The following is a 69206-nucleotide window of genomic DNA, read 5'->3' as shown; positions in this document are numbered from 1 at the left end:
AAGCTCGATCTTGTGGAGGCGTCGCTGCTGCTACCTATTCCCACCCTTGGGCTACCTTCTCTCTCACAGTTGCACCTAGTAAATGCAAGCACGGTGAACTCTCACATCGACGCCTCCATCAGATGAGATGCTATTAGAAAGGTTCTGATTTTTCTTAGGGAAAAAACCCAAGTAGATTCTATCGCGAAAAGAAAGAAAAAATAAAAATAAAAGCACCCATCCGGTGATACTGGAACGGCCTTGCTCTACATGCTCGGGCCGGTTTCAGCTATTCCCCCCACCCACCCTCTGCGGCTCCCGCCGGGGCTGCTCGAAGCAGGGGATGCCTGGCGGACTCGGCGAGCACGCTGCGGGGGAAGGGGATCAGCTGGTGAAAAAAATGGGCCTTATTCGTTTTATTCCGGGGCCACGATCTAAAAAAACAAAAAAACAAAAAATCAGGGTACCTCCAAGGTCTCGACGCCATTCCCTCCCCCCGCCGGTCTCGAACCCTGGAAGACGCCAGGCCTGGCTAGCCTGGGCCCGAGGTCAGCGCTGGGCCGCGGTCAACCGGCTGCCCCGAGGCCTACGCCAGGAGTACGGCACGGAAAGGGCCCGGCCCGGGCTTCCGAGAGGACCAGAAGCCCAGGCGGGCCCCGAATTCCCAGCAGGACTCAAACTTGGGGGGTTGGGGGGACCAAGAGCTCCAGCTCCCTCCCTCCGCCGGAGGCCGGACGGCGACATTCATCACCCGCCCGCGCGCTTCCTGATCCGGGTCCGCGCGCGCGCCGTGCCCATTGGCGGGGGCTGGTCACGTGGTGGGTCCCGGGCGGGGGCGCGCGCGGGGCCGAGACGGGAGAGCGCGCGCGCGCGCCGGCGGGCGGGGGAGGGGGGAGGAGCGGCGCGAACTTTGGTGGCGTTGGCGGCGGCGGCGGCGGCGGCGGCGGGAGGGGGAGGGGGAGGGGTGGGCGCTTGACAGCGGGGGAGGGGAAGGGAGCAGAGGAAAGGGGGGGATGGGCAGCGAGGCAGGAGGGGGAGGGGCCTCGGCGAGCCCAGAAAAACGACAACGCGAGAAAAATTAGTATTTTTGCACTTCACAAATTAATGACCATGAGCTCGTTTTTGATAAACTCCAACTACATCGAGCCCAAGTTCCCTCCCTTTGAGGAGTACGCGCAGCACAGCGGCCCGGGCGGCGGAGACGGCGGCCCAGGCGGGGGCCCCAGCTACCAGCAGCCCCCAGCGCCCGCGGCCCAGCACCTGCCGGCGCAGCAGCCCCAGCTCCCCCACGCGGGCAGCAGCCGCGAGCCCCCCGCCTCCTACTACGCGCCGCGGGCTGCCCGCGAGCCCTCCTACCCCGCGGCCGCGCTCTACCCCGCGCCCGGTGCCGCCGACGCCGCCTACCCCTATGGCTACCGCGGTGGCGCCAGCCCGGGGCGGCAGCCGCAGCCCGAGCAGCCCCCGGCGCGAGCCAAGGGTCCCGCGCACGGCCTGCACGCGAGCCACGGCCTGCCGCCGCCGCCCCCGCAGCACCGCGCGGCGCCCCCCGCGCCCCCGCGGCGCTGCGAGGCGGCTCCCGCCACCCCGGGCGCCCCGGCAGGGGGCAGCGCCCCCGCGTGCCCGCTGCTTCTGGCCGACAAGAGCCCGCCGGGCCTGAAGGGCAAAGAGCCTGTGGTGTACCCCTGGATGAAGAAGATCCATGTCAGCGCCGGTACGTGGCGCCGCTGGGGAGGCGCGGGAGGGTGGGCTGGGGCCGGGCAGGGTTCGGGGGTCGGGGCGAGGGTCAGCCGAAGGGGCTGAGGGGCAGGGGGGGCCTCTGGAGGGGAGCCCCCATCTGGCCCGAGCTACGGTGGGATGTGGGTGTGTGCGCGCCAGCCAGCCGCCTGATCCTAACGTGAGAACCCTTTTGTACCCGGGGTCCCTTTATCGAGAGATTTACGAGACGCCAAACTGTTAGGGCAGTAATTATAGCCCCCATAAATTTAATTGCCCTGGCAGAGGCTTCAGGCCATGTGTCTTTGAAGCTTTTCTTCAGCCCCAATGCCCAGCACCATTCTTTATGGCTCTCGGGTGTTTCCCGTTGTCAATAGCCTGTGAAACATTTTCTTTGCCGTTTTATGTATCTTGCGTGAACTTGGTGTCAGGTTATTATATAATGATGATGTCCAATTGCTCTTCCCCACCCCACCTTCTCTCTCCTCCTCCTTTCCCTCTCTTCCACTCCCTCCTCCTTGGCCTTCTCCTTCGGGGTTGTGGGCGTTCAGTCAACCCCAGTTATAACGGAGGGGAGCCCAAGCGCTCTCGAACCGCATACACCCGACAGCAGGTCTTGGAGCTGGAGAAGGAGTTCCACTTTAACCGCTACCTGACCCGGCGGCGCCGCATCGAGATCGCCCACACGCTCTGCTTGTCCGAGCGCCAGGTCAAGATCTGGTTTCAGAACCGGAGGATGAAGTGGAAGAAAGATCACAAATTGCCCAACACTAAGATGCGATCCTCCAACTCGGCCTCGGCCTCAGCAGGCCCGCCAGGGAAAGCACAGACTCAGAGCCCGCACCTGCATCCCCACCCCCACCAGGGTGCCTCCACACCCATTCCCTCCTCCATATAATCTTCTAGAGATCTAGACCAGTTTCATTCCCCCACCTGCTTACCCCCCTTCCGCCCTTTCCCCCATACTCCTACCTGTCTGGACCATAACAGACCCCAAAACAAAACCCAACTTGGTGAAAAGGATTATAAAAAAAGAAGACATTATCCCGGTAAGAGTGTGTGCTGGTTGCCACCCAGGAGAGGATAATAGCCAGGATGCTGGGTGATAGAACAACCTGCTTGCCTGAATAAGGCTGCCAGGTTTGGGTACCTGAGACTGACCTCTTGGCAACGAATACTTTAGAGATGGCTAATGTCAGCTGGACAGCCCATGGTGACTGGGGACATACACATGTATATTTGTTGCAAGCAGAAGAAAACAGACCCCTTTCCCACCTTCCCTACCTCCCCATTCCACATTAAGGCAGCTCATACAAGCTTGTATTGAACTGAATAAATGAGTAGACATTGTGGACCTCACCAGATTATTTAATTCTCAAAATGTATAGACCTTGATGGTAGATGTGACACATGTTAGTTTCCTTTCCTTGCATTTATTTAAAATATTGTTGTAGAGTTATTGTTGTCTTATTCTGAGGCACAATCTCTGGGGAGAGGGGAGTGCATTTAGACCTATGTGCAACTGTACAAATTGTGGTGTGGCTATATAAAAAGCCATGTGCTAAGAATAAACTCTGTTTTAAAAAACCATTAAAGTTCTAAGACACATTTGTGTGTTTCCTACTTTTAATTAAAAAACAAAAACAAACCCACAACCCAAAAGTTCTCTGGATTGAGATGTCTGACCTTGCATGTAAAATTTTGTAGATGGCTGGAGTTATGTTCACTTGGATTTTGACTGCTCACATCATTTGTGTGAGTGTGTTCAACTTGAGCTGAACTCTTGTCAAGTTTGACCCACTGTGGGAAAAGTTCCAAAGAGCAGGAAGGCTCTTGAGCTCTGAGAGGGCTCCTCTTCTTCCCAAACTTGGCCAGGCTTTCAGGCTTCAAGTCTCTGTAAGGCATAGAAACGTGTCCTTCCCTGCAATGAAAGGTGAAACCGCGCAATGCTGAGGGCCCAGGGGTTTCTGCAGCTGTTCTACACGCTGAACTCTGAGCACACTTGGAAAGAAGTGGTCCCTTTGGTATTTATTGCACCTTCACACTTAATCTGCCTGTTTCCCTGGAGATAAAAAATAGTTTGTGCAGAGTTGAGATTGCTTTTGGTTTCTTGGTTATTTTTAAGGTTTTCTTCACTACCTACAGCTTGGGGATTTTTGTTTCTCTCTCTCTCTCTCTCTCTCTCTCTCTCTCTCTCTCTCAGAAGCAGGAGCTTTCAAAATAAACAGTAAAATTTCCCAGTAAATCCTCCAAGTTTTCTCTGAGGAAAGAAAAAGCATAATGACACTCAAAATGTATCCTAAGCAAGGTAGACCTGGGAGTATTCAGTGATGGAAAAAAGCCAATCTCTGAGCTAGGGTCACTTTTCTCCAATGCTCCTGGATCTTTCTATCCAACCTAAAGATCTAGAGTCAAAGGTTGAAAATCAAAACCCACATTGCAATCTCTGTAACTCTTGTATGTATTTCCTGGTATCAGTAAAGAGGACTTAGACTTGGGTGTCACTTGAACGGTGGATTCTGCAACAAGATGCAGAAAACCAACACACACCAGCCCCAGAATATAACTGTCACCTGGCCATGAATGTGTGCAGCGTTTAATTCATGTTATAATTTTAGTAGAGATGGGAGGGGGCGCTCACCTACCTTTGCTATACCAGAGGAATTTTAAACACATTTTCCCATCAGTGGCAAACCCTTAGCCAGTGGTCAGTGCTGTTCCTTTTGTCGCTGTCGCCTTGTGTGTGATACAGGCAAGGCTGAGCAGTTCCCTACCTATGAACAAACAATATCTGAGAGGAGAGTGGTGGACACCAGTCTCAGAGGGGCCTCCACTTCTCCCCAAGAAAATTCAGGGGCAAACAAATACACGCCTTCCCAAGTCAGGCCAAAACTGGCATAAAGTGCATTTTATACGGTATGAACGGGTGCCAGGGATTTCTGGAGGCACTGCAACTGCTGCTGAAACTTATTAACCCTCCCCCTACAACACGCACTTGTAAAACGAAATTAAATCACGCTGAAAATAGCAATTTTCCCAGGAATCATTAATCACCTCATACAATAAATACTTCTTTGTAATTCAACAGCAATTCTGAAAGGCATTCTCTGGGAAAAGTCTGTGGAGAAGAGAGGGATCTTCTTGCAAATAATATGGTCTCGGGCAAAGACGCAGCATCTTGGCTGTCTGCTCAAAAAATGCCTAGACTCTTGGTGGAAATTGAGTGTCGAGCTGCAAAACCTCAAATGGCAGATTATCATCATTTAAGGTAAATTCTTATATTTCTCCTTTGTAGGGAAGCAGGGGTATAGGGGCATTCGTTAGCTTCATCCCAGAGGCAGTTGTATGGGGATGAAACGGATAACTTTATTTCACATACTCTTATAATCTATCCAGGAAAGGAAGAGAATGGATGGAAAAATTGTTTTTGTAATATAACAGAACAAAATGGCATTTTGGTCCAAACTGTCTTGATTATTAAGGTATTGTTAAGTTTTTGCAAAGCTGAAATTATCCAAAATGACCCAAACAATTGTCATTTCTTTATAATGTTTTGCCTGTTTTCGATTTGGACTTTAAGGGAGCTTGTTATAACAGCTTAGAAAATCCCACTTTGGGCTTTAAAATCATGCATTGTCTTCCCTTTGCTAGGGCAACCATAAGAGTTCACCCAGAGGACAAATTTTCTATCTCATTAATTGTTTTTTTTTTTTAAAGCGAACCCTAGTGGCCCCTCAAACCCTTGACCTTTAAAGACAGTATTTTGTGTAAGCTCTATAATTCTCCTACCAAAATGACCCTTACGCATGCTCTCCTTTTCTCTTTCTCCCTCTTTCCCTCTAATACATACTCCTTTGCTTTAGTCACAGAGCCAAGCTGTGCATGACTCTGGAGATAAAAGTTTTGTCAACATCTGAAATCAACCTAAATCGGATAGGAGACACTTTAATGGTCACAGTTTGAATTAAGTACTTAACACTCTCCCCTTGAAGAAAAATGGCACTTTGCAGGCTCTCTTTCCTAGTTTTGCTGAAATCTACGATATACCCGGTGTTTTATTACAGCGGGAATTCAACTGTGACAGGCATAGTAGAGTACTTAATACCCAGGATGGAGCTCATGGGAAGATTACCTAGATATATGGGGAGTAGGCCCTCTGCACAGCATCTCTGATTCTATACCCAGCTATCCCTGGGTGCCCATGTTCCCCCCTACCTCTCAGCTTCCTCTCCAAGGGGTGGGGACCACCATTTCTACTGTCTCCCTGCTCTCCTAAGCTTCCAAACTGTGCTGCTCTTCTCACCACTTTTTCCCTCCAGCGGTTTCAACAGAGAAACTGATCAAGGACTCTTAAGAATGAAGGGAAAGAAAGACCCCAAAGAACCAATGTGGCAAACAGAAACCTGGAGTTTCCCATCTGGATTGGTGGGTTCTGGGCAGGCTGTGGTGCTGTTCTTTGCATTCCCTTGGTCTGCATCTCTAGCCTGTGTCCTGTATTGAAGAACATAGGCTCAGCCTTCCCAAGGGCTGTTCCTGTTGCCCTTTCTCTATATTGTATACCATGGGCCCAAGAATAACTCTGCTTCCTTTCTCAAAAGGCTATGAGCTGGGAAACACAGGAGGAGGAAAGGATGTGGGTTCTAACTTCTTGACAGCATCAGGGAGGCTGCTGGGGCTGTTATGAAACCTTCCAGTCTGAAACTTCTGTCTTGGAATTCTGGTGTCTCTTCTTCTCAAGGCCCCAAACTCATGGAGTAACTCCCCCCAACCCCTCAGGTCAGTTCCCTTATCTCTGGACCTGATTTCTGGGGTTAAAAAGATCCCTGTTTGAAAGAATGTCAGAGGTGAAAGAAATTTGGAAGCCATTTTGGCTCAGTCTTCTCAGTGTACCCATGAGGAAACTAAGGCAGCTGAATGTCCCCCCAGGTTCATATTAATGAATGTGTAGGTTGGATAGAGCCTTTGGTCTCACCTTGGAGAGGGGTGAGTGCACAGCTATCTTTCCTTCGCGGAAGCCTATTCAGCTTGGAATGGTTGTGTGCATCTGGGCTTACACTTGACATGGATGGCCACAGGTACTGAGCCAGGGGAGAAGGCTGGGTTCTTGCCCAATGTGCCATCAAAGCAGCCCCGGGAGATCATGTAACCAAAGCGCCTTAGCCAAGGCTCTGGGACAAGTGGACTCCTCTGGGCTCAGGAGGGAACAGATGCCAGGGTGTCTGGGAGAGTAGTGGGCACCCCACTGTCCACAATGCTCATAGCTTCAGAATGACTAATTCTACTATGCTGGCCCTGGGATTTTCATGACAGTCGTTTGCCTCAGAGTCCAGCAAGGAGCAAGGGTGTCTGCTTCCAGAGGCCTGAGAACTAAAAAAGCAAAGGAGGACGAGGACGGTGGTTGCAGCAGATAAAGGTGTAGCGCCAGTTCGAGGGAGATATTGAAATTGTAATCTTTTGAGGTCACGTGACTCATTAAATAATTAATGCGGATCGTCAGGAATGGATCGGAGTCATCAGGGCCTCACTAGGAATGAATCTCTCAGAAGTGAGACCCCAACTTCCTATTTGATTTTTAAAAACACACACCCTCAGATTTATCTCCAAAGGCATTTAATTCCTTCAGGAGGGCTGAAGAGAGCCCTTCGGCGGGGGAGGACCAGAGCTGGCGGGCCCATGCTGGGTCTTGGGGCTTTTTCTTCAGGGTTTCTGCAAGTCCGGGGAGCCCGCCGTGTCCGGGGAAACGTGAGTTTGGGGCTGGGTTTTCTGCGGTCACATCCTAGCTTTAGTGATGAAGTGGGACGGATGCGCAGACAGTTGGTAATGTTCTGATTCACACTGGGGAAGGCTGCGGAGATACCACAGGACCGGCGCGCGGCTTTGTTCAATTTTCCCGGTGTTCATAAATCACCCGCGCCGGGCGAGCGAGGGAGCAAGCGAGCCCAAAAACGCCGAGAGAAAGGCCACGCGGCGGCGGTGGCGGCGGAGGCGGTGGCCATTGCAGAGGGAGAGACCTGGGCAACATCTCTTTGTGACTCATTAGTCTGAAGGATTTATGGGGAACAGCAGCCATGAATATTTGACTTGGGGATAAGGAAATAGCAACAACAATAATAACCATAATAATTACAACACTCCTAAGCGTCGTTGGAGGGAAGGGGTGGTGGATGGTGGCAAAGCAGATCTTTCTGGAGCAAAGTTGAATGGCAACAAGAAGGGCAGCTAACCTCCACCTTGCTCAGACTCGCTCCAGGAGCCCCAAGGCCAGGGTCACTCCCTTTGGGGATACAGAAGAAAGTTTGAAACAGAGAAAGGGGCCCAGCATGGATTCTGAGTCCCAAGTGCCTGATGGAAGGTGGGGGCTGCAGGTCGAGGTGGTGGCAGAGGGCAACTAGTTGCTGGTTTGTGGCCTCTTGTTCAATGTGTTAGGGAGTCCTGAAGCCTGAGGGTCAGGGGGCTTGATGGTTATTTGGTAGCCTCTCAGGCTCTCAGCAGGATTGCATGGGCTGGAGACTGGCATCCAGGGCTGGTTTTGGGCAGGCTGGCATGTGCGAGGCTACCCCAGCTTGGGTGAAGGGGAGGATAGGGTTGTGGAAGCAACGTGAGTCCCAGCTAGTGGAGAACTTCTCCCAGCCTGGGTTCAGTACGGAGGATGAATCTTTTACTCCCTTCATCAGCATCTACTCTCCATCCTGAGAAAGTTGACTGACCATTTACTTGCTAATTAGAGAGCAAGAGAGGGTTGCAAATATCCCGAGGGATGAGTTGGCAGCAGAAATAGGGCACGCAGCCGCTTGTCACTGGTGCCTAAGGCCAGGCTGGATAGGACCCCCAGACCAGGTATTGCGAGATGTCTGTGTCCTTTCCAGTTTCCCCCTACTTCCAACAGCCATAGCTGGCCTGCTCTGAGGGACTGGGCGCTGCGGTAGTCCCGCCAGCCCACTGGGACTGAGAAGTGACGCACCCAGGGCTTGAATGAACCAGAAGACAAAACCTCTCAAGACTGCCCCCAGCCCAAGAACTGAGCCAGGGTCTAATTTCGCGCCAAACAGAAATGAACACTATTAGTGAGGTTTCAAGAGAGTCGTGATTGAATGCTCTCAGACAGGGCTTCCCTTTGTTAGCAGAAGAAAATAAAGCGTGCATTCACATTCCCCAAGTTGAGGTGCGTGCGGAGCTCTCGGAGCAGAGCGGGCACCAACGGCAAAGCTTCTTCCACCTTCCTATCTTCCTCTGCCCGTCTGTTTTCTTCCCCCACCCCCTTTCCTCATCCCATCCCCTGTAAAAAGAAAGAAAGTGGAGAATGTGGTTGCGGAGATGGGAGTATGTATTTATTTTACAAAAATAAATCACCATCTTCGAGCCATCCTTAGACTGGACCCTTTCGAGCAACGAGTGCGCCTCATGGACCAGTGCCCTGGCGACTCCTCCGTGTCCGCGTCACCCGGGGGGCCACCCTGGCGCCCGCGCGGGCCGCACTTCCAACTCCGGTTCTCCAACTCGCTTCCTTCGCAGCCACCATTTACCCTTTGCTGTTTATTTGTCCGCAGAGCGCCAGGACACCGGAAAAGGCGACTCCCTGAGTGCCAGGAGTTGGAGACAATCACTGGATCAGTCTTAAACATCTTTGGAGGTAAGCGCTGTGCTAACTCTTCACTCCGCTGGGCTTTGCTAGGGCCTTTGGAAGGAGTTTACTCTTCCAGGGAGCTGCAGCCCTCTGAAAGAGGTTCTGGTCAATATTTAACTTAGGAGGCATTTTGGAGCTGGGTTCCCTTCAGCTGCACTCCTTGCGGATGCGGGGCTTCGGGAAGACAAAGAATCTTCCCTGAAAGCTGAAAGCCGGCCGGCGTTGTGCAGGAGGGGCGGTTGCTGAGACCAAAGATGAGTGTGCGTGGGGGTGGGGGGTGTCAACGGGGTGTGTTTCTTTCTTCGGGAAGCTCCAAACAAACCGCTGCACCGAGCAGCAGGGCAAAAGCAAGTAGAGGCCATGGGCGCGGCGGCCGCCGCGTGGGCCGCTCTCCCTATCGACTGTTTGCGGCGCGTGCGGAGACTCTGAGCTCAGGAATGGTCGTCAGTCACAGATCTGCGTTGAGGAAACTTGTCTCGCCCCCTGTAGTTTCTCCTATCCTTCGGCCGCCTTTCCTTGGCAAGAGGGAAGTTACTGCCTTTCAAATGTGTAGACCGTCGCAGGCGGCAGGTCTTCTCCATTGCTTTAGCCAGGCTGATCTTCTGATCTTCAACGGGAAAAGCACCGGTGTTCCAGGTCTCTGCGTTTTCTTTTCCTATTGGAAACAAGAGAAAACTCTTTAAAATTCTTTTCAAGTTCTGGCTTAATTTGTTCTCTTAGTTTGGGAATGCAGGGAGGTAATTACTGTGGTTTATTACCTTGTAAAAGATCCATAAATTTCGTGCCTATTTGGGGGAGGGGCTGCTGGAATAGCTTTCAGAAGCTTGTTATGAAGGAATGGGTTTGCTTTGTTCTTTCAGGAGTTATTTATTTTAAAAAGTTTTCTGAGTTTTTGTTTTCTATTCCCTAGGCCTTTGTCTTCCTTAAAATTTGCTCCCCAAATAGATATCATGTTGTTAATTAATTGCAGCATGCTATTCAGCAATACTCTAAGGCTTATATGGTATTCTGGATACGATTATTATTTTATCAGATGGAAAGTAAATAGGGTAATAGTAAAGCTGGGTTACTTTCTCAGCTACTGTATGTCCATTTATATCAGGTATAGGTGGGGTATTTCAGGAATTTGCAACTCAGTATGTACATATGATTTGCATCTCTGTACACAAGAGAACCGTTGGATGTATACATAGTTGCAGGAGTTTTAGACCATGTGTATAAAATGATATACACATCCATTTGTATCCAGAGAACTTGGAGCCCATTTGTATTGCAGTTGCACCCACAGGAAATATCTCATGTTAAATAATGATCTATAACCTCCACCAAAAAAAAGGAGAGGAGGCTAAGTGAGCCTTACCTGATGTTAAGTAGAAAAACCACTACAGTTAACTGAAGGGAGTAAAATGTTAAGTGTATTTTTGACAGAGAAATCAGATTGCAGTGTTTGAATACAGATATATCTAATCTGCCAGCAGCCTTGCAAATATTGACTAAAGCTCACCTGCTCCTTCCGAAACAACTTTCCACCTATTTTGGCTCTGCTGAAATGGATCCAGGGCATGTGGCCCCAGCACTGGCCAGGTTGGGGTCTGAAGGAATAAATAGAAGGGGACTGGCAGCTAGGTTTCCCAGCCTGGGCCTACATACTTGAGCATCTCTATTCTTGTTCTCTGGAACTGAACTTTAAAAGGCCCAGAGCCTTATCCAAGGAGAGCGGATTTCAGAGTGGTGAGGGAGGACTCTCAGCTGCTGGTTCCCTGGTGGCCTGCCCAGACCAGGGTCTCTCTTAAGGAAGCCGTTTTCACCTCAAAAGCTAAATTTCCTTTGACTTCCTCAGATTTTTCCCTTCACATCCCACCAAATCACTCCATTCCAACCCAAGTCGTTAATGTTAATTGTTAAACAGCAGTTGGAGCATTAACTGGGCTGTTAATAGCGGCTTGGAGGCTCCTGGCTAGAGCTGAGATGCCGCCGCCGTTGGGCCTTGCTGGCGTTAAGGCATTTCTCTGAAGCAGTACCGAATACTTCTCCCATTGATTTATGGCTTTGGAGTTTTTATTTGCTCCAGACTGTTCTGAGAGTTCTGAAGGGGGCCTCATCTAATTTTTGAGTTGAAGTTTCTGCAGAAACTTTGGTTGAGGGAGAGGGTAGTTTGCTAGCAATTTGACAATACTTCCAGGTCCTTTCTAGACTATCAGGAGAGTTCAGTGCGGAATATTTGGCACTCAGGGTGGGGGGTGCATATGGGGAGCAGAGGACAATATATTAGTGATCTGAATCCTTGGGGACCTGGAGAATGCTTTTTGGAAACCAGCCTTTGGTCCCATCGCCCGCCCCCTCCCCATACCTAAGGATGAAAACTCCCTAAGAGAAGCAGGTTTTCATTTTGGGTTGTCACTTTCCAGCCTGTGGCTTAGGTCAGAGTTGGGACAGTTCACAGAGAGGTTCTCTCCCAGCTCTACCACAGACAGAACTTTGTTGGAATCTTGCCACCAGCACAGGCCAGGGCTCACTTCCAAGGGATTAGGTCTCCTCCTCTTTTATTGCCCTTCTGATGTGGACACCCCCATGACCAGGCCCCCTTACTGAGGGCCTTACATTCTCACCAGGCCCCTGCAGGGGAGGAGGGGAGGAGCAGAATCATGCACAGCCTCCTGCAGCTGCTATAAGTGAGTCTCACACTTAGAGAGGCCTAGCCAGCTCAAGATCCACTCTCAGAAGGAAAAGAATAAGGCATGAGGATTTCACCATTTCTGAGCACTCCCAAAGTCTGGAAGCTAAGACCTGAAAAGAGGAACTCTTTTGGCAACTTGTGAGAGGGTGAAGTGTTAAAAAAAAATCAGTGGACAATGTCACCAAGCAGAAGTCAGTAGTAGAATGGGGGTGGGGTTGGGGGTGGCTTATTTGTTTCAGCCAGGTTTGTCCAGAACAGAGTTGGTCCAGTTCATTTTCTGCTGGCAGGCAGACTTTTCTTAGGAGAGGGTGAACAAACCCATGTGCAAAGAGAGTCCCAGATTATCGTAGGTTAATTCAAGGGATGCCAGTAAAAGCTGATTATATTTATATTAAATATATATATAATGTACTGTATATATATATATATATATATATATATATATATATATATAGAGAGAGAGAGAGAGAGAGAGAGAGAGAGAGAATTTTCTCTTGCAGAGTCAATTAGATCATTCCCCCTTACATTTTCCATTGTTAGAAGCCTATAATTTCATGTATCACTCCTGCTATGCACTGAGGAAATGAATAAGTGTAGGTTTAGCCAGGGCACTGAGTCCCTCCATATTTTGCAAAACACTGACCCATCACTCTAGAGCTAAGTACCTCTTTTCTGGAGGATTCCCATTGAACAAAATCAACTGGACTTGGAGGAGGTGCTTTAGCCTTTGTCAGGTAATTTGGGGCCTTTTGGGTTTCTCCAGTGGCGTGGTGTATGGCGTGGGTGTTAGCAAACTCCATACAATGGTAGGCCATGAGGGAGTCCAACAACTAATAAGCCAGTTATTGCTGGGTTTTCTTCTGGAAAAAGTCCTGGTCTTTGCCTTTTGATGTATTGGCTAGTGGGCCAGAGGAAACTAGAGTGCTTGGGTGTGCAGGCTTCAGCTTGTCTGTGAGTGGAAGACTGCAGAAAGTTACATGGACCCTAAGCATGGGGACAGCATTACAGTTCCCTTCTGTTTGGATAATTTGTAAAGAAATATAAGTGGAGATAAGTGGCCTAGTATGGCACATGTTGAGGGGGGCTGCCCCCATTGTTCTACTGCCCCAGACCTAACTCTTCCCCGCTGCTGGCCAAGGTTCCCCAGTTCCCCTCCCCCAAAGCTGAATGTTCTGCTTGGAAACCTAGTCCCTTCAGTGATTCCCTATTTCAAATAAAAGGATTTAAGTTGACGTATGACCACGTGAGCACATAATACAGCGCATTATTGTGGCATTTGGAGCGGAGACCCGGGCGGGCTTCGCCTGTGATTACGTTTTCTAGATTCTCTACAGAGCGAGAGCTTTTTTCCCCCACCCCCACGCACCCACCTCCTCCTTCTCCTTCCCCTTCTCCGGAGAGCGCTCTCCTAGCGGGTTGCAGTTTTCAGCGCTCATGGAGCGGTTCTGGGCGAGCTAGCCGATGGGACTCGAGGCCACACCAGGAGGATGGAATTTATTTTAAGGTATTTCCGCTGATTGTTCATATCTAGAGTGAGTTATGGCTGTGAGAGACAAAGGTCAGGCGAGGAGACCCTGGTTCACCGACAGGACCCTCAGCCCCTCTCTTCCTTTGTTTCTCTCCTAGAACCGAAACCATTTGAAAGATCCCCAGTAGCGCCTCAGACTGAGTTTAATTCCCTGGAAAGTGTTGGGGGGTATAAAGGAAAGGGCACTTGGGGGCTGCTAGGTAAGCCCAGCGGCCTCCAGTGCTCTGGCGGCTTTGTCCACTGCAGCGGGCTGGAGTCCCAGGAGCTGAGCCCCAGGCGGAGGGAGGGTCCCGAAGCGCCTGCTCAGGCGGAGGTGGCCCGCGCTGCGCTCGCTCGGCAAGACTGCCCGGAGGGGGTGGAGGCTGGGTGGGTGGGAAGGGGAGATCGCTCCCGGGTTGGTGGCGTTTGCCGGCGGCTGCGGTTAGAGAGGTAGGGCTGACCTGGGCAGCCGGAGCAGCTGGGGGAGAGAAATCAATGAGTGTGCAGATGCGCTGCCATTTTATTGATGATGCTTCGGGCCACTTTGTTCAGTGCTGGGTTGTGGGACACGCTTTCCCACATGCAAGACCAAAGGTGCCAGACCCAGAGGACGCGACATTGTTTCCCTAGCACCCTCTTTACCCGGGCAGGGGTGAAGAAGGACAGCTCAGACCTAGGAGACGCTTAGGGTGGGGGTAAGCCTGCCTGACGCCCAGAAGCTCAGTTATTCTAAATTTTGGGAGACAGAGAAGGAGGGAGCCAGACCTCGGTTTGAGCTTCATATTGTGCACGACCTGGACACTCTATTGTAATGCACCCAGCCGGCTTGCAGAGTTTTAAGGACTGGCTAGTGCACCCTGGGCTAGAGAGAATTCCAGAGGCAGAGTCTGCAAGAAGCAGAGGCAGACATGTCTATCGGGCTTCCGACCCCAGAAACAGTGCTGCAGCCAGGACAGAGGCAGATGAGAGTTAAACTGTGCTTCCAAATTACCGGGAAAGCTCGCAGTAATTGCGCTTTGGGGACCCAGCACTCCTGGGAAGGATGAAAACTCCCTGAAAAGGTGAAGGAAACTTCGCTTTCCTCTGCTCTTGGAGATCTTGGAGTGCAGGAAAAGGGTGTCTACAAGGAGTCGGGAATCAGATTTGCCCATGACTTAAAAAAAAAAAATCTTATTTCGTTCTGTACTTGAAAAAAAAATCAAATCAAGCTTCCCCTACTTGAGTGGGATTTACATCCCCAGAACGGAAGGGCTGCTTCTACCCTCCCCCGCTGCCGGCCTCCACGCTAACCGTGCTTAACTGAGGCCGTTTCAAGTGCTCTAAAACACCCCTTGGAAATAAAATGTAAGCTTTAATTGCTGTTCAATTACTTGTCAGCATTTCATATGATTTATGACCCAGTTCTGGCGCATTTTTGACCCAGTTAAAGACTCATAAATAATATAGTTTCGCTAGAAAGAATGAGAGAGGGAATAGAGGTTTGTTAAAAGCATCTTTTTATTGTCACTTCAGTGCCAGCAAGCGGAATAAATATCTAGGGATGGACTCTCAAAAAACTGGTTCTGTATAAAAGTATGCACGGTGAGAAGAAACCAATAGTCCAGTTTATAGAGCACCAGTTGGTTTTTCTTTCATGGAAAGAGCTAAAGGTACTCTATTATAGATAGCTAAGCTATAGCTATATATATATATATATATATATATATATATAAGCTAGTCCCCTTTTACCTTCAAAATGCCAAAAACTCAGGCTCACAGGCAAGTGCATTTCCTCATTAATTTTCCTCCCCATTCCTGGATTTCCATTCTTCTTTTTTATCTCACCTTTCTCCCTGGCTGCACAGAGAGCCTCGGATCGACCCCAGGCCCTCCCCGGCATGTTCTCAAGGAGGCCCCTGTAAAGGGTAGAGAGGCACAAACGCACCTTCGCTATTCCAGATATTTTTGTAGTGCTGAGAAAATGTTTTCTTCTAAGTCCCCAATGGGTAAGACATATGGGAGCACAGGGGCTAGAGGCGGTGGTTTGGGGGAACCAAAGGGTCCTCTCCACAAAGAAAACCTCAGTGGTTTTGGCCGAGCAGGGTGAATGGCTGCAGGATCTGCCTAGAAGGGGCACCGCAGCAGCAGTGGTGGGTAATTCCCGGTAGTGGAAATTGACAGGCAGTATTTTACTCTTAAAAAACAATAACAAATTAAAAACCTTCAGCAGTCATAAATTATTATTTTTAATCACCTCGCCTGCCATGTTCCAAAAGCCATTCCTGTGGATTTCAGAAGGGAGGCCCAAACCCCGGAGGTCTACATGCCAGGGTGTCAGGACTCTAGACTTGAGGTCAGAGCTCCATTTCTGCCTGCTGTAGCCCGCCACCCAGAAGCCACCTAGTCTTGGGACCAGCAAAGACCCAGTCCGGAGCTCCCACCCCAAGCTTTCCCTCAACTCCCGCTGCTCCAGTCCTAGCATTTTGCCCGGCACAATCTGGAGCTGGTGAAAAGGTATGCGCCCCAGATGCCCCAGCCCTCACCTCGGCGCCCTCGGCCCTCTTGGCCCAGGAGGTCCCCTCCCCTGGCAGGTTCTCACGGAAAGCTGGCCTTCCTTGCAGCTGGCTTAGCTGAGAAGGCGGTAAGAGTCGTGTCAGCAGTTTGGAGGAGAAAGTGCGGGTTGATTATTGACCCACGCCTTCTTTCTTCAAATGCCACATCCGACCCGGCCAGTTTGAAGAGAAAATGCAGCCGAGCGGATTTTTGCGGCGGCTCTCACCTCCTACGCTGCCCGGCTCCCTCTTTCAAGTTGCGCTGCCGCAATATGCCATAAGGAGCAAGTGTTTGCTGTTTTGTGCTCTGTTTACAGCTTTGGGGCGCCGAGTCATAAATCTTGCCCAGCCATAAATGACAAAAACCATTGGTATGCATGAGGCCACCCTGGCCAGGAGTGCTTTTTGATTTCTCCCTTTTCCCTTGGCTTTGTTTTTGCTCTAAGGTGACACTTTGGCTCCCTGACAGTTTAAACATACTACTTATATTTTTAACACCTTCCTTTGAGAAGGACTGGCCGTTGACACCTTGGAATTGCACGAAAGCTCCATTTCTCTTTTTGCCACACACATACCCTTGCAGAGTTCGCTTCTGAATCTGGAAGAGTGAGGGAGGCATTAGAAGGGAGGGAGACTATCCTCCTTAAAGTTGTGGCAATATTACCGGCCGCACTCTGGCCTTTCCTCTGCTTAGCGTCTCTGTATATCACTAATTAGGGGGGGGGGAACCTCATAGACCTGGTGGGTGTTGGGGTCAGAGTTTTATCTCTTTCCCTGTGAGTGAGCTGCCTATCTGTACTGGGAAATGGGCACAGAAAAGCTAGAGACCCAGGTTTCTAAGGCACTCTCATGTGTACCTGAGCCCAGAGCATCCCATTTCACTGCCTAGACTTAAGTGCATTTCCCCCAGGCTACCTCCCTCCCGGCTGCAGGATTTTAAGGGTTTCTGCCTAAAAATATAACCAAAGATAGCCCAGTTGGCTCTTGGGGAGGCCTCTTGAGAAAGGAGGCCCTACCCCTGTCCCCCAAAGATTGGCTTTGAGGTTCTCAGATTGGGGGTGGCTGATGTAGTAAAGTGCCCAAAGTCTGGGGAACTCTGCTTCTGGTTCTCTTTCCCCTTGCACCCCAACTGGAAGTGTCCAGGGCAGAGGGTTATGTGGTTTCTCAAATGGATTCCTAAGAAATAGAGCCCGGCAAGAGAGCCCCTTTGTGAGAGCCGTTTGTCCTCATTAGCATAATTTTCCTGGACTTTAGTGACGCCTAGAAGCGAGGAGAGGGAGGGCGTTGGGGGTTGGGGGGAGGCTGCCCTCCTCCCGCCGCCGCCGAGTTCCCCCTCTCGCTCCTGTCCCTCCCCTCGCCTCAGCCCCATCCCCCACGCCGCCCCGCGCTTCCCCAGCCGCCTCGGCCTCCCCTCCCGCCCGCCCCCAGCACCCCCCACCGCACCCCCCGACCAGACGCTGCTCCGCGTGTAATATTCATAAGAAACATACCCAAGTCGGTGCCACTAGCCCAGGCAGAGAGCCCTGCGCCGCGCTAGCGCTTATCTCCGGGCCGCGGCTGCTGCCCTCGGGAAGGGCAGGGGGCGGGGGTGTGGGGGAGGGGTGGGTGGGTGGGGTGGGTGGGAGGGGGGGTCCAAGCCGCCCCAGTCCGCCCTGGGCGAGCCGCGCCGGAGCAGCGAGGCGGCCACGCTCCGCGCCGCGGCGTCCGGGCCTTGGGGTCTCCCTCCCGCCCGCGGTCTCGGCTGATGCTGAGGGTCGGTGCCCAGCCCGCGCCTAGGGGACCGGCCGGGCCGCCGAGCCGGGCCGGGGGCCGGAGCCCGAGCCCGAGCCCGAGCCCGAGCCTGCGCCCGCGGCGCTCGTCAGAAGTTAAGGTAAGCAGGGCCACAACCGGCGGCTCTCAGCGCTGAATGGCGGAGTTTACGTCTCGGTGATTTATGGCTGCAGACTTAAATCTCGGTTCAAGAAGAGTTCACAAGCCGGAGCTTCCTTCCCGGCAGTGACTGATACCCTTACACTTCGAGTTCAGGCGGCTTTCTCATCCCCGCCCCCACCTCGTCCCTCTCCCCTAGCCCAGCCCCAACTTTTCTGGGTTGGGGTGGGAGGGAGGGGTGGGCAAGGGGACGCGGGGGCTCTCACCCGATATTCCCACTTAAACTCGGGGTGAGGGCAGGCTAAGGAAGGGGCGGGAGTGGAAACGGGGAGCGGTGTCTGAAGGAAGGAGGTTGAATTTGGGCAGATCTTCCAGAAAGACAATAGGGCTTGCTTTCTGCACTCAACTTAGCCTCCTCAACTCTCTTTCAGCTCTTGCACCTGGGGGTTATTGTCCAGAAACAGATCTTTTTGGAGGAATCTCCTCCCATCCCCAGCCCTTGCTGGGGGGGTGGGGGTGGGGGTGCAAAGCAAGTTTCCAGACTGGCGGATCTCCAACTTCTTTACTAGGTTGCAAACTTTGGGGGCTGGGGTGGGGCGGGAGGGGGGAAATGTGTGGGCCCCACGGTGGTTGTCTGCTAACCTCAAACAATAGGAAGGACCTTGGTGGGATCACCGAGGAGAATTCATATTTTGAGTTTATGGGGGCTGTTGTTTGTTCTTTGGTTTTTCACGGCATTTTTGTTATTTACAAGACAATGCACACACAACTTGATGAAAAGACTTAAGTAAGCAGCCGGCCAATATAGCTTGTGATAATGGATTAGCAAGTCACTTGAAATGCTGCAGGTTCAAAATCACCTTAATTTTGTTTTATCTAATATCTTGCTGTTCAAGTGTCTGGAGTAATTTTCTTAACCTGACATTTTATTTTGCACAAGCCTACTATCTTAAAATTTTATAATGGCAGACATGAACACTGCCAAATGTAATAGGAGCTGTTTTCAGTGAAAGAACAGGAAACTGAGATATTCACTACTGCTATTCAGTTTTAAGTTTTATTTATTTTCGATCATGGTATCTGTTGGTTCCTATCTATTTCCAACATAGAAACAATACTCCAGGGCTCAAGATTACACACAGTAACTTCGGATAAGGGAAGCTGTGATTTTTTAATTGAGGTTCTGGAAAATTAATTGTGCTTGTTTTCCAGATGTTGGTCAGATTGTTGCTTTAATAATGAAATACAAAGGAACCCGTTATTAAAAACAAAATTATAATCATGCGCTGGTGGATGGTGTTTTCTAGTTAACAAAGTGTCGGCTAGTCCTAGAGAACTTGAATGACTCCAGGACTCAAATATACATATACATAGTTGGGGCATGAACTAAACCATTTTCTTCATGAATTTGTCATTGCATTTTTTTCTTAGAGAAACTATCATTCTCTCTGTGTGTGTGTATGAACTCACATGGAACTTTTCTCAGCTGAGAACCAGAGATTGACCATGAAAAGGTTGAAAACAAAATAAAACATAGATTTCACTTCTGCAAACTGCTTTCTAAATAATAAATTTAAAAAAAAGAGTTGAGAAGGCTTTTTAGTTGCTTTTAAGATTTCCAGGGTTGACCTTTACTTGGTGTCTCTGAAGCAGGTAAATAGGCCAAGTAACAAACATCAACAACAACAGCACACAAAGATCAGGGAACTCTGGCAGGATTTTATGGCTTGTGCTTCCATCCCTCGTCCGGAGCCAAATGACCCCCATACATCAAATTACATAGCAGTTTCTAAGACAGAACCTATTATCGTTAAGTTGGAAGGAGAGTTCAAGCCGTGGTCATGGAGATGAACGCTGGTTTTTCAGGTTCCTGGTGGGTTGTTTTTTTCTCTAATCCATCATGTTTTAACAGGTAGAATTTGATAGTTGCCCTGAATAACAGCACCTCAGAAAGTCCAAGGCAGGAGGGTCTGGGAACCTTCTGCAACAGGGGAAAAGAGGTGGGAGTGGCTTGCTGGGTCCTGCCTGAGAAATAGGGAGAGGAAAGGAGTAAAGAACTGTCCAGGATTTGAGTTTGACTTGCTAGAGCGAGTGTTGTTGTTGGTCCCTTCCCACACAGGATGTTCCATCCAAAGTTTTCTCTCTCCCCTTCTTGGCCACAAGGGGCTCATTTGGAGGAGGTAGGTCATATCCCTGCACAGGGATAGATTAACTGCCTAACAAGCTCAGCTTCTGAAACCCAGCGGGGTAGAGTAGGGCAATTGCCTGAAAATTTTTTATGCATACCTCTGTTGGGTGCTGGAAGATCCAGGCAGGGGCTGGATGGGAAGTCACCTCGCGTCAGGGCTCTTTTGCCAAATATCAGTCGTAAGCAAGGATTGGAGAACAGATTGTCAGCCTAACCTCCCCTGTGCCCCCTTGCCCCTTCCTCCAAGATCCTGAGAGGGAAGGAGTCGCGGGGCTCACTGGACAAGGCTAAAGAGCGGTGATGAAGGGACACCCCCAAGTTTCTCCTTCCCTGGAAAAGAAGAATCCCAGCCCAGTTTCTTTCTAGCTCATCAGCCTTTCTTCTTCTGGACTCCAGGTCTGGAGACCCGACTTCCAGCCCTCGCTGACTCTCCTCCTCTCTCCCCGGAAAACCCCCCAACTCCAGACGCAAGTTAAGCAAATATTTGTAGCTGCCAGTAAATTCCAGCGGCTTTTTATAGCGCGGCTCTCTGCGCCCGGGGCCAAGTCGTGCTGCTAAATATTGCTGACCACTTTTTCTTTTATGGCTTTCATGTCACTTAGCTATTGAGAGTAAGATGGATTTGCGCGGAGCCCTCACCGCGCTGCGATTCTCGCCCCCCCAGGTCTGCGCAGGGCGGCAATTGGCGGCGGAGCGTCACGTGACCGCGGGGGCGTGCCAATGTGCGCCCTCACGGGTGTCAAGCCCCTGTCAGTGTGTGCGATCAAGATCGTGAAACAACGCGATGCAAAAAGCGACCTACTACGACAGCTCCGCGATCTACGGTGGCTACCCCTACCAGGCAGCCAACGGGTTCGCTTATAATGCCAGTCAGCAGCCGTACCCGGCGTCCGCGGCCCTGGGCGCCGATGGCGAGTACCACCGGCCTGCCTGCTCACTCCAGTCGCCCGCCAGCGCCGGGGGCCATCCCAAGGCTCACGAGTTGAGCGAGGCGTGTCTGCGCACCCTGAGTGGCCCGCCCAGCCAGCCCCCAGGCCTGGGCGAGCCACCCTTGGCCCCGCCACCGCCCCAGGCCGCGCCCCCTGCTCCACAGCAGCCTCAACCCCCACCGCCGCAGCCCCCAGCACCTGCTCCGGCCGCGCCCCCTCCCCCCTCTTCGGTCTCCCCACCTCAGAATGCCAGCAGCAACCCCACTCCCGCCAGCGCAGCCAAGAGCCCCCTACTCAACTCACCTACCGTGGCCAAACAAATCTTCCCCTGGATGAAAGAGTCTCGGCAAAACACAAAGCAGAAAACCAGCGGCTCCAGCTCAGGTAAAGCGGTGCCTTCTGGAGGAGGGTCCACTGGCCTGGCCAAGCCACTTCCAGCTGCGGCCAGGACAGTCTGGGAGCCCTGGAACATTTTCAAGAATTAACTGCTCCTTCTCCCTCAAACTAGGGGGTTGGGGGGGGCGACAGGACTCTGCGTGCCCAGGAACCCCCAGAGAGAGACCTGATGGGAGCGTCTCTTGACCGCTTCAAGAGCAAGTGGGGCCTAGTGAGTTTGGAATCCCTTCTTGCTCCACTCTTGGAGTTAGGACCTTTGGACACAACAAACCTGAGCTCCACTCTCTCTCTTTAGCACAACTCCTCATTTCTAATGAAACAGTGACATCCACTCCACACTGAAATGTGGAAGAGTAAAAGCAGGCCTAGTCAACCATCCGAGTGAGAATCAACACTTTGCTTATAAACAGAGCCTATTTTTAATTTTTTGCTCCAGTAGATGGAGTGGCTGCCCTTCCTCTGGGAAGGCCCTACTCAGACTTAGTACAATGAAGGCAGCCAGGGATCTCCTGGGGGAGGGGATTTGGCCTTGTCATGCTAATAGGAACCACATGGGCCTCCTGGAACTAAACTGGAGGACAGGCCTTGGGTCTGGGGCTTCCCAGCATCTTGGTCACTGTTGCCCCTGCTTTCTCCAGTTGCCAGTACTCTGCCCTGAACCTGAGCATCTGGAACCCTCCAGAGTCAAGATTTGGGGGTGGGGTGGGGATAGGAGGGCACAGGATTCGTGTACAAAAATGGGAGGCTGCTTGATGACATGAAGAATCCTAATAAATAGGCATCAGGGGCCTGGGTCACCCCACTCACTAGAAATTGATATTTTCAATGGCATCTCTTCCTTTGGGCACAGAAAGCCTTCCAGATTGGGGCTTCCACTCCAAAGCATCTCCACTGGGTAGACAAAATGAGTGGCCAGTTGAGGCGAATGTCCAGTCCTTCAGTCAGACAGTGAGAGGGGAAAGGTTTATTGAGTGTGTATTAGGTGCTCCACATTCCAGGTGCTGTGAAGGGAGTGATGGGAGACCTGCCCACAGGGAGCTTGTAGTTCTTGATAGGCCTGAAAGGATCAGCAAATGATTCAGAAAGTGATGAGCTCCAAGAGGGAAATACAGACCAGAGAAGCAAACTGGGGGTTCTCCTTTTCTGTCCTTACCTCTCCCCACTTAGGGAAGCTTCTGACTTGCAACTTGACTGAAGGAGGGACTAGCTACCCAGCTACTGGCACTGTTTCCCCACCAGGACACAGGGCAGCACCTAGTTCCTCCTCCCCCTTTTTGGGCCCTGACAGATGGAGGGATCTTGGGGCCTGGAGCAAGGAGGGGCCTGGCTGGGTCAGGGGCTAGGCGGGGCCTGGGGCCGCCCCTGACGGCACTCTTCTCTGTCCTCACAGGGGAGAGCTGCGCTGGCGACAAGAGCCCGCCTGGGCAGGCGTCGTCCAAACGGGCGCGCACCGCCTACACGAGCGCGCAGCTGGTGGAGCTGGAGAAAGAATTCCACTTCAACCGCTACCTGTGCCGGCCACGCCGGGTGGAGATGGCCAACCTGCTGAACCTCACCGAGCGCCAGATCAAGATCTGGTTCCAGAATCGCCGCATGAAGTACAAGAAGGATCAGAAGGGCAAGGGCATGCTGACGTCATCAGGGGGCCAGTCCCCAAGTCGCAGCCCAGTGCCCCCTGGCGCGGGCGGCTATCTGAACTCTATGCATTCGCTGGTCAACAGCGTCCCATATGAGCCCCAGTCGCCCCCGCCTTTCTCCAAGCCTCCCCAGGGCGCCTATGGGCTGCCCCCCGCCTCCTACCCCGCCCCCCTGCCAAGCTGCGCTCCCCCACCGCCCCCACAGAAGCGCTACACCGCGGCGGGGGCGGGGGGTACACCCGACTACGACCCACACGCGCATGGCCTGCAGGGCAACGGCAGCTATGGGACCCCACACTTACAGGGAAGCCCCGTCTTCGTGGGGGGCAGCTATGTGGAGCCCATGAGCAACTCTGGGCCTGCCCTCTTTGGCCTAACTCACCTCCCCCACGCCGCCCAGGCCGCCATGGACTACGGGGGTGCTGGGCCGCTGGGCAGCGGGCACCATCACGGGCCCGGGCCAGGGGAGCCGCACCCCACCTACACGGACCTTACCGCCCACCATCCTTCTCAGGGAAGAATTCAGGAAGCCCCCAAGCTCACCCACCTGTGATGGTGGGCTCGGGGCTGCGCGCCAGGAGAGTCCCCCTGCCCCCACCTTTCTTCTACGTTTACTTTTTTTTTTTTTTGATTTTGTTTTAAGGTTCCTCCGGTCCTCCCTTCTCTCTCCTCCGCCCCCACTACCTTCCCCCCACCCCGTTTTGTTTTCTTTGGTAACGCGTTTTTATAGTTTATGTGACGTAGCAATCTTGGTTGCTGGAATGGCTGTCAGTATCAGTAGCGATGTTTATCTCCTCCCACCCCTCGCTCGGCCGCTGGCCCTGCATCCTTTACCTTCTTTACTCTTTGATCAGAAACAGGGTATATGAACAAATTTTCTAGCCGAGTTCTTCAATGTGAATTTGTTCGTACATTATGGCTCCCGAGGGGAAGCAATTACTTTTTTTCTTAATTTTTAGGTTTTTTTTTTAATTGCACTTCTTGTAAAGAGCGAAAAAAAATCAAAGGCGCTTTGAAACAGGGGCTCCCTGTGCAAGGATGACTAAGTGTACGTCTTTCCGTGTGTGTATGCTGGTGAACAGTCAGATTTATTTATATTTTTTTTGCAAGCATTGAATAATCTAAGTTTTAAATATTATTTATCCCCATCCGTTCGTATTTATATTAAAGAAATTCTGTACCCTGATTGTTCAGAAGGTTTCTTGGGCCTTTTGTTCAATAGTGTATTGGCGTACATAGAAAAAAATTTTTATTTGAAAGGGAAATATAATTCCTTTATAAAAACGATAATGATGCAATAATACCAGAGAGGATCCAGCTTTTGAAAACAGTGATTTAGGTTTGTAACATCCGGCGAAACTGAAAAAAAAAAATCTGTAAACGTGAAAAAAAATGCTAGATTTGTTTTGAGAGTTCTACATTCCTTGCTGCTCACATTCTGAGAAAGTAAACAAAAAAAATAAATAAATAAAGTTTTTATTCTGAATAATATCCGTGTTGAGAAGGGGTTCTTTGGCCGAAGAAGGGGGTCTGCGTGAAATCCAGGCAGAGGCGAAGTGGCTGAGCAGGCCGCGGCAAGCCTTCCAGCCCGGAGTGGGGCCTGGCCAGGCGGCGCGCCTGGGAGCACGGCGAATTCCTGGGAAGGCTGCAGGAGCTCCTGGAGGCGGGCGGCTCTGGACGCGCCGAGCGCCAGCCCGCTGGGCTGCCTGGTTCCCAGCTGCCGCCGAGGGGCCTGCGCGGGCGCAGGGGCTGCGGAGCGCCGAGTGCGGGGGAAACAAAGGGCAGCCGGCCCGAAGCGCAGCGGGGCCGCACAGGTGCCCGAGAGGCCCCGCCGGGGAGTAACGCTGGGCCGTCTTCTCCAAGATCTTCCTCCAGGTCAAAGCGGACCAGCCAGTGCCCCAACCCCGGGCATCACCAGCCTCGCGGAGGATGCCGAGCATTTTCTGGAGCAACCGGACTCTCTGTGGATGCCTTTTCCGTCCCTCATCGCTCCAGGAGGAAAGAATCAGTCCTAAAATCGCCCCTGGGAGCTAGGCGGCCCGAAGGAGACAGAACCTCGCCCAGGTCTCCAGCAAAAGAAAGGCTGACCTCCCAGGAGCCTCCCCAGCCCTGCCCTGGACTGCTAGACTCCCAGCGTCGGCTTCCTCCCGGAATTTAGGATTTGGCATCCTCTGGATTTATTTCCTCTCCTTCATCCCTCCTGGCTCTCCTTTTATGGCCCCAGGGGGAGGAGGAGAGAGAAAGGAGATTGGTATCTTTCTAATAAAAATGCAATTTTATAAGTACTTCTTTCATTTGATGCTGCAAGAGCTAAACATTACATTTCTACTCCTGGATTTAGGATAGGGCTGCCTACTGACTGGCTGGCAGGGGCAAAAGCAGGCACAGGAAAGGGAAATATTTTTACCTTCAGAGTAAAGAATTGCTTGGAGAAGGAACCAAATTCAGAAAGTGAAAACCTCAGAACTGTATCCCCATCAACATCTCCTTTCTAAATTGGAAATGAGGAACCACCTGCGTCTCAGGATCAGAAGCATCTGATGTGAGAAATAAATCCTCCTTCTCCCTGGATTGTATCTTTCAGAGACGGGGGTGAAAAATGTCGCCATTTTGTTTGCAATCCAAAATATCCATCATCATGGCCTCTATCTTTCCCCTGAGAAGCTCCCTCAGGTGATCTTTAGAAATAGGCACTGGAGCCATTTTGGGGGTATCTCTTGGGTCCACAGGAGCTGCTTTTAGGAAACCTCACATTTTAAGAAAAAGAAAAAGGCTCAGAAGATGCAAAGCCAGGCAGCTGTAGAGATCTGGGTGTTTCTCTCACAGCCAGAGATGCTTCTCCCACATCTGTTCTTGGGCTCCTGATACACATTAAAAAAAAAAAAAAGAGTTTGAGTAGATTTGCTCCCCACCCCACCCCAACCTCCCTGCCGAAATATGGCGCACCTCAGAAATGCAGAGGCTGGAAAACCAGCCTTTGTGAGGACTGGAGCTTCCAGTCTTTTGCTTGTTCAGATATGAACTGAGCAGGCTAAGCAACCACAGAATCTTCTTATGAGTAAAAATTTTACAGAACTGTATAAAATTACCTGGTAATATAAGGAACAGTGGAGAGAGCACAGGAGAGAGAGCGAGAGATCGAGAGAGGGAGAGAGCCAGCGAGCGAGTGCTATCCATTCACAGAGGAAAATCTTGCATAGATACCACTATTTGAACCCATTTCTAAAATCTGCTGTTTATTTGAGAGGGGACTGGTTTGGAGGCATCCTCCTTCCCTCAGGGCACAGATTTTTAAATGAGATTCCAATATCATTTCCCATATCTTGGCAGTCAAAACATTCATTTTGGGTTTCAAAGAGAAAAAAAATATTGATCTCACCTCCAGCTTCAAAGATATTAAAAATAAGTCCTTATTAAAATATTCCTGAGTTAAAGTAACAGATTTGGGGAAGATTTCTATGTTGAATGGGCAAAGAAAAGGGTTTGCTTCCAGATGGTATTTGAATTAAGGCCGCTGAGGCGAGCAGAAAGCTCTCACCCACGCAGCCCCTGACAAAGCCTCAGCGATATGGGGGCAGCGCTGCTCCCTCTCCATAGCTCCCCCTCCCCTTAGCCCCTCAATATTATTTCTGGTAAAAGCAAATGCCAAAAGCCACTATCCCAGAATGTGCAAAGCACCTTTCCTAAAAGCAGCCTTATAACTCTTCCTGCTGCCAAAAAGATATCTTTAAAAAGACTAGTTTTCCTTGTTTACTTGCGTTTCCTGCTCTCCTCTTTGCTCGGCCACATTTGATCTTGGAAAGAGCTCGAAGCTGAAATGTGTTCTTAAGGGCCAGAAGCTGTCAAGGCTTTTGGTGAGCAAGATTGATCGCGCCCAGACTTCCTTTAGAGCTTTGTTTGGAATAAAAGCAAGAAAACTGAAAAACCTCACATTTTCCAAAATAGCATCTCTATCTGTAAGGCAATGCTCTGGGCTAGTCAGTGATGGAGGCCGCTTTATATCTAATTTCCAACCCAAGCCCCCTTTGATGCTGGCCTCAGAAATGGAGTCCTAGCCTTGTGCTGCGGTCGGCCTTTCTTGTTTTCTACGTAGATTTTTCTCCCCCACCAACCTCTCTCTCCCTGGCCATCAGAATGATTTATTTTCCTGCCACGGATGCCTGCCGGCCTGGGGGAGTCTGATCACTTGGTCCATTTCAAAGGAAGCAAAAGCGAATCATCATCCTCAGGGTTTGAGGGAAAAGAGATACCTTCAGATTTCTCTCTCAGCCTCCTCCCCTCCTTCTGGCTTGGTGGATTTGTAAAAAGTTATTGTTTGATTCCTAAAGGTGTTATCTTTTGAACCCTCCAGCACAGTCCAAGATGCTCTCAGTCTCAAGTCTCCGAAGTGGAAAAGAGAGCGAGTGAACAGAGAAAAGAGAACCTTTATAATTCCTCCTGAGGTTGCCCTCTCTCACCTGCGGTGCTGTTTCCCACAGCAGAACCTGAGTGCAAACATCGCTGGTGGCCAAGGAGCAGAAAGGTGCGGGAGACGATTTGGGCTGCCAGGGAACACACATTGCATCTGAACGCACAAGCCCCCAATCAGAGCGAAAAAGGACCAGGAGAAGGAGAGGAAAAGAAAAAGCAAAAGAAAGAAAGGAAGGAAGGAAGAAGAGGAACAAGCGCCTTCTCCCTCCCTGCTGCTAACTTCCAACAGACTTCCTGGAAATCAGAAATACTCACCGCACTCGAGCCCTACGGGTATGAAACCCAGAATGCCAGGAGCCGCAGGAGCCTGCTCCGGGTGGCATTGCTTTGGTTGGCCGCCGCCCTGGCTACAGGGATTTGGACACATGGACCTGGGGTTGTTGTCTTGCTTGGCACATGCATCTATCTTTCTCGAGCCACTCCTGAAAAGTTGATGGCACAGGAAGGTTGGGAAGCTTTGAGAGCCGCCTCCCGTCTTCCGCTTCCCTCTGGAGCCAGATGCCTAGCTGCCCTGGAAAAGCCGGCTAACAATGGGCCGGGGTCCGGTCCGGGGGCGAGGACTCGGATCGGAGCTGGGCTTTGGGAGGGGGGCGAGGGCATGCGGGAGGGGTTTGGGGAAGGAGAGGTGGACAGAAGTGAGAGGGAAGGGGAGAGGGGAGAAGAAGGAAAAAAAGAGGAAAGGAGGTAAAGACAGAGAGGAAGGAAAACAAGGATCACTTGTGAGATCCAGGAACTGGTTAGAAAAGGCGGAGGAGGAAAAGGAGAATAAAAGAGGGGAGACCCCAAAATGAATCCTCTCTTCTGTGTCTCCTCTCTTCCTCTCCTTCTCTCTCTCTCTCTCTCTCTCTCTCTCTCTCTCTCCTCTCTCCCTCCCTCTCCCTCTCTCTTTCTTCTCCCTGTCTCATCTCCCCTCTCCCTCTGCTCCTTCCTCCTGCCTTAGCAGAACTTATGTGGCTGGGATGCGGGGCTCTCGGGTGTCAAAACTTTGAAGATTAATGGATTACTTTGTTAATGACTGCAGGCGTCAGACTGAGGTGCTTAAATGATTTGTGAGGTGCGAGGCGTCTTCCCGACAGTCCCAAACAATGCGCGGAGTGTGCGGGGGAGGCAGAGGGCAGCCGCCGGCGGGCCGGCAGCAGGGCTCACACTCGCACACACTCACACTCCACACACTCCCAGGCGCACACACCAGATCTGTGCAGATCAGGAGGCAGGCAGGCACCCTGGCCCCCACGCACTCCCGGGCATCCCCACCCACACCCACCTATATGTATTTTTGCCCTGAAAAAAGTGTAAATAAAGCCTCGCTGGCCCCCAATGAGGCGTTCCTTCCCGACTTTTTTGGATCAATCAAACAGACAGTGGCTTCTTTTGATTAAAGCCCAAATTGTCATTGGGCAGAAGCAATCATGTGACAGCCAATTCGGTCCAATTTCAACCTTGTCTCCATGAATTCAATAGTTTAATAGTAGCGCGGTCCCCATACGGCTGTAATCAGTGAATTAGAAAAAAAACACCCCAGCAGCGATCTTCTATGATAGATTTTTTTTTTCCTCTGCTCTCGTCTTTTTCTTGGGCCTTGCCCCCCCAAAGCCCCTCCAGAAGAGGGAACTTTTTCTCCGAGGGGGCTCCAAGGAGAAGGCCATGAATTACGAATTTGAGCGAGAGATTGGTTTTATCAATAGCCAGCCGTCGCTCGCTGAGTGCCTGACATCTTTTCCCCCTGTCGCTGATACATTTCAAAGTTCATCAATCAAGACCTCGACGCTTTCACACTCGACACTGATTCCTCCTCCTTTTGAGCAGACCATTCCCAGCCTGAACCCGGGCAGTCACCCTCGCCACGGCGCTGGCGGCCGCCCCAAGCCGAGCCCCGCGGGCAGCCGCGGCAGTCCGGTGCCCGCCGGCGCCCTGCAGCCGCCCGAGTACCCCTGGATGAAGGAGAAGAAGGCGGCCAAGAAAACCGCGCTGCCGCCCGCCGCCGCCGCCGCCGCCGCCGCCGCCGCCACCGGCCCTGCCTGCCTCGGCCACAAAGGTCAGTCCAAAGACTTGGCCCCAGGTCCCGGGACCCCTTCTCCCCGCCCGGGCTGCCCGGGGAGCCGCTCTGGGGGAGGGGAGCGTGGGCTGGGAGAGCAGGGGGAGAGAGGGAGAGATGCTTGGCTGCCTTCCCTTCCCCTGTGGGCTCAGGAGTGGGTTTGATGGAGAGAAAAGGGATCCTGCGCTGCACAATGAGACACACATATATTTTTAAGAAGAGGGGGGCGAAAACTTTCCCTAACTTGTGTAATGTGGGATGATTTATTTGAGTTGGAACTGACCTCCTCTTGTCTAGTTGTCCTAGAGTTTGGCTTTTTGACAGTAATGAAGAGTGATAGATCGCTCTTGCTCAGCTAAGCAGCTGATGCATTAATTATAAATTGTGGTGTGGCTAATATAAAGTTTGCTCCCGGATGGAGAGGTTGGGGGGAGCCACAGGCAGGAATTTGATGGAGGTGGAAGAGATGGGGTCTCCCCGGGCTGGGCTCCCAGGAAAGGCAGCACAATAGCTCTCCTGCATCCAGGGGCGGCCATTTTGTTGCAGTTGATCTTTTCTGCTATATTTATTCTCCAGTGGAATAACCCCGCTCGGACCCCTCCACCTCCAACTGTGCGTGTGTCTCTTGTTGGTTTCCTTTTCCGCAGAATCCCTGGAAATCGCCGATGGCAGCGGCGGGGGCTCCCGGCGCCTGAGAACTGCTTACACCAACACGCAGCTTTTGGAGCTGGAGAAAGAATTTCATTTCAACAAGTACCTTTGCAGACCCCGAAGGGTGGAAATTGCAGCGCTGCTGGATTTGACTGAGAGACAAGTGAAAGTGTGGTTTCAGAACCGGAGGATGAAGCACAAGAGGCAGACCCAGTGCAAGGAGAACCAGAACAGCGAAGGGAAATTTAAAAGCCTCGAAGACTCTGAGAAAGTGGAGGAGGACGAGGAAGAGAAGTCTCTCTTTGAGCAAGCCCTCAGCGTCTCCGGGGCCCTTCTGGAGAGAGAAGGTTACACTTTTCAGCAAAATGCCCTCTCTCAGCAGCAGGCTCCCAATGGACACAATGGCGACTCCCAAAGTTTCCCAGTTTCGCCTTTAACCAGCAATGAGAAAAATCTGAAACATTTTCAGCACCAGTCACCCACTGTTTCTAACTGCTTGTCAACAATGGGCCAGAACTGTGGCTCTGGTCTAAACAATGACAGTCCCGAGACCCTGGAGGTCCCCTCTTTGCAGGACTTTAACGTTTTTTCCACAGATTCCTGCCTGCAGCTTTCAGATGCAGTCTCGCCCAGTTTGCCAGGTTCCCTCGACAGTCCCGTAGATATTTCAGCTGACAGCTTTGACTTTTTTACAGACACACTCACCACAATCGACTTGCAGCATCTGAATTACTAAAAACATTAAAGCAAAACAAAGCATCACAAAACAAAACCCCCTTTGACCAGGTGGTTTGGCCTTCTTTTATTCTGAGAGAGTTGATTTTTATTTTATTTTCTTCTAGACCTACTCTGTCTCTCCTCTAAATGTGGAAGATTTTCTGTTAGTGATTCTCCTGATCCAGTCTCAGAGCCATCTTTTACAGATTATTTTGGAGTTTTAGTTGTTCTAAATCTAATCCAACGACCCTCTATGTGATTTCCTGAAAGCAATATATGAGGCCTGCAAGAAAGTGATCATATAATTGTATCTTCACTTTCTTTTTATTTTTGTATTACATTAGGATGCATTGTCATGAGTATTTTTGGTAGAATAAATTCTCCTTTGCTATAAGTAGCTTCTTATTTTTTTCTCCCCCCTCTTTCTCAAGGCTCATAACGGTTTCTTTTTCTTCTTTTAGTCTAACTTGGTAAATAAAATTCTGGTCACAATCCATCTTCTTTTTCCATTTTAATATATTTATTAAGGGGGCATGTTCAAAGTCTTCAACAGACAACAACAAAAAAGAAAGCCAGAAAATGGTTAGGACTTCTGAGAAGTGTTTTTTTTTCTTTCCTTTTTTTCTTTCTTTCTTTTTAAAGGGAATGGATTTGGTTTTTCAGTGTAGAGGTTCAAGCCATAGATTTAAATTGGTGATAGAAACAGAATTGGGCAGCCCCAGAGCTGAGCCAAGCCCAAGCTTTTGAAAGTGGCGAAATAAAGTGCCTACAGAAACCCCCAACTCCAGGAAGGAGGAACATGGAGTTTCTTTAACAAGCTACCAGTCTTCAGGTCAATAACTAAGTTATCAAAATTCATTTATTTATACACATTTGTTTCAAACATCTACATTCCAACCCCTCCCCCACAATCCCGGAAACATTTTCAGTGTGGTTGATTAGTCTCCCAGCTGTTGATGGGTCCAGGCAAACAGACCTAAAAGGTAGAGAAAAACAAAAACAAAACAAAACAATGGTTACTAGCTGGAAAATGCACTTCAGAAAGGGTTCTTTCCAATCCTCTGGTTCAGTCATTCTAGGATTCTTTTTTTTCAGGGTCAGAAAAATCAATATTTCATTCTTAAATCTGTTTACATGGCAAATAATGGATCATTAAAGCTGTGAAGTCAGGTTACCAAGTTGAGATTTTAAATGGAGAGTTTCTGCGCCCTAGGTTACAAATTAACCCAGTTTCTAGAAAGAAAGAGAAAAAGCACTTTAAATAAAAAATCAATAAAATGTGATCTAGGGTACGTTACTGGGTTGTTCTGGTTCTTTCCCCCTTCTTACATCTCCCCATGCTGATCTTTCCCTTACTGAGCTCTGCCGCGATGGCCACTTACCGTGAGAAAACGCAGCGTGTAAGCAACATGTGTGGGGGGCGGGTTGATTTAGGAGCCCGGCTCTTAATAGCTAAGGCTCGGAAGTTACAAAGAAATCGCGATCTCTCTCCATGGGTTTGCACCCTACCTTCCTCCACCCTTTTGCCCCCTAAATCCTGGCAGCGGCCGAGGCGTGTGAGGACCCGGGCGGGTCTCCAGCTCCAGGCGCGGAACTGAGCAGGGCGGCCCGGCCGCAGCCCCGGCTGAGCCGCTGCTGTTTGCGATTCGTCCTACGCTCATAAATCAAACGCTTTCTATGAATGAGAATGTCATCAAAGAGATCAATTGCAGGAACACATGCACAAATAAAAATCCTCTTACGTATTTGCCGGGGATCCCCATCCGAAAGCATTAAGTTAGAAGGCGTTTAGTCATAATTCATTTTTATTGCTCTTTTAAAACAACAGCTTGGCTGAGCCGCGGATGCCATGAACAGCTCCGGGCCTCGGCAGCGTTTTGTCTCCTCCTAGCTCCTTCCCTTGCTAAGAGCAGAGCCCTGGAAGAGGCGCTTTGAGCCCAGCAAGCCGCTCGCAGGTCCTCGTTTAAATAGCGATCGAGCTCTCCTCTCGCCCACTCTCCCGGGGCATTTAAAGGGACTTCAGCTCGAGTCGTGGGGCGCTGGCCTACACGCCCCGAGGCCCAGGGTCTTCTGCAAGGCGGAGTGAGCCCCAGGATTTCGTGGGGGTGGGGAAAGAACCGAGCTACGGAAGCCTTACGGGCCCGAGGCCAGAGGAGCCTGCCTTTGTAAGCCACACCGGAGAGCAGCGCTCCGGGCGGCCAGCCGGGGCGGAGCCGCCTGGGCTGCGAGAGTCCCGCGGGCCGGGAGCCGGGAGCCGGGAGCCGGGAGCCGGGAGCCGGGAGCAGTGCGCGGAGGTGGGTCGGTCGCGGCCCCGAGCGCTTGCGGGCTGGTGTGCAAGCGCATGCATGTGATCCCAAGAAAAACACCCCCACCCGTGCTGGCTCTGGAATGAGGCCCGGAGGGAGGAAGAGAAGTGGAAGGAGTGGAGCGCAGAGGCCGAGAACTAGCAGAGGAAGGGGAGCGATTGCGGCCCGGGGCGCTTTGTGGCGCGAGCCCTGCGGCCAAGGGGGTTGCGCAAACCCGGGCTGAAGAAGCCAACAAAGGAGTGAGGCCAGGGGAAAGGACGCCCTTTGGTTCGGAAGGCAGATCGTTCGCAATGCCAGCACGGACCCTCTCACGTTCCACCTCCTTCCCGACAGGAGCCCCTCCTCTCCCCATCGCTGGAAGCCTGGAGCTCCCAAAGAAGCCGCCTCCAGAAGGGCCGCCTTTCCTTTTCCCTTCTCGAAGATGAACGTCCCCAGGTGCTGAAATTGGGGCAGGAGTGACCTTTCCTGTCCATGCTCTCTCTTAACCGGGGTTGGGGATAGGTCAAAGGTCACTGAAAAATACCATTTCAAAAGGAAATGTTGGGGGGGAAATGTTTCTTTGCTACTGAGGGAATCCGTAGTCAGACGTCTGCAAGAGTTTCCCCTGGGGGAAGGGGCGACTTGGGAGGGGGGAAGCCTTCTATAAGTGGAGAACAGGATGGAGAACCCTGAAAGGTTGACTAACACATTTGAAATGTGCCTGCCTCGAGCAAAACTTTCTTCTTCTAACTGGGGAAGGAAAGCTAGAGGGGAGTGGGAACCCCATCCTCAGATTACTTTTATCTGTTCGATTCCGATGTGGTACACAGGGTCAGAGACAAATCTATGCTGCATTGGCTGCAAAGCTTCGTGGATGATCTCTGGATTTCTTTTACCTAAGAATGCATCAATCCTCGGTCTCAGTTTGGCATTTTCTCTCCTCTCTACAAGCCAAGGGTTGACACGAAACCTAATAGTAAACAGCAATTAACGACCCCGTCAGCATCAGGGTAGGATGAGGGTGATGGAAAACAGGACCCCTGGCCTGGGATGACGCTCAGATTTGCACGTGTCTCTCTAGGGAAAGACTTGAAGGTTCACACAAGGAACTACACAGGCAGTTACAAAGGGGAGGAGGTGTTGGGGAAGAAGAAAATATCCCGTCCACCATCAGCCATCTGTCCCCCGCCCCTCCCACCTGCCAGCCCCTACCCCCCACCTCAGACGTGCAGTAGAAAGGGGAGGGGGCGGTCAGTGGATAAAGGAGGCCCTACCACTCCCAACATCCCCCTGCAGAAAACGAGCACCATTGCGGGGGGAGCTCAGCGTATTTTGTTGGAGCTGCGGGCTCGCCCTTTGAGGCCCCTGCCGGAGCGCGCAGACTCCTGGGTCCGGGGGAGCCGGCAGATGGCCTGCAGCGCACCGCCCGGCCCCCACGCTGGCCACGTCCGCTAGCGTCATCTTTCTCCCCCGCCTCCAACCCTTCAAAATCCCGCGGCCGAGCAGCTCCGGATCCCGTAGGGCTCCCGGAGCAAAGCCGAGTGGGGAGGAGGAAAGGGGCGGAGAGCGAGGAGAGAGGGAGGGCAAGGAGCCCGGCCACCCCCGGCCTTTTCCGGCCAGCTGAAATACTACCAATCACCCGCTCCCGGGCGTCGAATTACAGAAGCTTCTCATTGCCTTGCTAATAATCAGTTAGGGTGGGGGGAGTAGGGTTCGGAGACCCTCCTTGGAGAAGGGAGGGTTTTTTTTGTTTTCTGTTTTTTCCCCCCTTGCTCTTGTCCCCTCCACGCCCACCTGGGGTCCTCCAGACCAATCCTCTGCCCACTTCCCTCTCCCTTCCGAGCTTGGAGAGCTGGTGGCCCGGCCTCGTCCTACGCCACTGTCCCCTGCGCTTCTCGCTGCCCCGGCACCGCAGCAGGGACTATGGACTGAAAAGCGCCCGGGGAGCTGCCGTTCCTGCTCCGCGCACGGCGGGCTCGGGCCCCGAGCTGGTGGCAGGCCGGCGAGCTCTGGCCCGCTGGTTCCCGACCCCGGAGAGACGGAGCCCTCTTTTCCCTTCTCACCTCTCGCCAGTTCATCTTTCTGTGCTCGGTGGGGAGGGGGCGGAGACGGGGATGCCTCCCAGCCCCCACCTCCCGGAGGGGGGGAGAGCGCAGTCGGCGCGCGCAGAGGGTGGCGGCTGCTCCCCTTCGGCCCAGCGCTCCGAATCTGCCCCTGCAGCCGCCGCAGCTGCCGCCGCCGCCTGGGCTGCCTGGGGGGGCGACTGCGCGTCACCTAGACTGAGCAGCGCCGGGGATTTAAATGCCACTGAAACGGTGATCCATCACCGCGGGAGCCAGCAAACTTTCGCAGGAGGCTCCGCCATTGGCTGGCGGAGTCACGTGCCCCTCCCCCTGCGCCCTCCGCCCTCGCGCCCCCCCTCTTGCGCACTGTACATTCATATCATTTTTCTTCTCCGGCCCCATGGAGGAAGTGAGAAAGTTGGCACGGTCACTCAGGGCTTCGCAGGACCCGGTCCCTCAGTGACAGATGGACAATGCAAGAATGAGCTCCTTCCTGGAATACCCCATCCTCAGCGGTGGCGACTCAGGGACCTGCTCAGCGCGAGCCTACCCTTCCGACCATGGAATTACAACTTTCCAGTCGTGCGCGGTCAGTGCTAACAGCTGTGGCGGCGACGACCGCTTCCTAGTGGGCAGGGGGGTGCAGATCAGCCCGCCCCACCACCACCACCACCATCACCACCCCCAAGCGGCCACCTACCAGACTCCCGGGAACCTGGGGGTGTCCTACTCCCATTCGAGTTGTGGTCCAAGCTATGGCGCGCAGAACTTCGGCGCGCCTTACAGCCCTTACGCACTAAATCAGGAAGCAGAAGTAAGTGGTGGGTACCCCTCGTGCGCTCCCGCAGCTTACTCTGGAAATCTCTCATCTCCCATGGTCCAGCATCACCACCACCACCAGGGTTATGCCGGGGGCGCGGTGGGCTCGCCTCAGTACATTCACCACTCATATGGACAAGAGCACCAGAGCCTGGCCCTGGCCACGTATAATAACTCCTTGTCCCCTCTCCACGCCAGCCACCAAGAAGCCTGTCGCTCCCCTATATCAGAGACCTCTTCTCCAGCACAGACCTTTGACTGGATGAAAGTCAAAAGAAACCCTCCCAAAACAGGTCAGTCTTGCCATTCTTTGGATGTTCCTTGATGGTTCTGGAAGGAGCTAGTTTGCTGAGTTGCCAAGGAAAATTAATACTTAAGAAAAGTTCTTGCTTCTTCCCACCAGTGTTGTAGGGTGTGGAGAGATTGCCCAGGTGCATCGGGGCAAAGGAGCATCTGGGAGTGTTGTGTTTCCCAAGAGGCTGAGTTTTAGAGGTTCTGGAGTAGGAAGTGGGTAGGGGTGTGTGTTTGTGTGGTGGTTGGGGGGTGGTTCTGTTAATATCTCCAGGCTCCATTAATCACCAATCTGACCATGCAAATGGTTGACTTGAGATTAACACTTTACACCTCATCAGTCACCTTTCCCAGCCCAGTTTCTGTTGAGAAATTCTTGATCTCCCCTTTACCTGAATGTTGCTCTGAAGCATATAGGGGATCTCATATGGACGATAAAAATTTTTATCTTTCTCTCTCATCGCTCCCCACCATGTCCCCAGGGAAAGTTGGAGAGTACGGCTACGTGGGTCAACCGAATGCAGTGCGTACCAACTTCACCACCAAGCAGCTCACCGAGCTGGAAAAGGAGTTCCACTTCAATAAGTATTTGACCCGCGCCCGCAGGGTGGAGATCGCCGCATCCCTGCAGCTCAACGAGACCCAGGTGAAGATCTGGTTCCAGAACCGCCGGATGAAGCAGAAGAAAAGAGAGAAAGAGGGCCTCTTGCCCATCTCCCCTGCCACCCCGCCAGGAAGTGAGGAGAAGGCCGAGGAATCTTCAGAGAAGTCCAGCTCCTCGCCCTGCATTCCGTCTCCGGGGTCTTCTACCTCAGACACTCTGACTACCTCCCACTGAGGCCCACCCAGCCCCAGACTCCGCAACCCAGGCTACTCTGAGGGCTGGGGACTTCTTACCCAAAGCACATTCTTAGCTTATCTTCCTTTCCATTTACAGTCTCTCTCTTCCTTTCTGATCCTATCTGGGGAGCTCCTGGCCAGGACAGTGTGTTTCCAGAGAATTCTAGATTAGAGGCTTGATTGAGGTGTGTGTGTGTGTGCTAACTCCTTGATGCAGATTAGGTGCCATAATCAATTTTTTGACGGCTCCCAACACCCCTCCCTACTTTTGGAAGATTTCCACAGAATCTGTTCCTTTTAGATGTCCTTTGGAATATAGTCTCCTTTGCCAGCAGAAACATGTCAGAGGGAGGCCTATCTTTTACCTATTTGTGTATTTACAGTTCTCCCCTACTTTGCCCTTAAAGTAGGATAGAGAGAAAGGAGAGTCCAGGAGCTCATAAAGAAGAGATGCACTAGGAGCGTGTTTACACAATTAATTCATCCCTTAATTTAATTCAATTTCATGTGTGTGTTTGCTGGTTGTAAATACTTTGTCCTGAGAGATTTATCTTTATACAGATTTTCTAGAAATGTTTAGATTAAGTGATTAAAACAGGGTGGGTAACTCAAAGCTGGTACAATTTTATATGTGATTATAGGTTAAAGAATAAAATTGCTTACTTAAACTCAGTCATATGCCTCAGAGGGTAGCCTGCATTTGTTCTTTCGGTGAGTTAAGAAGACCTAAAAAAACACAAGGTTCAAAAACCTTGCTTCCTGTGCTAAGTCTCTCCCCATCCCCACCCCATTTATTGTTTCTCTGGCCACACTCTATTTAAAATTTGTGCTGGGTTATTTAGAACCTAAAGGTATTATTCAAGCCAGCTTCTTCCTTCCACAGTTATCTTAGCTGGATATGATGTATTTTCAGCTCACTTGTTAATGTGATGGATGGCACAATGAATGTATATTTTGTGTGATTCGTGAATAGTCTTTTGCATGTCGCACAATGTTTTCATGTCCCTGAAGTACCACACTGAGTTATATCAGTTATTCTTTGTGAGTCTATGATATCCCCCCTTTCCTGTACAATCATGAACAGCTCTGTGATCCTGGAGTAATGTGATCCAGAGCAGAGTTTACGGGTCTTAAGATGTCTGTAATAAATATATTCAAGTTTCACATATGCTTAAGCATCCCTGTATTTGGCTTGGCTGCAATTTGTTGGTTCCAACAAGATTGGCTCATTTCACATGGTTGCTGGGGAAGGGTGGTGTGCACTTTCAGAGGTGGGCCTTTCCTTGAAAAAAAAGTAAATGGCTTTCCATTATGTAGCTGAAACTTCCCCTGTGTCATGGCACCTAGCGAATGCCTATTTAATAGGTTGACTTTCTTTAAAATAACAATAGTTCCTTTATTATAATCCAAGTTCATAATGGAAAAAAATGGATGGTGAAGAAATTTATAAGGCAGATCTATTTTTGAAAGAAACATGGATACTTCCTGGGTCAAGTGCTAACCTTTTCACCTCCAACTGAATGTTGACGTATGTATAAACAGAACGCCCTTCAAAAGCCCAAACTCTTCAGTCCGTCTTTCCTCACATCAGTGAACCAAGAGCTAAGGGATTCACATTTAATGAGCTCCAGTATAAAGCTGTTTGAGGGCAAGGCCTCCACTTTAACCCTCTTCTTTTTCTGCTTGTCAGGCAGTGTTCCAGTATATTCCATCCTCTAAATCGAGTATGGTCTGTTTTCAGGAAACCCTTGCCTCTTTCCTCCTGTCCCTCCTGTCAGTACCCTTCCCTTCCTGCCACTGTCTACAGGCCCTCCTGCCCAGCTCCTCTGGGTTACATATCTCATTCCCATCAGATTCAGCTTTGATTCCATAGCCATCTCGGCTGTAATGGGTCTGCTCTAATCCATAACCCAGTTCCAATCCCCTAACCCAGAAAAAAAGTTTTTATTTTCTTCTCTGGGCTCGACAGATGCTTCCAGGTGAACTTTTGAAAGCTGCCCTGAAGTCTTTCAATATTCAAGTTGTTTCCAACCGAGGCAAGTGTCTGCTCTCAAACAGAGGAAGCCAGCAAATCAAAGTGTTCAAAATGGCTCTCCTCCCAGATCTCTTACCACTTTTCCTTTGCCTTCGCACATTTTCAGAGGCTTTAATTGAGCTCCAAGGGTAGAGCAGAGATACAGCATCACAAATACAGGCATATGACCTCCTTCCTCTACAAAGGGTGTTTCACAAAGGATGGGCTGGCAGTGGGAGGAGAAATCCTACAAAAACTTGGAATTTGCAGGCCTCCTCGAGCACCCATGAGACTTCCTGTACTTCCCTGTCAAAGGGGGCAAGCCTGGACTTTGCAGGCGCAGTTGTGCGGCCATATCAAGGGCACCCGCTGCCCTCCCCTTGGCTCTTGGATCCTGGGCTCTGCGGTTGCCTCTAAAAGACTCAAGTGGATGGAGAACTTCAAAGTCGGCCAACTCTTTCTTTCAATTCCCACCCTGGCCTTATACAGTATCTTTTGTTTATTAGTGTAAGGCCACACAGCAAAACAGATGGCTGGTTTCCAAATTCTTTAATGTGTTAAAGTGTCATTTGCATGCCACTGCCGTAATTTCAATATCTAAAAGCAGGGCCCGACCCGCTGGAATCCTGGAGATTCCAGTCTTCGAGGTGCTGGTTTTAATGCAGCCGAGAAAGGGGAGAACAATAAATTATGGCTAAGCATCCAAAGCCTTCTCTAGGTTGTGGAATAAATCAGTTAACAAGCAATGCATTTAGGAAACATTAATATACCTTTCAACAGGAAAACATTTGTATCTTTTTAGTTGTCCCAATCGATTAAATCAGAGGCGCTTACCACATCCTATTTCTAGGTCTCTCTTTTTGTTTTGGTCTCTCAGGAGCATGGTTGGTTAGCTCCCTGAAAAATGACAGCAATGGTGTCTGAAACAACAAAAGATAGAAAACACAAAAATAGCACTTTAGTGATATATATTAAAAAAGGCCAAGAGTCTCAGTAAGGGACTGGGGGTAATTGCAAGACAAAATTCCAGTTTTCAATCGCTTTCTCCTCACTTCCTTCACACTCGTTCAAAGTACTCCCGAAATTCAGGGTGTCCCCAACCTAGGCTGAGTTGAGATCTTGCTCTTGGCTTCACCTTTGAAAGTTTACTTTTGGAGGCTATTCAGATGTGGTGGTGTTTTCCTCTGGGGCAATCAGATTCAAACCGATCAATATTTACTCAGTCTGAAAGGGTTGTTGAAAAGGCTGCTAACAACAAACTGCTTAGCTGCTCACCCCTGTTTAATCTCAGGTTCACTGAAAGTTCAAGAAGAGATGAATGCAGTGATGGGTCACTTTAGAATGAGTCCCAGCGGTTTATCTGAGCTCTCAGCTAAAGGCAACAATTATAGTTCCATCCCTCTTTGGGAAAGGGGCAACTTTCCTATTATTCTTTTGCTAAACAGTGTTTACTAGAAACTTAAAACACTTTCCTCTCTCTTCCTGGCTTTTTTTTTTTTTCTTGTAGGTGGGGAGAGGATCTTCCAGCTGCCCTCTGCCTCTCTCCTCTTCTAGCTTTCTGCCAATCCACTAGGTTTCATTTGACTTAAAATAAATTACATTGAAGATTTTTAAAATGTTAAATTAGCCTGACAGAAGACATCAGATTTATTTTAGATGCCAGGAGCTATGAAATGAGGCTCTTTGGGCCGTTAGAGTTTATCTTCTTTGCGAGAGTACAGGGCAAGATTGAATTGAAATCCATTTGCGTTTGAGTAATATCGACAATCAGAGCCCCAATATCCATCTGAGATGACTTTTTAGACAGGAGGTGAGGAGAGGAAGGGGGTAATCCACTTGTGCAAAAAGCAAGTACTTCAGGTAGAAAGTCAACTTTAAAATTTTATGCTCGCCTAGTGCAGGCTATTGAGACAAGAAAGGAAAGACCCAAGGAAGCCAGTTGGGAATGGTGGGAGAAGATGCTGGCCACTGAAGCTAATTGCTACAGCCCTTCAGAGGTCAAAGTTCATGTAATCACTGCATAAATGCATACTAAATAGGGATTTATTAAGCTTTTCTGATGGCTGAGCACGTCTGTGAAAAAAAAAAACGGTCACTGCTGTTTGTGCTTCTTCCCGAAGAATAATCATTCTATCAGTAGAAGCTCTAGGAGCCTGAGTCTTTAATTTACTGTCTTGAATGACAGGATACCCTTCTGTTTTAAAAATTTGAAATCAATGCATGGACATCTTTCTTTATTTTGGATGGGACTGTAAAATAACTCGTTCTTAGAGACCTTATGATTTTTTTTTCAATACACACAAGAACACAAGCTAGCTCATCCTTATCAGACAAACTACTCTAGATGGCTAACTTTGGTGACTTTCTACTGTAGATAAGCCTACTATTGCCTACATTTCTGAGAGCACACACAAGTTCTGCCTTAGGACTTCAAGTGCCTAGATGATCAAAACTGAAAAAGACCCATTTACCCAATCTCTCATTTTAGGAATCGGAAAGATAAGGCGCCCAGAGGTGGGTTGATTTGACTTAGTATCATCACCCTTATTCCCTAAATAAAAACCAGAGTAGTTTAGAATCTGAGGCCAGTGCACTTCTTGATTCTAAATTCCTGATTTGATTTTGCACTTTCCCATTTATTCTATGTGATTTGTTTTAGGCTGGATATTGTTCACATTTTCCCCCTTCTGGTTTATTAGCCATCCACTAAGTCCTTGACTTGGAAGCCACCAAGATTACTTGAATCTTTGAAACAACCTTCCAGTTGAATGTATCTGCCATCTTGTTGGAAGAATAAAATATTGGCCTACTTGCTGTTGAAGGCAAACGTTCTTAAAATAGAAAAACAGAGCAGGTAAAATTCAACACATTTTTGTTGCTGTTCTTGTTGTTTTTGAACCTAGACTGGGGAAGAATAAATGAAAGAGGAGTTGCCTGTGCCCAAGTTCAACCTCCATGAAATTGTCAGGAGGGATCAGCTAGGAAGGGCTTAGAGATGTAAGGAACATTCCAGGGGTTGTTTTAATCCTGAATCTTTCTCCGTGTTTGTTTCTGTTTGGTTTATGACATAGCATAGCTTCCGGAACTGTTCTGGTCTGTGTTTCTTAATTTCCTTCACGATTCACTCATGTGCCAAATACATATACATTAGGATAAAATTTCCTTGCAACACAACTTTTCACATTTTCCTTCCTTGGTGGGGTCCTACCGATCTCAGCAGAACCTGCTGCCCAGAGGGTCACCTATGACTGCCAGTGGAATCCCCAGCGTTTTGGACGCTTATTTTTACTAACACCAGGCATCAAATATAGCTAAACTTCAATTGCAGGCCGGCAAAGCAAATATCAATCAAGCAATCCTGCTGGGAGAGCCTCGCCTATGAACCTCCCTCCACCCAATCTCAAACCCCAATCCCGTCCTGCATGCAACGTATTCTGGAAGGGCTGCTTTTGGGGTTTATTGGAAACAAATGAAAAGACCCGACGTTTCTTTTTCTCAACATTTCCAGGCACAACTAAAATACGCGTCTCCTTTTCTAAAAACAAAAAACAAAAACAAAAAAGCCCAATTACATTTTTTTTCCTATTAAAAAAAGGTGGTGGAAAAAACGAACCAGTCACAAAATTAATCTATAGAAAATCAGGCTGTTTTTGCATTTTCGTTTTAGGCTTGGGCGTGCAGGGGGAAAATACGCGACGGCTTGCAACCGAAAAGAAAGCCAAAAATTATGCACTTTTTTCTTTTTTTCCCCCCCCTTTTTAAACTGGGATACTTCTTAGCTGCACCGGACACTTTAGCGTGCTTCCTTGGAAAAGGGAGAATCGCCCCGGAACCAGAGCGAGAAAGCAGAAAGCCGCGATTTAAACGAGTAGGGACCCCTCCCCTCCCCTCCCCCCTCCCCACGCCGCCAAATATCGGCAATTCGGCTCCGCGAAGCTTCCCACCGAGGATGCCGGGGAGCTGCCGCAGGCCCGGGGACGGCGGCTGCAGCGCCAGCGCGGGCTCCGCGTCCCGCCCGCCGCCGCGGGGAGAGGCCGCCGGGCCCTCGGCGCCCCGCAGCGGGCGAGGGGAGCCCCGCCACCCGGGTTCGGAGGCTTCCCTTCTGCCCGAGCGTCCCCGCCCTCGCCCTCCCAACTCCTCGGCAGACGCCGCCGCCTCCCTCCGGCCGCGCGGGCCCCACGCGGAGCGGCCGGAAGCAGCGTCCGGGCCCATCGCGGGTGCGCGGCCGGGCCGCGGCGGGTGGGGGCGGGGCGCCGCCCCGGGGCTGGGTCGGGGCACCGCGGGGCCTCCGTTTCCTCATTCTCGCCTCGCCTTGCTGCCAGGTGCTCCGGGACGTGGCTGGAGCCCAGAGGTGCGGCCCCCAACGCCTCGGGCGCCCGACTCCTCTGGGTGGGTGGATGGGTGGAGTGGGGTGGGGGTGGGGGGCTCGGGCCTTCCTCCCCCCCCAACTCCGGAGGAGCGACCCAGGAGACACCTGGCCCCCTAGTTCATCTCTTAAGATGTGAAAGGGGGAGGGAGGTTTTACTCCCTGCTTGCTTCCTCCTCCCAGCTCTTTCCAGAGTATGTTTAATAGAGTAACGTACTGGTTCTAGAAAGTTCCACTTAGAGGTTTTGAAGGGTCGACGTCGGGGTTGTGGGGGTGAGAAGTTTCTAGACGTTGGATGTTCTTAGAGACGCTAGTGCTTCTCTGGTCAAGGGAGCTCCTTGTCTCTCCAGTGTCCTCTCCTCGTTTCAGTTGCAGAGTCAAACGGCCAGCCGGCTGGGGCCTTGCCTCAAGTCTCACTTCTTTTGAGGGGAGCCCCCCCCCCAACTCCCATCTTTTACACATGAAGCTTTGTTATACAGCTCCTACCTGGGATGGTGAACTCAACTATCCATTTGTGTTAGTCTTTGCTCCCCAGATGGATCTCAAGCTTCTTGAGGGCAGCCAGGGCCCTCGACTTCTAAGGACCTGAAGAGAGACGGTGCCTTTATTTTTTATTTAGTTTTAAAGAGTTGATTAATAAGTAAATATTCATGAGAGACACAGGGAGAGGGAGAAGCAGGCTCCTTACCGGGAGCCAGATGCAGAACTCGATACCAGGACCCTGGGATCACAACCTAAGCAAAGGCAGATAGATGCTCAACCACTGAGCCGCCCAGACATTCCCTGAGACAGCTTGCTTATTTATTTATTTATTTATTTATTTACTCATTCATTCATTCATTCATTCATTCATTTATTGACAGTCCCTTTAGAAGGAATTCTGGACAGGAATTCAGGATATCTGTGTTCAGTCTTTTCTCATTCACAGTATGAGTTTGAGCAGAACTCAACCTTTCTATACTTTCAGATTCTTGAATTATAAAATAAGGTGATTGTTCTTGTTGGCTTTTAAGTAATTCTCTGAAATTTATATGGTTTTTCAGTATTCCTGAAAATCTAATATTTAGGATTACTCTGCACGATACCCAATGTCAAATACCATACATACATTAACTCATTTAATCCTCAGCCCCCAAAAGGAGATATTTTTATTATTTTGATTTTATAACTAAGGGAACGGAAGGCTCCAAGATGTTTAAGTAACTTGTCCATTGAATCCAGAGCCCAGACTCTTATCCACTGAACTCTAGTACTTCTCTACAGGGCCAACTACTTAAATCCTATACAAATTGTTACCAGCCTATCTCTGTTTGACACAGGCACTATAGTGGGGTAATTGCTCATTGCTAAAGAATTAGAGAAAAAAAAAAGAACAAAAAAAAGAATTAGAGAGCTGGAGAAACTGATTTTAAAATCAGGCATGTATACAAACTGTAGCTACACATTCTTGGGAAAATAAGCAAATGACAGATACTTGAATGAAAACAAAGCCAAAGAGAGGTCACATTTAACAATAAAGTCAATGAGAGGACTAATTTAACAATATAAGAGTTTTTTTTTCCATATCTGACACTAATTGGGATCCCTGGGTGGTGCAGCGGTTTAGCGCCTGCCTTTGGCCCAGGACGCGATCCTGGAGACCCTGGATCGAATCCCACGTAGGGCTCCCGGTGCATGGAGCCTGCTTCTCCCTCTGCCTGTGTCTCTGCCTCTCTCTCTCTGTATGACTATTGTAAATAAATAAAAAAAATTAAAAAAAAAACAAAACATATCTGACACTAATTGATTAAGAGAATAATTTGCAGGGAGAAGAAAGATACCCTTTATATTCACAATTTATGTCTGTGACATGCCTAACATGGACAAAGATGGAAATATTCAATATGAAATACAGGTGTTTTTTGTCTTTGAAAGCTAGCATCCATAGGATTGGAAACATTTGAATGTGCGATATTCCATCTCTCAGTTTTCATTTAGTCATTTATTTTTATTTATTTTTTTAATTTTTATTTATTTATGATAGTCACAGAGAGAGAGAGAGAGAGGCAGAGACACAGGCAGAGGGAGAAGCAGGCTCCATGCACCGGGAGCCCGATGTGGGATTCGATCCCGGGTCTCCAGGATCGTGCCCTGGGCCAAAGGCAGGCGCCAAACCGCTGCGCCACCCAGGGATCCCTAGTCATTTATTTTTTAAAAAAGATTTTATTTATTTATTTATTCATGAGAGACACATGGAGAGAGAGAGGCAGAGACACAGGCAGAGGGAGAAGCAGGCTCCATGCAGGGAGCCCAATGTGGGACCTGATCCCAGGACTCCAGGATCATGCCCTGGGTGGAAGGCAGGCGCTAAACCACTGAGCCACCCAGGGACCCCTCATTTGGTCATTTTATATACTGCAAATCCAGTCACAATTCCCATTTGAAGGACAAAAAGAATTTATCTTCACTCAAAAGCCCTAGTTTACAACTTAGCACCTCTTGGGGCCTTGGTTGGCTCAATCGGAGGAGCATATGACTCTTGATCTTAGGGTGGTGAGTTCAAGCCCCACGTTGGGTGTAGAGATTACTTAAATAAATAAAACTAAAACAAAAAAAAACAAAACAAAAAAACAACCCGACAGCTTAGCACTTCTTGATTGAGAATAGCCAGAGGAACCAGGTTCGACGAGAACTTGAAGGTACTCCTTTATTATAAGCCCCAAAGAGAGTCCGTTTTTAAAAGCCAATTTTTCCCAGTACTCAGTTTGCAGGAAGTCAGATGAAGAGTTGTATGTAGAAGAACAAACTTTATTTCTTCCTACTTTCCTAACTTTCATAAGTGGATAGGGACTTGACATTATTACAAACATTATAATATTACTGATATTTTTTAGTTATAGAATCACAGATCATCTAATCTGTTCTTTGTATTTTACAGGTGAAGAAACTGAGGCCCAGAAAGGTGCTAGCAGCAGTAGTGGTAAGAAAAAATATTTGCTTATATCTTTAATATATACTTAAGTGGACATTAAAAATGGCAGGCGAAATTAATCTCAGGATAGATACATTAACAACATCAATAATTAATTATTATATTCAGTATAGTAATTACAGTAATTACACTAATAATTAAATACTGAATATCTAAATGTTATTAAGAATAAGCAGATTTGAATGACTAGATATATGGCCAGAGGGTTTCTTCCTTCCTACTTACTTCCATGAATCCTACAGACAGGGTGGCTGCTCAGATTCCTCTTATCCCATGGGTAAAGAGAAACTGGATAATCCACTTTATTTCTTCCATTTCGGAAATTCTTTGTATGGTTTGATAGATGAGACAGAGACAAAATCAAGAAGAAAATCAAGCTTCTTAATCGTGCTGCCCAAGCCACTCAGATAGCATGTTAGCTGCAGCTTGGTTCAGGCGCCCTGGAACTTGAGGGCATTCTGACAACACTGATGTATTTCCTATGGAGCATAAAGACTTAATCTGCAGTTCATTATGTATATAAAACATAATACCTCTACTAGAGAGATCCAGACTTTGGCAAGTTGTGACAACTTTATTTATTTATTTTACTTATTTTTTTAAAATATTTTATTTATTTATTTGAGAGAGAGAGAGAGAGAGAGTACAAGCAGGAGAGGGTCAGAGGGAGAAGGAGATTCCCCGCTGAGCAGGGAGCCCGATGTGGGACTCGATCCCAGGACCCTGGGACCATGACCCGAGCCAAAGGCAGATGCTCAACCAACTGAGCCACCCAGGTGCCCCTATATTTATTTATTTAAAGATTTTATTTATTTATCCATGAGAGACACAGAGAGAGAGGCAGAGACATAGGCAGAGGGAAAAGCAGACTCCCCATGGGGAGCCCGATGCGGGACCCCGGGATCATGCCCTGAGCCAAAGGGAGATGCACAACCACCAAGCCACCCAGGCATCCCCATGACAACTTATTTTTTATGTTAACATTTATTGAAAACTTTCTTTGTGTCAGATGTTGACCTAAGAGTCTTCTATACATTTTCTCAGTTGTTCTTCACTGTCGCCTTATGATGTGAGTTTTATTTTCCCCACTTACAGATGGGAGAAACTGAGGCTTGGGGAAGTTCTATAAGTTTCTCACCATTACTTAATGAGTGGTTAGTAAAGTTAAATTTGTAACCTGCTACAGTTAGTCCTCACATGTTGGAGCCTCATATTTTAAGAATGAGAGATAAAATATACTTTCCATCTCAAGCTAAAACAAATAAAAGAATGTGGGAATAATGTAATTAAGACTAACTTTATTTATTTTTTAAAGATTTTATTTATTTATTCATGACAGATGCACACAGAGAGACAGGCAGAGGGAGAAGCAGGCCCCATGCAGGGAGCCTGATGTGGGAATCGATCCCAGGACTCCAGGATCATGCTCTGGACCAAAGACAGGCGCTAAACCACTGAGCCACCCAGGGATCCCCCAGTTAAGACTAACTTTAAATGTAACTTCAAGTTGAAAATGTCTGTATGTTAGGTGTTAGGGAATTTCCCACTGTGAGTCAGAAAAGGCCATTATCATTGCTTTCTTGGTAGCCCCATCTGTTTTAGTATAGCCATAGTGAAGGTGCTAGAGATGGCAGTACCAGGTCTAGAGCTTTGGCAGGGTCGGTGGCAGCATAGGGTTCAGGGCAGAGGCAGTTGTCTCATCAGACTAGCTCCCTGGTAATATTCAGCTCTGGCTCTGGATGCTAAGCTTTCCATTTATCTAGCTTGATTTTCAGTCTTCCTAGCATTTTTCTGAGCTACCTGCATGTTCCTTTTCCAATTAAACTACCAATAGTGGGGCAGCCCGGGTGGCTCAGTGGTTTAGCGCCACCTTCAGACCAGGGTCTGATCCTGGAGACCCGGGATCGAGTCCCACGTTGGGCTCCCTGCATGGAGCCTGCTTCTCCCTTTGCCTGTGTCTCTGCCCCCCTCCCCCGTGTGCCTCTCATGAATAAATAAATAAAATCTAAAAAGAAAAAAACCCACCAATAGTCACTTTCTGTTGCTTACAACTAAGAATCGTGATTCATGTACCATGTGATATACCAAATGATGGTGTTTTGAAATTTCTTTTATTAAAAGACTTTGTTTTTAAGTCATCTCCACATCCAGTGTGGGGTTCGAACTTACAGCCCTGAGATCAAGAGTCACATACTCTACCGACTGAGGTAGCCAGGTGCACCAAGGTGCTTTGAAATTTTTTAAGCCCAGTGGACTGTGGCTGGGAACTGTGGGAGGGAAGTTGGACTCATAATGTGGAAAGTATCTATATAAATGGGATGGGCCAGATGACAGCTTCTTCAAATTCTGTTTTCTCTTTTTCCTCAACTTTGGGCTCTTTTTTTTTTTTTTAAGTTTTATTTAAGTAACCTCTACACCCAAGGTGGGGCTTGAATTCCAACCCCAAGATCAGAAGTTGCATACTCCTCTGACTAAGCCAGTCAGGCACCCGGGGCTCTTTTTTCTTTTTTTTTAAGATTTTATTTATTTATGAGAGACACAGAGACAGAGAGAGGCAGAGACACAGGTAGAGGGAGAAGCAGGCTCCATGCAGGGAGCCCAATGTGGAACTTGATCCCAGGACTCCAGGATCAGGCCCTGGGCTGAAGGCTGTGCTAAACCACTGAGCCACCCGGGCTGCCCACCCCTGGGCTCTTTTTAATGCACATTCATTTTGTTTTGTTAAACTTATACAAATATATTGGGGTGTCTGGGTGGCTCAGTTGGTTAAGTGCTCAACTCTTGATTTTGGCTCGGGTCATGATCTCAGGGTCATGAGATTGAGCCCCATGTCTGGCTCCAGATTCAGTCTTCCACAAGGGCATCCACAGGCAGATGCCTGAGATTCTCTTTCTGCCCCTCGCCCCCTTAAAAAAAAAAAGGAGACCTAGGTTGCTCACTTGGCTAAGAGTCTGCCTTTGGCTCAAGTTGTGATCCAGAAGTCCTAGGATTGAGCCCCACGTTGAGCTCTCTGCTCTTGGGAAGTCTGCTTCTCCCTCTGCCTCTTACCCCACTTGTGTTCTCTCTCTCTCAAATAAATAAAATCTTTTAAAAGAATAAATCTTTAAAAAAACTGAATATATTTAAAAAGCCAAAAATGGCCCTATACCCAAGAAAATGCAAGATTATCTAATTGACTTGTAGAACACAGCTTACATTCTATTTTATTTTACAGCTTTCCTATCTTACCTTGAGTAGTTATTCTTCTGAAGCTGGCCCTTTATGTACAACAGTGGCTGACACTTGTTGATAACTCACATTGTGCTAGGAGCTATGCTAAGCACTTTACATGGACTGGCTCATTTCTATCCTCTCACTATGAGGTGTAGGTAGGTATTATTATAACCTCTATTTTAAAGAAGAAACTAAGGGGAGAGCCTACTCGGGTAGAAAATAGCAAAGCTCACTCTTAAACCTAACGGTCTGACTTCTGAACACTCATTCTTCCAAATATTGTATATACCCTTCTCCTGAAGTGGTTTGACTGACCAACTTTTCTTTTTCTGACCTTTCCTCTTTCTCATTCTCTCTCTCTCCCTAGTTTTTTCTTTCTTAATTGAGAATGACTTGAAAGCATCCAGTCCAGTCCCTAATTGAGCATCTGTAACTGTGTGAGGTGACTGGTTCCATATCTATCAGCTGCAGGTGCCTTTGAGAAGCACCTATAGGTTTGCTCTTTTGGCCTCACGAATTCCTTCTAGCTTCACCTTTTCCTGACCTCCACTGTCCCTTTCCCCTCCACCCCTCACGTGGAATTCTTGTTCTCATCTCCTTATTCCAGTTTTTCTTGCTGCTTTATATTTGAATCCTGTCTCATGACTTTGCTTCTTCGTTAATTAAGGCATTTATTGAGGATGATGTAAAATTTTACAGAGAGAAGATACCACTCATTTTCAAGGAGTTTATAAAACATTATGAAGCATATAATCTGTTTCCTAATTTATGCTATATTATATTATGTATTAATATTTTTATTAGAATTTAGTTAGGCATTTAAGGTTTTAGATTTTTTTAAAGGCTTTTTTATTTTATTATAAAAGTTCTGTTGAATGGGGGCACCTGGCTGGCTCCATCGGAAGAGTGTGCGACTCTTGATCTTAGGGTCATGAATTTGAGCCCCACATTGGGTGTAGAGATTACTTTAAATAAATAAATAAAACTAAAAAAAAAGTCCTATACTCTCTCTCATGATAAATAAATAAAATTTTTTTTAAAAAGTCCCATAAAACAATTGGAGGTGACATTCCTTTATCTTCAAAATGTGTAACTTGAGATTAAGTCTTTAGTTCTGGTTGGGGGCAGTGATCAACATGTGATTTGGGTTGAATGCTAAGGTTTTATGATGACATTTGCTGGAGAAGACAAGGTGTCTGGTAAATGTTAACATAAACTACAGGCCCCTAGTTTGACTATGAAAGACAAGGGAATGGAAGAATTATAGAAACGTGGGGGCTTTTCAAGTACTTGTGAGTCAGAAAGGCTGAAAAAGAGGAGGATAAGATAGATGGAAATGACCCTGGGGAGATCGTGTGTTTAGAACAATGGGAATCTAATTTTGGGCAAATTCTGTAGATGGAGTCCAAAGATGCTACCAAGTTAGACAGAGTTCTTATGGTTTCAAGGTGATCAGTCTTTCTAGATCCAGGGCTGGAATATGTGAGAGGTGAAGAAGTTAAAAAACAAACAAAAAACCCGACTCTGGTTTTGTTTTAAAAAGGAAAACAGGAACTACTGTCAAAGTAAAGATAACTTACCCCTAATTTTAATGTGTCTGTGCAATTATATATGTATATGCATAGGTCACTTTAGGAAGAACCTTTCCTCCTGATGCCACACTGTTCACATTGTTCACCTGCCTTCTTAAATTCCCTCCAAAGAGCCATCCTTTTTATATCCGCAGGGAGTTTGTGACCTGGGATGAGTCCCCTGTCTCTATTTTTACCTAAGACCTTGAAGCCTTAGCTAAATGATGTTTCCTCGGAGAGGCCTTAGCTTAGTACCCCGTTTGTTTCCTTTACACGCTTACCACAGTTTGCAAATGTAGTTTTATATTTTTTGTCTCCCTTTCTCAACCATAAGCAACCTATATCCCGAGAACTTTTCTATCTATTCAACACTTTTTGTCCACCCCCCAACTCCCACATAGAGTTCCTGTTAGTAAGTGCTTAACAGACATTGAATGAATGTTTATATTAATGAGGGTCTGGCTAGGCTGCTATAACAAAGAAATCTAAAAATACAGTGGTTTACGGGCACCTGGGTGGTTCAGTCACTTAAGCATTCAACTCTTGATTTCAGCTCAGGTCATGATCTCAGGGTAGTGAGACCCACCCTGGGGCTCCATGCTGGGCACGGAACCTGCTTAAGATTCTCTCTCTTGGGCAGCCCAGGTGGCTCAGCAGTTTAGCACCGCCTTCAGCCCAAGGCCTGATCCTGGGCACCGGGGATCGAGTCCCACATCGGGCTCCCTGCGTGGAGCCTGCTTCTCCCTCTGCCTGTGTCTCTGCCCCCCCCCCGCCCGTGTCTCTCATTAATAAATAAATAAAATCTTAAAAAAAAAAGATTCTCTCTCTCCCTCTCCCCTACTTCTGCTCACTCTCTCTGTAAAACAAAACAAAACACCAATAATAGCTTAAGTATGGCTGAAGTTTAACTCTCTTGCATGTAAAATTTCAGAGGAAGGTAAGAGCCCAGACGGTGGAGTGCCTTAGCACCATGATGTCATTCACAATCTGAGTTTCTTCTACTGTGCTCCTCCAGTATTCCTTAGGTCTTGTCTGCATGGTCAAATCTTGGCCACCTCCACATTCCCATTCTGTCTGTTCGTAGGAAGAGGGATAGAATGAAAGTGGAAGGCAAGCAATTTCCTATAAAGCAAGTGACTTGCAAGCAGCACACCTCACTTTCATTCACGTTTTGTTGTGATAAACTTAGTCATAAGGACACACTTACCAGTAGAGAATACTAAGAAATGTGGTCTCTGGGTGGGTAGCCACGAGCTATCTAAAATAGAAGAAGGGAATGACTGGGTAGCTCAAGTGGTTGAGTGTCTGCCTTTGGCTCAAGGTGTGATCCCGGGGTCCAGGGATGGAGTCGGCATCAGGCTCCCTGCAGAGAGCCTGCTTCTCTCTCTTGTCTATGTCTCTGCCTCTCAAGAGTAAATAAATAAATAAATAAATAAATAAATAAATAAATAAATAAATCTTAAAAAAAAAAGTAGAAGAAGGAGATAATGAGAATTGGGGATTAACTAACCATTTGCCCTATTGTTGGGTAAATGCTTGTTGAAAGAATGAATATCCATTCTTATATTATCAGAGGTTGGAATAATATAGGAGCTTGAGGGCTATGTTTTAGAACTTCAGAAAACAAGGATGTGATAAAAAGAATATTAGACACTAGGATAGCATCAAATATGTTCAGTGATACAACCTGCTCACCTGCAAATTTGGGGTAAGGGAGAGTTAAGGATCAAGAAATTGAGCAAAGCAGGTGCAGGGCAGCTCTGGGTCCTGTGATTACACACCTGGTTTTGTTAGAATTTGGGTATAAAATCTCTCCCTTCAGCAGGCTTCCAGAAACAAGCCTTTAGCTAGCTCCCTGGTCAAGAGGAAGCTGTTTTGAGGCAAAGACATTACTTGACTACTGACCTTGTCTCTTTATCATCCTAAATTTGACACTAACAATGGCTTTGAAAGCTTAAGGCCCAAACCAGAGCCAAGCCAAATAATAACTATTTCAAAGGATGTGGATAAAATTTATTTTCCACTGATATATCCTGATACGAAAATAACATTTTAATGAGTGAAGGCTGAGTATGGAGTCCTATGACAATGCTTGTACCTGCCCTCCTCCCTGAAGGGCAAAGGGCATCTCGGAAGGCTTATCATCTACTGGCCTGACCACATCAGTGCTGAGGAGAGGAAGTGGCCCAGCTGCTGCCACAGCCGGAGCTGTCGTCATGTCTGTGGCTGCAGGAGACACTGGGCTCAGTGTTAGCCTCTTTTTCCTTAAATTTCCTCAGCACAAAAAAAGCTAACCATTCCCATTTGCCCTTTTAGCAAAAGATTAGGAAGCCCGTTTTGGGGCTGTCTGGGTGGCTCAGCGGTTGAGTGTCTGCCTTTGGCTTAGAGGGTGATCCCCAAGTCCTGGGATCAAGTCCCTCATCAGGCTTCTTGCATGGAGCCTGCTTCTCCCTCTGCCTATGTCTTAACCTCTTTCTTCTCCGTGTCTCTCATGAATAAATAAATAAATTCTAAAAAAAAAAAAATTCGTTTTGCCCCTCTCTCTGCCTTTTGCCTTGTCAAACTCCTTGAGCTGAGTTCATGGGTCTGTCCTCTGTGAAACCTGCTTCACAGAGAGTGAATCCCTGCTCTGCTGTGCTCCCTTTGAATTTTCTACTTTTTAGAGCAGTTAGCACTTTTGGAGTTGAAATTCTTCTTTGTGTCTCTTTGTAAACTTCTCCAGGATAGACATCATATCTTATCCATTATTGATTCTCTCCGCCTTGTACAATACTTGGGACATGGTAGGCAGTTGATAAATTTTTGTTGAATGCATGAGTGAGGGATGGAATAATTCTTTGGGTTCTTTCTGCAGCTTCTTAGCTATACTAATATGCTTGCAATTCCCAAGGTTTAGCAACACCAAGTATGATTCCAAGTTCTTCCAAAATGTTGTGGGTTTTTATTTTAATTTCAATTTTACTTGCTTACTGATGTTAAATGGAAGTTCAAAATTCTTTAATAGAGAATTAACCTTTTGTTATGGAATGCGGTGTAAAATGGTTTAAATGCAAATGTTGTTTGAATTATCATACTGACTGAAGCTCAATGAAACTAAAGTGTAACCAAGCAGTCAATCAAAAAGTGTAAATAACTGATACTTAGAGTCTTTTTTGTTTTGACAGAGGGGTGTAGGTCAGAGAAAAGTTGGTGCTTAGGCCTTAGTGGGGGTGGAAGAGAATGGGAGGTCAAAGGGTCACCTAGGTAGCAACAGAGGCTAGAAAGGGAAACTAGGGGCCACTCATTTAGTTCTTCCTTAATGTCTCCATTTTAGGGAGAAGTATGACACAGGGTGCTCATGTTTGCAATTTTGTGAGAATGGTGTTGGGATCTATATGGCACACACACACTGCTTTATAGGATTTGTTATGATTTGGGTGTTTATGCATGTGTGCACTTAAAAAAAAAGTTGACTTTGTTGCAGAAGAGTTTTTCAGAAGAGTTAATTAAGGGTTATATAACCTAGATTGTACTCAAAAATACCTTTGCTGGTAGTAGAACAGTTTAAATACATTGCATGATTGACTAGGTGATATTGGGGATGGGCCTGGACAGGAATGGGTAGAAGTTATGCCAAGATTTGATTTTGAGTTGGAGTCCCTGGAACGGGGATTGCCATAATCTGTTTCATGTTATCAGAGGATCTCAGAAACCTCAGATTTTACAGATAGAGCTGCTTAATTAAATAGCTCTAGGCACTTTGTAAGCTTCCAGTTAGTTCTCTCAGTATGTTTGGAAGTGGAGAGCAAATATGTGCAAACAGAGGTCCAGTGCTACACAATTGGTTTAAAATTTGCTGCTTGTGCAATGCCAAATGATCAGTTTGACCTTTTTTTTTTTTTTTTTTTAAAGCTTCCATGAACTGGAATTGAGCTAGAGTGCTAGAGTATTAGTTTGAGAGTCAGATGTCCTAGGTTTGTTTCTGGCTTCACCCCGAATAGCTTTGTGACATGTCACAGATCTCATAGATCACTTCTCTCAGGGTGGAGGTGAGATTCTTTTTTTTTTTTTTAAAGATTTTTAAAATTTTATTTATTCATTCATGAGAGACACACACACACATACAGATAGAGAGAGAGGCAGAGGGAGAAGCAGGCTCCATGCAGGGAGCCCGACATGGGACTCGATCCTTGGTCTCCAGGATCACAACTTGGGCTGAAGGCAGCACTAAACCACTGAGCCACCCAGGCTGCCCTGGAGGTGAGATTCTATGAACCTCAGGGTTCATTTTAGACCTAAGGCATTCCGTGTTAATATTCCATTACAAGAAGTAGAGCGTTTGACATAGCGAACTTGTAGCAGAGTTTGGACTGGAACACATTTCTTATAACCTATTTAACCTCTACTTTTGTTTTGTTTTACTTTTAAAATTGAAAGATAGCATGCACATGGTAAATGCATAAAGTACACTACTCTTAAGGGTACAGATTGCTGAGTATTTATTTATTTATTGCTGAGTATTTTTAAAGTAGGTATTAAGTTGTAATTTGGTTATAACAAGATTCAGCCTTTTTAAATTATAGTTTGATGTGTTTTGATAACTGTATTCCATCATGTAACACCACCCAAATCAAGATATAGATGATTTCCATCATCCCCAAAAATTCTGTTGTGGCCCTTTGCAGTCAATCCCCTCCTACCCCAAGCTTCTTGGCAACCACTGATCTGTTTTCTATCCCTATAATTTTGCACTTTCCAAAGTGTCATGTAAATGAAATCATACTGTATATAGACTTTTACGTCTGACTTTTTTCCCCATAATCTTTTTTTTTTAATTTTTATTTATTTATGATAGAGAGAGAGAGAGAGAGGCAGAGACACAGGCAGAGGGAGAAGCAGGCTCCATGCACCGGGAGCCCGATGTGGGATTCGATCCCGGGTCTCCAGGATCGCGCCCTGGGCCAAAGGCAGGCACCAAACCGCTGCGCCACCCAGGGATCCCTCCCCATAATCTTTTTAATATTCATCACATACCCATATAATTGCGATGTAGATCAAGATATAGTACTTTTCTGGGACCCAAAATGTTCTTGCACATCCTTTTCTAGTCAATAACCTTCTCCCACTCCTCTGATTTCTACCATTGTATTAGTCTTATCTATTTTGTGTCTCAGAAAAATAGAATCATACAGTAGGTACTATATGTCCCCCCCTTAATGTAATATCTGTAAGATTCCTTCATGTAATAGCTGGTAGTATGTTCTTTTAAAAAATCACTGTGTGGCATTCCACTATATGAATATATCACATTTCATTTATCCATTCTACTGATAGAATTTGGGTTGTTTCTAATATTTGGCTATTTTGAGTAAAGTTATTATGAATATTCTTTTTAAAAAATATTTTATTTATTTTAGAGAGAGAGAGCTCAAACAGGGAGAGGGGCAAAGGGAGAGGGACAAGCAGACTCCCTGATGAGCAGGTAGCCTGATGCAGGGCTCAATCCCAGGACCCTGAGGTCACAACCTAAGCTGAAGTCAGATACTTAACCAACTGAGCTACCCAGGTGCCTCTGTTATGAACATTTTTTGTTGATGTTCTTTGACAATATTTGAGAATATGCATTCGTATGTCTTGGTTATATTCCTAAGAGTGGAATTGCTAGATCATAGGCAAGGCACATGCTGTCGAATGGTTTTTTTGAAGTGGTTGTACCAATTTATCCTGTCACCATTAGTATATGAGAGTTCCACTTACCCCACAGCTTTGTCAATACTTGGTATTGCCAGTCATATTTTAGCCTTTCTGGACAGTTGTAGAGTTACCACTATTTTTCCCCATTTTTTTATTGTGGTAAAATACACATACATAAAATTTATTTTCATAACCATTTTCAGTGTACAGTTCAGTCATATTAATACATTCATAATGTTGTGCAATCATCACCACCATCCATCTCTAGAATGTTTCATCTTGAAACATTCTAAAAACTGAAACTCTATACCCATTCAACAATAAATCCCTTTTCCCTTCTTTCTTCCAGCCCCTGGCAACCACCATTCTACTTTCTGTCTCTATGAAGTTGGCTATGCTAAGTCCTTCTTATAAGTGGAATCATACATTATCTGTCTTTTTGTGGCTGATTTATTTCACTTGGCATAATGTCCTTAGATTCATCCATGCTATAGCATGGTTGCAGAAATTCCTTCCTTTTTAAGGCTTAATAATATTCACTATAATTAATGCTAATTAATATTTATATCCTGCTTATCCACTCATTCAATAGCAGACACTTGGGTTCCTTCCATGTTTTAGTTATTATGAATAGTGTTGGTATGAACATGGGTTTATAACTATCTTTTTGAGACCCTACTTTCACCTCTTTTGGATATATGCTCAGAAATGGATTTGCTGGATCCACTCTTATTACCATAATAGATCATTGTATTTTAAATTTTTTGAGGAACTACCATACTGTTTTCCACGAGGGCTGTACCATTTTATATTCCTACCAGTAGCACACAAAGGTTCCAATTTCTCCATATCCTGCCAACATTTGTTATTTTCTGTTTTTTTTTTAAATAGTAGCTATCCTAATGGGTATAAAATGGTATCCCATAGTAGTTTTGATTTGCATTTCCCTGATGATTAGTAATATTGAGCATATTTTCATGTGTTTATTGGCCATTTGTATATCTTCTTTGGAGAAATATCTATTCAAGTCCTTTGTCCATTTTTAAATTGGGGTATTTGGGTTTTTTTTTGTTGAATGTTAGGAGTTCTCTGTTCTGGATATTAGTAAATACTACTTTTAAATAGAGTGAAATTGCATGTGCAACCCCAATAGTACAATTCAGAGTTGTGGAGTAATGAGTAATGAGTAAGACAACAAACAGGGTTAAGCAGTGGTAGAGACACCTTTTTTTTTTTTTAAGATTTTATTTATTTATTCGTGAGAGAGAGGGGGGCAGAGACATAGAGAAGAAGCAGGCTCCTTGCAGGGACCCTGATGTTGGACTCGATCCCGGGATCACGCCCTGGGCTGAAGGCAGGTGCTAAACCGCTGAGCCACCCAGGGATCCCAGAGACACCTTTTGTTAGCAAAAAGACTCAAGTTAAAAAAATTTATTGTATCTGTATCACTAAGAAATAGTGGTGATGGTGGTGGGGAACCTTTCCTTCCTGATTCAATCACCCCACCTCCCCTTTATTTTTTTTTAAAATTTTTTTTTTTATTTATGATAGTCACACAGTGAGAGAGAGAGAGGCAGAGACATAGGCAGAGGGAGAAGCAGGCTCCATGCACCGGGAGCCCGACGTGGGATTCGATCCCGGGTCTCCAGGATCGCGCCCTGGGCCAAAGGCAAGCGCCAAACCGCTGCGCCAACCCAGGGATCCCACCCCACCTCCCCTTTAATATTTATTTAATTCCAGTTTCCCCTGTAAGGTAATATCTAGGGTGTTGGTTGGTGAGGACCCCTGTACTTTTGCCTTATCAAAAGAAATAGATGAGTTTTTTCCTCTTCATTTGAGATGGCCTTTGGAAGTCACTATCAAACCTCCACTGAAATCAGGGTGATAAATGTTCAAGAACAGCAGGGTAGTTGCAGAAAATCCATGAATGGTGTGTGGGTCTGTATGCATGTCTGGAGCAAAAATATACTTCATATCTTCAAAGATAGCAGTTTCCAGGAAACACAGTGAGGCCAAGAGGTTCGTTTAGGATTCCACTGTGATTCTTGATGTTGATAGCACCAGGCAGGTTTGAGTTGGTGGGCTATGGGTGGGCCTTGCAATGTGGTTGTTCATCTAATAACATGCCTGTGAAAGTACAGCTCAAACTGTCAGGGTTTTTTGTACTCTATACCTAATGTAGACTGTATAATGGAGTTTTATGTGTACCTAAGAATCAGTATGCATTTTAGAGTATTTCTGGCCACTCTACAAATACATGAATCAGATTAAAGAATAGTCAGTCAGACTTGTATTAAATATATATTCCCATAATGGTAATTATCTTTTTTTCTTGGCTTGACATTATTATAGCAAGCTAAAATAATAGGAGATAAGTAGCTATTATAAATGAACCATTAAAAGCAACAATGAGCCAAAGTTATCATTGATCTCTCCCTGTCTCTTACTTTATAAAAACTAATGTAGTGAATTGCCTTGGACTTACCTACTTTAATAATAAATCTGTTGTGTCAGGGCAGGGACCTGATGTTTTCTTTTACTCGTAATTTATAGTCTATTGATTTAATCCTCTGAATATCTCACCCAATTTTATAGCATAAAACCATTTCTTAATTGAAAGACAAAGGAAGCTTGGATGAGACCACATGGCAGAATGTTTTTATTGAAGATTTCTACTTGATCAATAAATAGCCAAATAAATATGAACTTATTTTTCAGTGACAGTTTCAAGTTGAAAAGACAAAAAAAAGAAAAAAAAAAAGAGATGCTTTGATTCATCATCTATGTGGGTAATCAATTTATAGATATATTTAGAAATTTAGATTTTTTTTCCATGGGCAGGAGAGAGAGAGAGAGGCTTCTGGAAACATTTTAAGGAGAATACTAGCTTCTTTTTTTAGTGAGTCATAAACAAGAATGTAGAAAATGAACTCAAGTAGCAGACAGTTTAATGGGACTACATAAAACATTGATGTTGTACTGCTAAAGCTCTTTCCTCAACTTGTGGAAAAGAAAGCCAGCACTTTATGCTCCTGCAGCCAAAGACTGGCACCTTTCCACTTGGCTGTATATGCCAGGATGCCAGGTGCCACACCACCACTTGCCCAGCCACTTGAATAGAACTAACTGCCGACTTCCTCTTACTGCCAGTTTTAGATTTCTGGCAATGAGGATTACCATAGCCCTGCCCTAGCCCTGTCCATCTGCACAGATCTTGAGCTTAGTGTCCTGCTCCTGAGCTTTCTTCCCCACTTGTCTCAAGCAAAAGTGTAATGAATACCATCAAATATCACCGAGAAAAGGCTAAGAAATAGCAAATACAATAGAGATGAAACAGGATTCATTTGACAGAAGGCTTTTGTCTATTTTTGTCTACTTGCCTACTTATTTATTTGTTGGATTTTCTTTCGATGTCATAGATCTTACCCAGGTAAGCTAAGAAAAAAAAAAAAAAAAGACCATGCATCATTGTCCTGTCACAAGCATAACTCAGCTTGGAAGGAAGCAATTTGAGGATGGCTATCCTATTTCCATGCTTTATTTTTTCTTCACCTAATGCAGATAGCTATAGAGAATATGGAAGAGTACCTTAACACTCACCCTTTGAAGAGAAAGCAGTGATTTTTTATGGAGCTTGTAATTCATGCCATCAATTTCATCTGTGGTAGGTCCATGTCAAAATCAGAGTAATTAAATGGAATGGCAGTCCTGTTAAATGTGTTCATGCCATTGCATTGGCAATAAAGCATGTGCAAATTTACAATTAAGGCTTGTCTTTCTCCTTAGCCATAGAGAATTGTGACAAACATTAAGTTGCACAGGCATAGGAATCCAAATGGGTATTCCTCAAAATAAAAACACCAGGTGGATAGTCTCAGGATTATAATATCTTCTTATGCAATTACTCTTTTTCACTGCATATTTTTTGACTGAATAATAATTACTTTTGCACTGAGAAAAGGCAGGATCAGCTAGTTTCACCTTGTTTTATTACAGTCTCCCTTTTTAAAATTTGTAAAGCAGCATAGAGCCATAACTGTTTATTCAGGTAAAAGTATATTTGTTCCAGTTCTTAGCTTTCAAAGAGTGACAGACTGTTTCAAATACAGCATACTGAGCTTTTTAATACAGTCACTTTGGTGCTACAAAACACACCATTAAGATGCATATGGATGGTGTGGTTAATTTCCTAGCCTATCACTAGGAATCATCAATATAACAGAGATAAAGGAGTTCTGAGACCTAGCCCAAGCAGTGAATTGACAGCCATCTTTAACCACCATGACCTAAGAATGACCCTGAGCTCCGCTGGGTGCAGGAGTTAGATATGTTGCAGAGCACAGGAATCAGATGTCTAACAGGCCTATAGGCCCCCACTGTGTGGCAACTGCAGAATCACTTGCAAGGTCTGATATACAGATATGTGACAGCAGTGATGCCAACTTTAGGCTCTTTCTCCGAAATAGAATTATGCATATTTAATGTTTACTACAGCTGCTCCTGCTTTGTAGACTTAAGATTCATAAAAGAACAATTATCAAGTTTTTATATTATTTAGAATATTCTAATTTGACCACAAATTTGTGTCTGCAAATATTGGTACTGTGTGTATACACATTTTATGCATACACTCATCCAGAATTAATTTTATAGCAATGGAACAATATATTCTACAGTGCTTAAAATAACCCATGGCATTTTATGATAAAATGTATGGTTTGTTTTGTTTTTGGTAGCTCTTTATCCCTAAGTCTTACATCTTAAATTTCTCACTTACATTTTTAGAACTTGGTCAGTAATGATAGGTTTGGGGAAACACATACTGAGCTGCAGAGTATGGATTTAGGCTCAAATGCCATGGTACCGTGTTACAGGAATGCTACTTGGAAGAGCTATGGTAATAAAGCAGAGTTGTTTTTTTTTTTAAAGATTTATTTATTTATTTATTCATGATAGACAGAGAGAGAGAGAGGCAGAGACACAGGCAGAGGGAGAAGCAGGCTGCATGCAGGGAGCCCGACGCGGGACTCGATCCCGGGACTCCAGGATCCAGGATCCAGCCCTGGGCCAAAGGCAGGCGCCAAACCGCTGAGCCACCCAGGGATCCCCTTAAAGCAGAGTTGTTAATGAGGGGATAGACATTTGGAGGAGCTAAGGCATAGGAATGCAGATTACCTCATTAGTTTTCAGTGACTGCAGTGGAGTTTCTCTTTCATAACACTTTTACTAGGAACTAGGATTATCATGAATGAAAAGTACATACACTCACCTTAAAAAAAGATGTAAATTAAATTATTTGTGTTAGTAGCATATGCATAATGACTAAAATGTTTACCTATCCATCAGGGAAAATGCAGCTGGGATGATATCTATACAATTTCTTCCAACTGTAAAATGTATTTTAAAAATTATTCACAAATAATAAATAATCATAATAATCTGCTGTTCCTCTGAACTTTCTCTGATTTTTAGTTTTTCAAAGACCACTGTAGCTTTGGAATTTCCCAGAGTCACTTTGGAAGTTCCACAGGCAGCACCACAGGAGCTGCACTGTCAGGTCTTTGTGGGTTCTATGATCCCGAGGCAGTGCCAAACACTGCATAGAGCTGGAGCTCCCACCCTGACTCCACTGCATGAGGGTAGGGTGGGAAGGGAAGCCCTATGCCCCCTAATTGCAATGCTGAAAAATAGTAGAGGTTTTGAATCAAGTCTTCACAATACCAAATTTTAGTTGAATCACCTCCCCTCCAGGATCATCACAAAATGCCAAATTCAACTGCTGCATTTACTCCCAAGCCCATGCTTTTCCCAGGATGGCATTTCATGGTTATTATTCCTTGCTGTGCTTTTAATGAAAGAAACAGGTAGTGATATGCATACTCTAATTGCTAATGCTTTCTAATAATATTGTAGTCTGGGTTTCTGTATTAGTTTTGTGAAAAGTGTGGAGGGATCTATGGCTCAGGGAAGAGTATTACTTCCCTGGTTCTGTGACAAATGAGGATTTTAATCTGATTCATAACCTTTTACAAACAGCTCCATCTTGACCAGAGCACTGTATTTGGTGACCTATTCAATTTATTAATGTTACACATTGGGCCTAAGTGCCTACAATGGGAAAATGACAACAAGTAAGTACTGGTGACCTCATTAACTTGGCTAATATCGCTGAATGGATGGCTTGGCATTATGGGAGTTTGCCCCATGGAAACCCTTCTACCTGAGGACAGAGATAGTAAGATACAATCTTGCTGTTGGCTGCTGCAGAAATTTATATGTTTCAGCCACTCTGCTCATTTGCATATACCCCAGTGCTTTTTATTTTGTAATACTATCTTTTGTGCCCAGATGACACCTCTCTCTACATAGGATTCATCTTTGGTTTGACTTGTTTATCATCACACATCTGTAATGTTTTAGGAAGTAGAATGTTTCATGGTTCAGTTTCAGGAAACAGAGACCATTCTAGCTCTTTTAAGAAGAGATTTAAATATGGAGAATTTTGTCCTTATACAGTTGGAGTTTTGAGCTCAATGTTGGGCCTACAGAAATGACTCACAGAGCTGTTTGCTGAACTAGCCTGAAATTTTATTTTATTTTATTTTATTTTATTTTAATTTTATTTTTTAGAGAGAGACACAGAAATAGTGAAGGAGATAGCAAGAGAGAGCATGAAACAGGGAGAAGAGGGAGAAGCCAGCTCCCCACTGAGCAGGGAGCCTGACACAGGGCTTGATCCCAGGACCCTGAGATCATGACCTGAGCCAAAGGCAGGCACTTAACTGACTGAGCTACCCAGAAGTCCCTAGCCTGAAATTTTAACTGCTGTTTGATTAGGAAGTTAAATAATCAGGATGCTGCTATGGAACTGTGGAATTCAAAAGCTCACCACAATAGCCTCACAAGACTAGTGACTGGGTGCTGGAACTTGACTGCAGAAAAGTCCAGTATCTCCCCTCCCTAGCCCTACTTGCCAGCCCCAGGAGAAAGAACAGCACAGTGATTGCTTCTATCTCCTTTCCACCTTCCAGATCTCATGTGATTATATCTACTTGGTGGGTCCTGATTCCAGAACACTTGCTGCAAGGGAAGGTAAGGAAATATGTTTTTTTAGGGGCGCCTGGGTGACTCAGACATTAAGCAAGTCATCCTGAAATTTCTTCCTGGTTTTCAGTTTTCCAGGCCACAGGTCCATTTGATAATCTGTAAGCATTCCCCTCCCCCGCCAACCCCCCCCCCCCCCCCCGCCGGTCTAGAATAGAACTGAGATGGAGAGAACTATGATGGAATACATTCTGCAGTTCTCAAGAATGATTCAAGACTCTGGGTATGCTATTTGTCTGGATTTCTGTTTTTAATTAGAAATTGTTTTTGCAATAATATAACACTTAAAAAGAAAAAAAAACCCTCAAGCACACAGAAATGTAGACAGATGGTATAATGAACCCCCATCTATTCACCACCCAAATTAAATTGCTATATAGATTTTGTCATTTTCTTCATCAATCATCTTTTTCCTCCTTTGCTGAAATATTCTAAAGCATATCTCAGATATCATGTCATCACTACATTTCTCAGTATGAAATTAAAAAAAATAGCCTTTATTTACTACAACTGGGAATGATTCAGCTAAAAATCAAAATATTCTGGGGCATCAGGAGCTTAAAATCCTTTCTCCTAAAACCATAGATGCCAAATACACCTCTGACTCAGTACGAAGCCTACTGAGTATTCACAATACTAAAAAGATTGCAGCATTCCAGGCAATATGAAAGGAATTAAAAAGATAGGTGTGTTCTATGCCTACATGGACAGAAATTTGGTTCATTTCCTATTGAAGCAGTTCAGACATTTGAAAGGTACCATAGCTGCCAGGTGGGTGGATCTGATCATCTTTAACAGTGGTCCTTTTATTAAGGACTTAAGATTTTCTTCTTTGAGATTCCTTTTTTTTTCTTTTTTAGATTTTTATTTATTTATTCATGAGAGACACACAGAGAGAGGCAGAGACACAGGCAGAGGCAGAGGGAGAAGCAGGCTCCATGCAGGGAGCCCAATGTGGGACTTGATCCTGGATCTCCAGGATCACGCCCTGGGCTGAAGGCAGACGCTTAACCACTGAGCCACCCAGGCGTCCCTTCTTTGAGATTTCAACATGATTGTTTTCTTTCCTGGAAATTGACATCTCTAGAAAACTACTTATAAAATGAGTGTGAAGCTCAAAGTTTATTTTAATGTTACTAATACTATCTTGGGCTTCAATATAAGCACCCCAATCTGGTTAGCTTGAGATATTTTCTTACATACAGTTTGATATGCAGGGATAACTGTATTCTAAAAGAAACTTGTGGTTAGAATTTTTACATTAAAAAATCCAATTGGGATTGTTGTCAGATTATAAATCGAAGTTTAGATATGTGTTTTAGCAGTTTCTCTTTAATTTTTTTTTAAATTTATTTATGATAGTCACACAGAGAGAGAGAGAGAGAGGCAGAGACACAGGCAGAGGGAGAAGCAGGCTCCATGCACCCGGAGCCCGACGTGGGACTTGATCCCGGGTCTCCAGGATCGCGCCCTGGGCCAAAGGCAGGCGCTAAACTGCTGCGCCACCCAGGGATCCTGCAGTTTCTCTTTAAATAAAATATCTTTTTTTTTAATTTTCATTTATTTATGATAGAGAGAGGGAGGGAGAGAGAGAGAGAGAGAGAGAGAGAGAGAGAGAGAGAGAGAGAGGCAGAGACACAGGCAGAGGGAAAAGCAGGCTCCATGCACCAGAGCCCGACGTGGGATTCAATCCTGGGTCTCCAGGATCACGTCCTGGGCCAAAGGCAGGCACCAAACTGCTGCGCCACCCAGGGATCCCTTTAAATAAAATATCTGGTGTAGTTTCTACAAAGTTTCCAGTGAACCTTGTTCCCTGAACCCACAATTCAGAAGGTCTCCTGAGCCCTTGATCTCTGGCAGCATTGCCATTGCTGTTGATCTAGGTGAAACAAGGCAGGGGTGGAAAGAGCAGCTGGAAATAGCTATTTATTTATTTGTTTATTTATTTATTTATTTGATATATATTTATGGAGTTTCTGTTATGTGCTGGGCACTGTGCTAAGTACTGTGGGTAAATTAAAGAAGAAATGACAAGGACCTTGGTTACAAGGTGCTTATAGTCTACTGAAGGTAAGACCTTTACACAAAGTAGAACATGAAGTATAGAATAAATATGGGAATTCTGAAGAGGAAAAAATTTGTTCCTTTTAGATTCTGGGATCTGAGACAGCTGCATGGAGAGATGGTAGATGAAATGAGCTGGAGAGTATATTTTGAATTTGGACATGCAGACATGGTCAGGAAAGAAAAGAAAGTTTCTGCAGACTATTCCAAAACATTGTATTTTTTACAGAAGAGCCTCAGAAGCTGCTGCCCTCAGGTGTGCAGACAAATGATATTGCTGTTCTTCAGTGTATGTCTTATGTGTTACTTATGTATTGTGTATAAGTTATATATTACTAATTATGAAAGGGACAAAAGAAATTACTTGTCAAATATTCTATTTTTTTAAAAGATTTTATTTATTTATTCATGAGACACACACACACACACACACACACAGAGAGAGAGAGAGAGAGAGAGAGAGAGAGAGAGAGGCAGAGACACAGGCAGAGGGAGAAGCAGGCTCCATGCAAGGAGCCTGATGTGGGGATTTGATCCTGGGTCTCCAGGATCACACCCTGGGCTGCAGGCGGCACTAAACTGCTGCGCCACTGAGGCTGCCCCCCCCTTTTTTTTAAAGATTTACTTGTCAAATATTCTAATGCTATACCTTATCAGTGTTCTGTGAATCTCTTGTAGCTTTGCTTCTGTAACCCCTCTAGAATTTGGGGATGAATAGGGAGCAAGCTGTTGCTTCCATCAGTCTTTAATGTGAAATAACTTTAATTCATAAACTTTCCAACCTACCCCCATATGTAAAATGCACAAAGGTATAAATAAAAGGAGATAAAATATAATAAATAGCAATGATTGTGTTCTGTTTTACCTCCTTAAGTCTTTCTTTAGTCTGTCTTTCCACATGTTCACCATCCAATTCCAGGTTGGTAGTTCTCACTTAGTATTCCCTGCCTTTAGCTCCGTTCTCTTCCATTCCAGTCTCTATCCTGCAGAGTGAAATTTCCACAGCTCCAATATGATATTTCTTCTTGCTTAGGAATCCTTCAATGACACTGCATTGCTTCTAGGATAAAATTTGAATTCCAGTTCATCAAGCAAGGTCTTCCATAATCATTTAATCAGGATTGAGGTGTTTGATCCAAGAGTATTGAAGTACAATATAAGCAATTGATAAATATAGTTGAATGTTATGTTATAGGGTAAAACAATAATTGGTATAACATGATAATACATTTACTCTTGACTATATCTTGTTTTTTTTTTAAGATTTTATTCATTTATTCATGAGATACACACACACAGAGAGAGAGAGAGAGAGAGAGAGAGAGAGAGAGAGAGGCAGGGACACAGGCAGAGGGAGAAGCAGGCTCCGTGCAAGGAGCCCGATGTGGGATTCGATCCAGGGGCTCCAGGATCACACCCTGCACTGAAGGCAGGCACCAAACCGCTGAGCCACCCAGGGATCCCCTTGTTTGGTATTTTTCTTATCCTATTTCTTACATGAGCCATTTAGCTGAACCTTACTTTATGGAATAGATTCTTTATTCTATGAAATTAATTTCTGAATTTTAAGTCTTTTCCACACTAAATTCCTTTACAGAATTAGAACTTGATCCTTCCATAATGTCTCTTGATCTTAAAATTTTTAAAAAATTTCAATTTTCGGGACGCCTCGGTGGCTCAGTGGTTTAGTGTCTGACTTTGGGTCAGGTAGTGATCCCAGAGTCCTGGGATCAAGTTCCACATTGGGCTCCCTATGGGAGCCTGCTTCTCCTTCTGCCTATGTCTCTGCCTCTCTCTGTATGTCTCTCATAAATGAATAAATGAAATCCTTTAAAAGCAATTAAACTTTCAAACATCTTATGTTGAAAGGAAATGAAATTAACTTAAGTCAATCTTCAATATATAAATTTATGTGTATTTAATATACATTATATAATTATGTTACATATGTTACACATAAGTTATATAATTATAAATATATAGCTTATATACAATATATATTTAATACACAAATTTACAGCAGTTAGGCTTTTTACTAGTCTTTTTTTTTTTTTTTTTAATTCATGAGAGACAGAGAGAGGCAGAGACATAGGGAGAGGCAGAAACAGGCTCCCTGTGGGGAGCCTGATGCAGAACTCAATCCCAGGATCCTGGAATCATGACCTGAGCCAAAGGCAGACGCTCAACCACTGAGCTAACCAGGTGGTTACTAGTCTTAGGACAATGAAATAAACGTCATTTTACTAATCTTAAGACAATGAAATAAAGGTCATTTTAGAAAGATGCCAATGACTTGATTGAATATAATGCAATTCATCAGTTTCCAAATCTCAATAACCTACAGCAAGGCGGTGTGTGATTTTCATATTCTGTTTCTTGGTACCTTTAAAAATTGCTGACATTTGGAAACACAATTAGATCTGGGCAAAAGAAGGAGTAAGTTACAGAAAAAAAGCCAGGGCAATCATTTTTTTTAAAAGATTTTATTTATATATTCATGAGAGACATGGAAAGAGAGAAGCAAAGATGCAGGCAGAGGGAGAAGCAGGCTCTATGCGGGAAGCCTGACATGGGACTCGATCCCAGGACCCCAGGATCACGCCCTGGGCCAAAGGCAGGTGCTAAACTGCTGAGCCCCCCAGGGATCCCCAGGGCAATGATTTAAAATCAACAATGACTTTAAAAATGGAACAGTAGATGGGCACATAGGTGGACCAGTTAGTTGAGTGTCTTACTCTTGGTTTCAGCTCAGATTGTGATCTCGAGGTCATGAGATTGAGCCCCACACCACGCTCTGCACTTGGAGTGGAGTCTACTTGGGATTCTTTCTCCCTCTCCTTGTGTTCCTTCCCACCACTTTCTTTTTCAAAAATAAACAAATCTTTTTAAAAAAAATGGGCCAGTGCATTTACTGACACTTAAAGGGAAATCATATGATAAGAAAGTAACATCAAAAAGATGTTACTAAAGCATAGGTCAAGGTGTCTTGAACTTTTATTTTTTTAATTT

The 69206-nt window shown here is 46.7% G+C and overlaps 5 protein-coding genes across 9 annotated transcripts; 4 read left to right on the top strand and 1 right to left on the bottom strand.

Moving 5' to 3' along the window:
• The first annotated feature begins 1019 nt into the window (after window positions 1-1019).
• HOXA4 (homeobox A4) lies at window positions 1020-3300 on the top strand. The gene is made up of 2 exons (XM_055314609.1): window positions 1020-1690; window positions 2244-3300. The coding sequence occupies exons 1-2, from the start codon at window positions 1084-1086 to the stop codon at window positions 2588-2590; spliced, it is 954 nt and encodes a 317-aa protein (XP_055170584.1). The 5' UTR covers window positions 1020-1083; the 3' UTR covers window positions 2591-3300.
• Window positions 3301-9259: 5959 nt separating this feature from the next.
• On the top strand, window positions 9260-24539 carry HOXA3 (homeobox A3). 4 transcript variants are annotated; one of them, XM_055314600.1, is made up of 3 exons: window positions 9260-9322; window positions 20753-21401; window positions 22804-24539. In XM_055314600.1, the coding sequence occupies exons 2-3, from the start codon at window positions 20873-20875 to the stop codon at window positions 23601-23603; spliced, it is 1329 nt and encodes a 442-aa protein (XP_055170575.1). In that variant the 5' UTR covers window positions 9260-9322; window positions 20753-20872; the 3' UTR covers window positions 23604-24539. The 4 variants fall into 4 exon arrangements, with proteins under 4 accessions (XP_055170575.1, XP_055170579.1, XP_055170577.1 ...); XM_055314604.1 differs by lacking the exon at window positions 9260-9322 and adding an exon at window positions 12527-13497; XM_055314602.1 differs by lacking the exon at window positions 9260-9322 and adding an exon at window positions 17699-17901.
• A 4622-nt stretch (window positions 24540-29161) lies between these two features.
• Window positions 29162-31296, top strand: HOXA2 (homeobox A2). Its single transcript, XM_055314606.1, has 2 exons — window positions 29162-29555; window positions 30203-31296. The coding sequence occupies exons 1-2, from the start codon at window positions 29165-29167 to the stop codon at window positions 30940-30942; spliced, it is 1131 nt and encodes a 376-aa protein (XP_055170581.1). The 5' UTR covers window positions 29162-29164; the 3' UTR covers window positions 30943-31296.
• Window positions 31297-31764: 468 nt separating this feature from the next.
• Window positions 31765-34669, bottom strand: LOC129502746 (uncharacterized). The gene is made up of 3 exons (XM_055314509.1): window positions 34483-34669; window positions 32666-33996; window positions 31765-31899 (listed from the first exon to the last, which is right to left on the bottom strand). The coding sequence occupies exons 1-2, from the start codon at window positions 34667-34669 to the stop codon at window positions 32729-32731; spliced, it is 1455 nt and encodes a 484-aa protein (XP_055170484.1). The 3' UTR covers window positions 31765-31899; window positions 32666-32728.
• A 606-nt stretch (window positions 34670-35275) lies between these two features.
• HOXA1 (homeobox A1) lies at window positions 35276-38385 on the top strand. 2 transcript variants are annotated; one of them, XM_055314608.1, is made up of 3 exons: window positions 35276-36085; window positions 36289-36383; window positions 36864-36995. In XM_055314608.1, the coding sequence occupies exons 1-2, from the start codon at window positions 35738-35740 to the stop codon at window positions 36346-36348; spliced, it is 408 nt and encodes a 135-aa protein (XP_055170583.1). In that variant the 5' UTR covers window positions 35276-35737; the 3' UTR covers window positions 36349-36383; window positions 36864-36995. The 2 variants fall into 2 exon arrangements, with proteins under 2 accessions (XP_055170583.1, XP_055170582.1); XM_055314607.1 differs by having other exon boundaries at window positions 35276-36383; window positions 36864-38385.
• The last annotated feature ends 30821 nt before the right edge of the window (window positions 38386-69206 follow it).

The sequence above is a fragment of the Nyctereutes procyonoides genome, unplaced genomic scaffold, assembly GCF_905146905.1.
Source record: "Nyctereutes procyonoides isolate TBG_1078 unplaced genomic scaffold, NYPRO_anot_genome, whole genome shotgun sequence".
Lineage (NCBI taxonomy): Eukaryota > Metazoa > Chordata > Mammalia > Carnivora > Canidae > Nyctereutes > Nyctereutes procyonoides.
This window is presented reverse-complemented; position numbering and strand designations above follow the sequence as displayed.

Excerpts from the sequence above, each read along its gene's own strand:
- HOXA4 (XM_055314609.1), top strand. The coding sequence starts at position 1,084 with ATGACCATGAGCTCGTTTTTGATAAACTCCAACTACATCGAGCCCAAG. Across the intron at positions 1,691-2,243 it reads GAAGATCCATGTCAGCGCCG|TCAACCCCAGTTATAACGGA; the intron begins GTACGTGGCGCC and ends GTGGGCGTTCAG.
- HOXA3 (XM_055314600.1), top strand. The coding sequence starts at position 20,873 with ATGCAAAAAGCGACCTACTACGACAGCTCCGCGATCTACGGTGGCTAC. Across the intron at positions 21,402-22,803 it reads AACCAGCGGCTCCAGCTCAG|GGGAGAGCTGCGCTGGCGAC; the intron begins GTAAAGCGGTGC and ends CTGTCCTCACAG.
- HOXA2 (XM_055314606.1), top strand. The coding sequence starts at position 29,165 with ATGAATTACGAATTTGAGCGAGAGATTGGTTTTATCAATAGCCAGCCG. Across the intron at positions 29,556-30,202 it reads TGCCTGCCTCGGCCACAAAG|AATCCCTGGAAATCGCCGAT; the intron begins GTCAGTCCAAAG and ends CCTTTTCCGCAG.
- LOC129502746 (XM_055314509.1), bottom strand. The coding sequence starts at position 34,669 with ATGACGCTAGCGGACGTGGCCAGCGTGGGGGCCGGGCGGTGCGCTGCA. Across the intron at positions 33,997-34,482 it reads GCAGGGGGATGTTGGGAGTG|GATGGGGTTCCCACTCCCCT; the intron begins GTAGGGCCTCCT and ends AAGTAATCTGAG.
- HOXA1 (XM_055314607.1), top strand. The coding sequence starts at position 35,738 with ATGGACAATGCAAGAATGAGCTCCTTCCTGGAATACCCCATCCTCAGC. Across the intron at positions 36,384-36,863 it reads AAGAAACCCTCCCAAAACAG|GGAAAGTTGGAGAGTACGGC; the intron begins GTCAGTCTTGCC and ends CCATGTCCCCAG.